General features: G+C 32.3%; 1 protein-coding gene across 1 annotated transcript; it reads left to right on the forward strand.

Annotated features, from left to right (window-relative positions):
- The first annotated feature begins 22,064 nt into the window (after positions 1-22,064).
- Positions 22,065-60,574, forward strand: LOC127719236 (neo-calmodulin-like). Its single transcript, XM_052225253.1, has 4 exons — positions 22,065-22,092; positions 22,352-22,495; positions 58,219-58,461; positions 60,287-60,574. Exons 1-4 carry the CDS (start codon positions 22,065-22,067, stop codon positions 60,316-60,318), a joined length of 447 nt encoding a protein of 148 aa, XP_052081213.1. The 3' UTR covers positions 60,319-60,574.
- The last annotated feature ends 374 nt before the right edge of the window (positions 60,575-60,948 follow it).

The following is a 60,948-nucleotide window of genomic DNA, read 5'->3' on the forward strand; positions in this document are numbered from 1 at the left end:
CAACCAAAATCCAAACTCCCGAAAATACAAGACACATAAGATTTTTCTGGCTGGAGACAGACACTATACAAATATGTTCATCTGGCGGGCGTAAGCTAGCGATTTCATATCACTTTTCACTGACAGACGAAAACCGCCACAGAAATATAAAATATAATCTAACTACCGAACATCCTTAATCGTCGATTGCATCACAGTGAGAGAATTCCATTCTCTGAATACTATACAATAGCGGTGGATCTTGAACATAGTTGTTCCAAATATGAACTATATGTTTCATTAAAAAAAAATACATTAAGAGATGTACTATCATGTGGAAAAAAGATGTTCGTTTGTTCTTTTCAAAACTATTGTTTCAAATATTTCCACCTTAAACATATATTTACCGACTAAAAACTGAATTCGGATATTTAAATGACCAGTGTAATTCATTAAAACCTAACATTATTGAAAAGAAAAGTAATTTTTTAATGTGATTCATTGTATACATATTCTTCTATATATCGACATGTCATATAACAAAACACAATTCCAAATTTTCTGCTAAAAAGTAAAAAACTGAAAAGTTAATTTTTGCAACGTTTCTAGTTTGCTTGTCAAATTAGTTTTGGGGAATAGAATGTATTCGCTCATTAACTTGCTCTGTAACAACAGAATAATAGTCTCCCGGATTGGTGGTGCACATTTTTGAATGTAATAAATACCTTAGATCTGCATCTGAATAACCTTCTGACGTCAAGCAACTATTACTTTTACTTATGACGTCAACGTTTTCATTGTGATTTCAAATTTTACGGGAACTTGTGTAATTTTAAGAAGTGGTAGACACATTTTCATACAATTGTAAATACGTCTATTAGTATCTTGATCCGTCTTGAAAATGCAAAATTATCCCTAAAGGAAAATTTTATAACTATTGTGACTATAGGGGAAATATAGATAACCTGAATGTTCAATTTTCAGCATTGAAATCATCAAGTAGTGAAGGACAGTATATATTAACAAGTTCACAAAAACGTCTAGCTATAAACTTTCATGTTCATAAAGCTCTAGCAATAAACATATACTGGTGAAATGTAAAAAGGGCATACGTGAACAAATAAAGTGCGAGATAAACAAATATGAATTATATATTAAGGGGTTAAATATTATGCGTAAGCAAACTCTACAAAGCGTTATTCATGTTGATATCAGTAAAATACTACACTGTGCAGGGTTTTTTATTGGGTGTTTAATTTGAAATATGGTCTAGATAGGCAACGCGGATGGTTCGGGTGCAAAATACAAGTAAACACACACCTCATTTTGTGTCTGTGGAAATTTTGACTCGGAAACATATATTGTTCGTATTTGTAGGCTTGTTTTTTCCGATAAATTGAGAGTTGGGTAGTTCACGTGGTCTTTTATTGAGTGGAAGTATTGGCTAACTTTGTTAATGGAAGTTTCCCGTTTTGTGATATACATGTCTCCGTACGCTATTTGAGGATGCGTTGAACCTTTATCATATCAAAAGATATCAACATAATGAAACTCGTCTAAATTCAGACATCCACATGAAGCATGTTTGTGAGGTTAAAACATAAGAAATAATAGTAAAAACAGTTTGAAATGACTTACCCTTACGTAACAGATTAAAACGAAGCTTAAAACAACTAACATGAAAACAAAAGACACAAAGTACCAATCTAAAAGTATTCGAAATAATTTTATAAATAATTTGCATCCGAGTGTCGCTTTACTACATCCGGAAATACCTACATTATTTGAAAACCAGAGGAAATACTTTAAAACGTAATGGATTGTATGACCAAAAAAACGACTAAGACTATCAAAAGCTATGTGTAAACAGTCAAACTCCGAGCATAAACAGATATCAGCTCATCATTTGAATTCCAATACAATGTATGGGTTTCCTCATGTCCACTCCCGGGTCTGAAACTGATTCATAAAATCCATTGAAGTAATATTTAAACTTGGGCTTTCCAAGATTATATGTTGAAACAACTCACGTCAAAAGGAGCCAAGAAAACTTTAACAAAAATGTTTCTTATACAATGAGTGCTGTAAAATTTCAATCTTTTCGTCAAACATGAAGTGACTACACTACAGATACAAAAATTGCTATCTTCTTTTATTTCTGTTTTTTTTTCCTGTTTTCGTTACAATGTTTGAAATTAATTGCTATCATAAAGTTTTGGTGTTCCCAAATGTAGTATGAAGCCCTATGGAACCACACCGTCTTTTGTCTTTCTTGATTTCTCGCTCACTTTAACATTTTTCAAACAGGAACGAGTGGTACAGGTTGTGCTTGACCAGCAATGGGTGATTTGGCTGCAATTTTATCAGGTATCCACGGTATAATCGTAATTTCAGGTTCAAAAAATAAAGATGTCTTCTGCGTTTGCTCTTGTTGGATTTTTAATTGTCGGTGAGCATATGCATCCGTCTGTTGAGATAACACACGTGAGCTGAACCTGTTTGCCCGACAATTAGGACCAGCAAAATCATTTGTTTTAGATGCTGAAGATTTGTCGTCGGAATCAAATCTCCTCTGTCGTCTTGTGCGGAAGGAATCATTTGGGCATTGGTTTGTTTTTGTAATTGGCACATTTGAATTGATGTTTGTCATTTGTGGCATTGAAGTGGATAAAGCATCGTTTGGTGATTGTGATACTTCTTTGTCAGATGACATGGCACTTCTATTATTGAAATTGAAGCTGTCTATGAGGTTTGTATTTGCTGACTTTGGAATTGATAAGGAGCGGAAAATGGAACATGAACCGTAATTGGTGTACTATAACTAGCCATAGTATTGTTTTGGGTCTGAGAAGTGGACGTTATTATAGATGGTTGCAAAACATTTGTCACAGATTGCAAGTTCACTTAACTAACGGATGATGTAGTTTTGCTGATACCAGTTATACTTTGACTTTGAGCATTGGAAACTTTGGGCACATGTGCCTTCCTATAGTTTATGAGGTATTCTGGAAAGCTCTTGTTTCTATCAAATACTATGTGTATAGTAGTACTAGATTGGTTGTCAACACAAGAATCGATAGTTTATGACCTTGTCCAGGAATTACAGGAGGACGTCGCAAAAAGGAATGACCTTGGGTAAAATTTTCAATTAAGACTTTTGCTCTAAACATATATCGACCACCTTCATTAGATGCCAATGTATAGTTGTGGATATATCTTGCATCTCGAGCAAAATACGATCCGTCACCATAAAGAGTGGCATTTTTACCACTAGTCCTGAAATCGAAACTGTTTGTACAAATCCCATAACAGACTTCTAAGGAATTCGTTCCATGAAATAGATTTCTCTCGTCAATACTCTCAATGCAGGATATGTGTATTGAATTATCTGCATGTATATGTTTCTTTTTCCTGAAATGCAAATGGTAGATTCTTTCATGATTGACTATGAGGTCAGACAATTGTAAGTTGTGGCCATACATGTATTTTATTATAATTTAAAACCTGTTGGTTTCTTACTATGCAACGAAACCACCTATAACGAATATATTTGTTTAAATTGTATGGTGTTTTAACGCCACTTTTAAGCACCGTATTTAGGCTATTTCGTGGCGGCCAGTTTTTATTGGTGGAGGAAGCCGGAGTGCCCGGAGAAAACCACCGACCTTCGATAGGAAAACTGACAATCCTAGTCAATTAAGATTGGAGTCGAGTACACCCGCACGAGCGGGGTTCGAACTCAAAACCTCAGTGTTAACTGGCTAGTGATTACAGTAATAACTACTTAGACCACTCGGCCACCGTGTCCCCCTATAACGATTATATTGATTGATAGTTTTTGGTTAAAACATTTAAAATCAGTAAACGTTAATGTGCACTCGACATCTATATTAACAGGAAACAATGAACCACTGTAACTGCTAGTCGTACAGACTAACTCTCAAATCCTTTCCTTCATATATTATGATCATTGGTTTTTTTATTTATTATTTTCGATTTTTTTTATGTGTTATTCGTTTGGTATATATTCCTATTCTTTCCAAATTTCAAATTTGTGTTGGTTTTTTTTTTTAGTAATTTCAATTTACTTATTAGTACAATTAAGCTCTTTTTACTTGTAATTGTCTCACTATAGTCACGGATTTGTTTTTCGGCTCATGAGTTTTCTTTTAATTCGTTATTTGAAATACCTTTCTTTGTGTGTTTCGTTTTACACGATCAACAAATTATATATATTAACCATATAAGGCTATCATTAAAACTGTCCTAATTTATATTTCTAATATCATTTTTATCATTCATCATAGAGAGTCCGGAGAAAGATATACAATTTAAAAAAAAAATTCACAAATAAATTTTGATCATTCAATATTAGAATTTCTAAATGGGATCTTGCATTATTCATTTAACTGTCAATCCTGTTTCCCAAACAAATGTGTGAAATAGATAGACTTTTCATAAGAGGGACGAAAGACACCAAGGGACAGTCAAACCCATAGATTGAAAATAAACTGACAACGCCATGGCTAAAAATAAAAAGACAAACAGACAAATAATAGTACAGAAGACACAACATAGAAAACTAAAGACTAAGCAATACGAACCCCACCAAAAACTGGTGGTGATCTCAGGTGCTCCGGAAGAGTAAGCAGATCCTGCTCCACATGTGGCACCCGTCGTGTTGCTTATGTTATTGCAAATCCGGTAAATAGTCTTATTCGGTAGTTCAAAGTTGAGAATTAATCATTCGTTTGCCATTCAATAAATGAACGGATGGCTGTTTAACGTCCAGTGTCAAATCAAATGCAGTTTAAGGACGAGAAAGTAGTAAAATGAATTGAATATAAACGCTGCTTTGTACTAGACACGCTGATCAGGATTCGAACTTGTTATGTCACAGAACAACAGTCCGTTGGAAGACATGTCACATTAACCGGACAAAGTATTTTGACTCCTAGAATTTGACAATGTCGGGGTTCGAACCGATGACATTTTGCCCTCTAGGCAATCGTGTTACCACAAAACCACCGAGGCGGTCTCTTACAACAAAGAAATGTTACTTACGTCTGATATTAGACCATAGTTTTCTGTTTTGAACTCTAAAAATGAGTATTTCAAATTCACTTGACTTCAGGGTCTTGACAAGTAAACTTTGGTCATCCGTATACTCTTCGTTGAAAGTTGAATTAATTTCAACTAATTCATGAGCAAAATCCCATGGAAAGAAGTGAGAGGGTTTGGGTATTGTAAATGCCTCCATAACAATATTCATTTCAGATATAGAATTCGGACTGAAAAACATGAAATGAAGTGGTAAACAAATTAAAGTTTGATGTCTGCGCAAAAGTTATTAAAGAAAACCATTATTATACGATATTCCTTCTGAACTTTCAATTATACTTTAAAATAATTATAATAATTGGATATCTGTGAGTGGTTTTAGAATTGCATTTGAAAAAAATAACTCAAATCGTATCAGGTATCAAACTCATTCAACATAGTTATAATTTAACAACTGAGGAAGTATGCATCTGTTTCAAGCTTACATAAAAAAAATAGATGAAAAAAATCAGAAAACTTTCAAAATCAAATTAGTTTTTTAAAAATATAGTATATGGTATGCTGATATAAACCTGTACTTTATAGAGTCATCTTAGTCATAATCTCTCTATCTTTCTATCTATCTCTTTCACTCTCTCTCTCTCTCTATCTCATTTATATAACTTACCATCCCTCATCGTTAAGATCATCTTCTGATATAAATAAAGGTCGCCGCCAAATTTGTCTTTGTTTCTCAGTTTCCACATTATATTGAATCATCTTCATAAAGTCAAGTTTATACTTCAACCTAAAGTTCTCTCTCGAAAATATATACGTCTTTTGTTTGTGGATATATTTTGTTTCTAAAGTATAATTGAACAAATCCTACAAAAAATATTTGCAGACATGTATTGTTATTCATAGTATTTTTTTCTTTGTTTGTGTTTCTCTGTAATTGATAAAGTTACGATACAGTTGTAAAATCATTAAAGATGTTTTTTATGGAGTTAATATTGATTCAATCATAGGGTTTGAAGATAATCCGCTTTTAAATAAAAACAATTCACAGTAAATATATTTCAAAAAATAGACGTATCTGCATGATAGTAAGAAGTAAGTTGAATTACAAACTGAAGATTGTTAAAGTAAAACAATAGTGTATGCAAACACAAAAAGTAAAGGAACAGAGTTTTGTTGTTAATTCTTATCTTAAAATCACGATAACGCTTTGTGTAACTTTGTAAAAGTTGTAAATGTAAATTTACCGAACCATATATCATCCAAATATCATTATCATCTTTCCAAAACCATCGCCATTGTGTCTGATAAAAGTTCACGGTACTCGATATGCATTCTCCAAAAGATGCTGTACTGAGTCGCCGAATTTTATACATATTATAAATATTACCATCGGATTCTTTGTACATTATTCCACTCATTGGATTCTTGAAGAAAACAACCGCTTTTTCTACATCTGTCTGGAAGGAAAAGATGATAATGATTGTAATAAGTGGTTCTTTTAGACATTTTAGGAATCTAAATTAAGATGACAGTAGTTTACCGATGTTCAACTCGTAAATCGTATTGGAAAAGACAAATAGGGATAACAAAAAAACTGCAGAATTCGTATGAACTCAAAAAGGAGTATGTACCAACTGTTATACCAAATTCGAATTCAGTGGTTTAAATTCTTTCTATAAAAATGTCATGATACTTTATTAACAACTAATGTAGATAATAAACAAAGTCTTCACATATTGCCATAAAGTGCAGATAATTTAGTTGATTCCCAGGAGTTCCAAATACTTAATATAATTTCTTTTTGTCAATTATGTGAAATATTGTGAAACCCTTAGACGTCACGGAATGTCCAAATAATGCAAGTATTGTAAACCAATTAATTTTCGTGAACGAGCGAGTAAAAGAATTACTCGAATATAAATCGTCGCGATCATGTAAAACTTGAAACTTTCTTTATTTTATGTAGAAAGTTTCTATCAAGGAAATTTTAAAATCGCGAAATCAAATAGCCACAACAAGGGCTAGAAAGGACTTAACGAGAAATAAAGTATCCGCGAAAATAAGTTGGTTTAGGCTACCTCTTTTCAATTAATTTATCTTTATAAGTTAATCAATACTTTGAATTATACAGCACATAGCAAAAAGTACCTATGTAGTTTGATTTTCATACATGTATGCTGCCTATGATTTTAGTTCATTGAGTCGTCTGCTTTAAATTATTAAAGCAATCGTCTTTTGTGTGTTCAGACATACAGACGAGAGTGTTTTCTATATACTGATCACTGTCACTGATCTGAATACCGTAAAGCGGGTTATTTTTGCGTGTGTAAATTTTTCGCGATTTTCATTGAATAAGTTATACGAAATATTTTGCGGTTATTATTTTGGTGGATTCAAAACTTTTTTAAATACCTTGGCATGTGCACTTTGAAATTGCCCGAATTTATTTTGGTGATTTTGTGCTATACGTGGAAATAAGCGAAAATTGACACCCCGCAAAAATAACCCGCTATACGCGTGATACGGTATGTGTTAAAGTTGTAAACATAGATTGAAATATTTCAAAACCATAATACATACGTAAGAAATTCGAAAAAAATAACTATGATGCTACACATATAAGTATATAGTATTTATAGATTTAAATTCAATCTGAAATGAGAACTTGTTTTAAAACGACTCCACTATACCAGCCTTATTGAAAAGGGTATGGTTTTAAAAAAATCAGTTAAAATTGAACATAGTTATTAGTATTAAATATAATAGAACTGCTACTGATAATTTTACCTCAAAAGATATATCATCCTCAAGCTCACAGAAAGCTTTTTCAATCTTGCAATTATCACGTTTTTGAAACGATACCCATCCATTTTCTCTTTGTATTTGCCACTGGTATGGCACTCCAGTTCAGTAAACATATCAATTCTTTGTCACAGAATGCATTTAAACCATATTTTTCTTTCAAGTTCATAGTATGCCTTGATTCAAAATCATGAGGAAGAATGCATTCCTTTTCTCTACAATTCCCTCTGACAAACTTTCTGCAAACGTGAAAGTCATTACGTGAAGTGTTCCCGCACAAGCGGGATTTTGATGGACAAGAATAATGTTTGCATACGTTTACTTCTTCGTGGAAAGCAGCAATGGCAACAGGCAACGAATCGCGTTTGTATATACGAAATCGTTGAGACTCACCATTGATCCATGATTTTATATCAACTCCATTAAAATAAGCTGAATGTTTTGCTGAATTCATAAACGAAGTAACTGTTGTATACCCGTTGAACTTTTGTACTAGGAAATGCAATGCTTCTATTGCATGACCTATGTCTTGTTTCGTGTCCGTTGAATCACACATTACTGCAAAATGTTCACCATGATCAACTGTATCGTCCGTATTACTACATTGTGTAGTACAATTATCAGAAGAATGCGTATGTTTAGGTAAATTTTTGCTGCAACGATATAATTTATTGTTATGTCCATGATGTCTCCGGAAGCCATGTTTGCCTCTTGCTTTGTTTAAAGTATAAGTATTCTTTGAAGGGGATCCTGGTCATTATCATCATCTGTCGTGTCATGTCTCCCAGTAGGTGAATGTGACCTACATTAGTCATCGGAGCTCAAAACTTCAAACTCTTCAGTACTGTCTAATTCGTTTCCATGTGTAATGTTAATTGAATCTCCGGTCTGGTTGTTTTCTGTTTTACCTTTAAAAGGTGAATATGGCCGATTTAACTCACCACCAGCGTTCACATTTGTATAATGTTTACGTAATACACCTCTTCATCGAACACCTTGACTGTTTCCACTATTGTTTATTAGGGTCAACAGATTTGTGCGTTTATGTTAACTGTAGCCATGATATTTTCTTAAAACTTGATGTTTGCCTCTCAATCTATATGAAGTATTAAAACCCTTTATTCAAATTTTCTAATTGTTTATATGCGGATCTATAATGGCATCATATCTCTCTGTCTGTCTCCCTTCATGTGATTGTGATGTACGTTGTTTATTGGGAAGGTCTAAAACTATTGATCCTCGAGTTCTGTTTTCATTCTTTTCAAGTGTAATGTTCATGCATGAGGTATTTTCGGTTTCTTTGCTCTGTATTTGGTGTACATACGCTGGGTGCCACCGGTGTAAATTATCAACAGTATTCACATTTCTATAATTTCCACGAATATATCTTCTTCCACTTCCACCTCTTTCTCTTCTTCTGCAATCGCTTATACATCTAATTTTCTGCAGAAAACAAATAAAATATCTACTTTTTCACGAGAGATCTCTTCAGTCACCTTAAATATTCCCTTGCACATAAATACAAGAGCAGCACTGAAAACATTTTAATTTTATGGATATATGATCATGTATAAAATTTATGAAAGTTTTTAAAGTATATCATATAGACATTGCAATACTTAATTCAAATCATAAAAAAAACAATCCATCAGAGACCAAATTTAATTTTAAAAATTTTCTTTCGTAAATACTATACTGTTCAGACTTGATTGTTGTCAATTAAGTACCGCATCTTTTTAAACAATTCAGTATGTTGCGATTGTGTTCAAGAAAACAACAATTACTGAAAAGTCAGAACATAGACTGAACAAAGGCTTAACAGATAGTAATTAACTTAGAAAAAAAACATATGAACAGTACTGAATTAACCGCAGTGGATAAATCTGAAAATTTCCTTTGAAAATTTTCTATTCGTTTGATGTGTTTGAGCTTTTAATTTTGTCAATTGATAAGGGATTTTCTGATTTGAATTTTCCTTGGAGGGTGTTTTTTTTCAATTATTTTACTTTTTACTGAAAGAGTAAATATAACTCAATAACCTAATGTTCTGTCTTTTGATAGCTGTCAAAATGATCATTTCACGTCAAAACTGGTTTACTAGTGAATATAAAAAAGCTACTTTCAATTTTTCAATTTTACTATAGTCTATTTGACATCAACAATCAAAGTCGGGCTTCAAATTTACTTTGATATTTTCTTTTCAACAAGCGTTGCTAATCAAAGTTGGATTTATATCATACCTTCATGTGACTCAATTGAAAGTCCAGCAGGGTCTTTGCGTCCTCCGTACATTTCTTAGTACCAATGATAACCACTTGTATATCCTTAATAAAAAATATACAATGTAGCTTCTAGTCGAAAACTATCGATTTTTTTTTCATAAGATCTCTTTGTGTCAACAGTCAGTTGCAATGCATATATTATTTTTCATATTTGGCTATAGTATTTTGCTAGTTATAGAACATTCTTTATAAATCGTTGAAAAGTCAAAAACAACCGATAGATACTGTGATAAAGCTGGTATATGTTTGCTGAATCAATTTTCGTTAAATTGATAAAAATCTATCATACATTTGTGGGTCCATGTATTGTGTTTGCATACGTTTTTTGTTTTAAGATATCAAAATCTCTTTGTTTCTTCGACTCCGACGTATCTTTTTGATTGCCTCGTTAGTATTGTTATTGTATTTTTACTTCTATTACTCCATTCCTAGTGAAAACTGTCGAAATAAGTATGTTTTGCGGCTTAACTTTGATAGCTGGAAAAGAAATTGTGGTCCGTTTTTATACAAAAAGAAGTCAACTATCAATAAATAATAAACAAAAATGAAGTCTGTGCCTAAAATAAATTCATATGAAGCATACATCATGTGTTCAATATCAATGTAAACAAAATGCTTACAAGACTTGAAAACTGTTCATCATCCTCGTCAGCTATTCCGATGTAATATACCATTGAATTTTCTTTAATATCTTTGAACATCTGGTATATGTCTCTAATCATGTCATCTACAGATAGAATAAAAATGATATTAAGCATATCTTAATTACGAGCAAAAACTAGTGTATGGTGTTTGTACGCTTATATGTGCAAGTAAGGAGTGACAGCAAACATAATGTGAAAAGAAAAAGCATATTGTTGATTCCACATGGGATCCAGAGTTCAATCCCGGTTTGCCCCTGATTTGGATGGCAATAGAATCCCTATTCAAAACATAAAAACCTTGGAAAAGACGTTACTAAATTGTAAAACTTGTGTTTTAAACAATAAACTATGTTTGAATAAACACCTTTTTGGGAGAAATTTAATGCGACTGTCATACAAGTGAGAGGTTTAATTAACTATAGAACCAGGTTTAATCCTCCATTTTCTACATAAGAAAATGCCTGTACCAAGTCAGGAATATGACAGTTGTTTTTAAACGAGACAAATAACCTCGAAGCAATGCATTCTAACATGAAGATCATGTTGTACAACTGAAGCTAGTGAATACTACCTTTTTTCAGATTTAGGTTTGATTTCTCCCGGTTTAAGTTTTATACCCGGATTGGTTCTTGTAATCGAATTATAACTATTGAAAAGTGGTATACTACTATATCATTTATGTAATAACTAGATACTAGTACTCAATTGTTTTTTTTTTAAATTGTTGATGTCTTTAGACATTCTTTTTAAAAATGCCTAGACTCAACTAAAAGATCTGTTCAAACCACTCGTTTCATTTAGATTGCGTTTTCTTGATGTCACCTTATATGCCTAGCTTGCTGATGTATCCCGTTGCAATTGATCACATTCATTCATCGACACTCATACAATCACTCCCACACTAATACATACATTCACCTTCATTCCCACACTCACTCACACACACAATCCACTCGTTGACCATCACTTACTAATTCAACCTTTAATTCTACTCATTCGCCTACACTGACTCATTTACTCTCCCTCAATCATTCACTAACTCATCCAACACTCCAATTTTTCACTAACCCACCCCACACTCTCACTCACATTCTCATTCACACCCACCGACTCTCATTCACCCACCGACTGTTACTCAAACACCCACTCTCATTCACTCACCCTACCACTCACTTCCATCCAGTGTCATTCGGTCGCATTCATTCATTCAGTCTCATTCGCCAATCCACTCTCTCTCACCCTACCACCTACTATCAATCACTCACCCATCCTATCTCATTCATTCATTCGCCCACTCTCCTATCCACTCTCATTCACCCATCCACTCTCATTCGATCGCATTCAACCACCCAACTATCTCATCCATTCACCCTCCTCTCTCATTCATTCACCCTCCCCTCTCATTCATTCACCCACCCGCCCTCCACTCTCTTTCACCCACCCACTCTCCCAGTGAATTCTCTTGTAAACCTCAACATCCCAGATATGAGCACTTTACCCGTTTGAGTGTGAGCATAGAGAATTCAAATGGATGTGACAGTATAGGAGTTCTACTCCCTCGGGGCTTTGGATACTACAGTCCATTGGGAACAACTCCACTGCCTACCATTATCTGGGAAAGTTTGGTACCCTTACCTTCAGTTTGACTTCATTAGATAAGAGCACATAACAATAGTGAAAACAGACACTATATTGTAAATAAATAAGAATAACAAGTTAAACGGTGTTTTAACATTTTATATTTTGCAGTTAAATTTTAAAGGAGAATCGATTTCATTTTGATTTCGTTTAAATATCACGTGTTGCGTTTTCTAGTATATTTGTTGTTCATTTAGCTATATTAGTTCCAATATTTTGTATAATTTAAAAATATCTTACGGGATGAAATAAAGGGTGGTAACTATGATTCCCTTCTATATATATAACTCTACAACATAACCAATATATAGCTTCAAGCATATTATTACAGTATATAAAATGAGTTATATCACTTAATATTCCTAACCACCCCTTTACAATATTATTGGAAGTAATAAAATCTGGATATTTGAAAAACATCTGATAGAAAGAAGTTTTACCATGGTCCCTAAAAAAAGATACATAATCACATCCAGTAACAATATACAACATCTGAAAAATTGATGGTATATTGTCATGAATGTCGTTTGAAATGCATTGTAAATCTGGATCATTTTTTATGGAATGAATCAGCTTATTCATCTTTAAATATATGACATCCTTCTTAAAAGTAAGTTGAACAAAAACCTGTTTGTCTAAAGTTTGTATAAATGGCAAACCAATGTTGTATGTGTCATTGTCTGGCGAATAAATAAGCACAGTATCACACAAAGTTTTTTCAGCGTGTAACCATACTCGACTGTCCCCCTCTGATATATTAGTTTGAAAATTCTTGATTATTCTTATCTCATTTTGGACAACACATTTTGATAAAGACGAATTGTCAAAACCACCACCAACTACAAATGTTTGACTTAATTTGATTGCATTTTGTGAAAGTAATAAAAACTGTTCACTTATTAATAAAACCAGTTGTTTTTTGTTGTTTCTATTTGTCAAAAACTTCACCCAGTCTGAGGGTAGTTTGGAAGATTCGGTAAAAGAAACACCAGATGTATTTTCATTTTTTAAATCACGTCTGTTTCGCTCAATGTCCTTTGGGGAAAGCTGAGGGGACTGATCATCAAAAACTAGATGCACTTCAACTGTATTATTATTATCAAAATAGGGTAATATGCATTTTTTGTAAAGGTAAATAATATAATCAGTAAAAGTTTTATGTGAAGATAACAAGGGTTTGGTATGTAAAATAAACATCCCATCTATAACTACACATTGAGGAGTTTCATTTAAATTATTTGTGAAAGAATCTGGGTATCGTGAACGGAAAATTTTTAAAGTTTTTGATTTGTCACCTTTATATGGCAAGCCATCAGCGTCAACAATGGCTTTCGGTAAAGCAATAAATTGTTGAAGATCTGAAACTAGTATGTTTTGATTTTTTTTACCAGGAAATTTGTTTCCTTAGTAACGAATTTTCTAAACGTTGATCTTTTAATTCTTTTTTAACATAAGAAACAGTTTGTGGTTTAAATGAAAATCCAGTAATTTTTTTGGTTTTATTATATCTAAATTTAAAGTCTGTCATAGAAGATTTTATGTATGTCATCAAATGAGTAGTGGCTACATTTTCATATGATAACAGGTCATCTTTTTGTAATTTTGTTAGAATTATTTTATCATTGAAAATATGTGATAAAGTTTTGTGCTCAAATTGCACTAAATGGCTTTGCCTGAGATTCTGTATATACAAAAGTATGTTTTCTTCTTCAAAAGTTGTCCTAGTAACTGCAGTTTTGTGAATGTCTGGCTTATTGAATGAAATTTCTTTTTTTTAAGTTTGTTAGCACTTTAGCTCTATGTGGAAGATAATGAACCAGTTTTGACAATGCAGCAGAGGAAAAAGTTCTCATTGCACCCTTAAGTTCACGATTTATACAACTCTCGTGTGCTTCATCCAACCCCTGACTATGAATGTTTCTGCCAGATATGTTCACAACAAAAGCACCTTCTTCAAACTTTTTTATTATGCCAGCTGGAAAAATTTTCAAGTCAGCTATATGATATGGTAAAAGTCGGGCATAATATTTGCTTTCAGTAATTTGGGTAATTTTGGTCACTTCTTTAATACAAAAGTTACGAAGTTCCCAGTTACCAGAACATATAGCAAGGAAATATGCAATGTAAGTAAAGCAGTGCTTACTTAAAAATGTATTCCAAAATCTCCAGTTTTCATTTTCCTCACAAAGCTGACCCAATAATTCTTTATATTCAAATGAAAAATTTTGGAAAAATTGCATTTCTTTCTGTATTTTCTCTAGAGGGGAAAGTGTATCATCTGATAAAATGTCAGATACTCTTTTAATATGAATAAAATTGTCATTTTGTTCATGATTAAAATGAAAATATTTAATAACAGTTTCTATTTGAAAACGAAAAAGTGATTCCCAGAACTGCAACAAAAATTCATGCGTTTTATCAAAGTTCACAGCCTGTATAACAGAATTTGCAGTTGCACCTTGATGGAAAATTTCAATGAAATCTTTGAGACCAGCATCAAGATACAACTTCATAAGCATCCTCTGATAATTTTTTAGTATGTGCCAGTCGCCTGGAAAAGGGAGGACCCAATCAAGTTCCGATCCATATTCCCCTTTGAGTTTTACTAAGAGGTCATAGGTCTTTCCATCACCAACAACAACTAAATGGTTGATATCCTGACCGACATTTAAATTTTGATGAAGTATCTCTAATGAATGTTTGACAGTATCTTTATTGTCACATTGTTCGTCTAACAAGGACAGATATTTTACCTCAGATTTTTCAATTGGAGTATTGTTAGTTTTTTTACTTATAAAATCTTGAATACCAGGGGATTGTGAATGGCTATTTGGACAGGGCAGTTTACAAAAACAATATTCGAAAACAGTAGAAGCAAAGCTTTGGGCAACTGCAATTTCATTTTCTGATTTTTCAAAATCATTTTCATTGAAAGTTTTTTTTTAAATTAGATTCCTGTCTGTTATTGGAATGTTCTAGAGTAACTTTATTAACAACATTTTCTAAATTAATTATAGACTGATTAAAGAAATGAAGATCATCTGGTTTTCTGTTTCTGTTTCGAGCAAATTGCTGAATTTCAGAATCTTTCATTACTTCAGCGCAAATGGCTGAAATACTGGACAATTTTTTATGAAAACAATTATACTTTCTGAAATCTGAAACATCAGTTATATTCTTTGACATGAGAAAAATACCACTGTCAAAGTATAACCTATGATTTATTAAAGGACAATATTTTCCATCAACCTCCATAATGTAGAAAGAATGATTAGTTAAAAACATGGGATTTATTTTCTTCTTGAGGTGTAATTGATTATGGTTTAAGGGATTGTTTGTGTTCATTTCATAGATATAAATACAGCAACCTGTAGCAAATGATACAGCAGCTAAATCTACTAAATCTGCCTCTCTTCTGGTATTAAAAAGATACAATTCATGGTTTATGTGCTCATCTGGAGAATATTTTGAAACTTTAGAAAAGTTTTCATCACTTAAGTAAAAAGGATCTGATAATATTTCTCGCAGAGATTGATCCATTACTGTATTTGTTAGGCAGTTTTCCATAATTTTTTCAATATCAGAAGTGCAAATACCATCATTATCTCTTTCAGATGTAAGTATACCATAATTCATCAAAATGGCAATTGATTTGTAAAGGGAAATAACTTTGGAATCATTATCTTGAAATAAATTGATGGAACGATACTCATCTTTACCATACAAATATATATTTCCTTTTAAATACTGTTGCTTTTCCTCGGGCAATAATTCTATTGAAGGCTTCGGTATAACCAACTGTATTGAGGTTCCATCAGAACCACGATGTGCATCTGTAGACTTAATAGCCGAATAAGATGATCTTTTATTAATATTATCTACAGATGCTATTTGGAACTGACATTTTGAGGAATTTACTGAATTGGATTTCCTTTCTTCAACAATTTGAGTTTGATATCTCTCATAAGTCTGTTTAGAAACACATATACCAAATTTATTTAAAAGGTTGAAGCAATCAGTAGAAGAATTGGTAAACTTGTCAATGATGTCAGCTATTAACATTTGAAATTTGTTACATTTAGAATCTCTGTTGTAGATTAAACAACAACAAATATTAAAAATTTGAGAAAACTGAACAGAATCATCACTTATTGAATTCTCCCCAAAAGGAAGCTGTAATTCTGTTTCTTGTCCTATTAAGGCACACAAGAAATTCCACAATATTGGGTCAATAGTATTTTCTATGAAGTTGTGGAATTTAAAATTTGACAAGTTTCTATTTGAACTATTTTTAATATTTTTACAAGGTGTTTGTATTTTTAATTTGATAATTTCTGCAGCATTTTTCAAAACATTTGCATCATCAATTTGTACTTTTTCTTCAAGTGTATTTTCATCATGTGAAGTACATGTTTTAAATTTCTTCAATTCAGCTAATGAATCAATAAGACAGGAAACAATATTAAGTCCTTTCATTAGTATTATAGTACCTTGTCGGTCATATTTACAGTTGATGGAATCACCGAATAATGTGTTTAAATTGTTACATAATAAACGGTTTTGATTTCTCAACTGATCTGAGACAAAATTCCCCCCAAAATCTTTATAACACTGCACAATGTCTGAAATAAGAAGTGCCTTTCTCTCCAGAAGATCATTGCAAATTTTAATAACAAGTTTTTCAAAACATTTAGTACTAATATTATCAAAATAGATTGGAAGGGAGCTGTTACTGGCTTTTGTCAAAATGTCTATGATCTTTTCACGGCTTAATATCTCAACAAAAGCATCACTATCAAAAAAGTTTGTTGTAGAAGAAAAACATTGTTTGCATATATCTGAATTTTTAGATAAATCAACAGGGGTCAAATTTTTGTCTTGAAAGTAGTAAAGTAATTTGTCCATCTTGTCAAACCTCAATTTGTATTTTCTCTTTAAAATAGAGTTACAGATTGTGCACTTGTCATGTGAGGATTCAAACCTTGTAGCCTTCATAAAATGGGAATCACAAAGAAAAATCTCGAATCCTTCATAATCAGTCATATTTGTGTCACAAACAGAATTTATTTTATCCAGAGAAATGGGCGAGGGACGTAAATGAGATACGTCAGGGGAGCACATCTTTAGAGAATGTAATGTACATTGAACCTTTTTCTTTTTAATAATTGCTACATCTTGCTCATTTCTCTTGCTACTGGCTACTCTCTCTGACTTAAGAAAACAAGCCTTGCAAATACAGTCATTTTCAATAAGTCCATATTTTTGTTGTATATAATTTATAGCTATGTCAGATTGTTCATTTTTTAACAAGTGGCGCTAAGAATAAATGCTGTTTTTTGGCATATTCTGCATGGACCACATTCTCTTTCAGGGTGAAAATTTGAACCTTTAACACCCCCCAATCCAGGTTGATATAAATCAATTTTCAGACCATCTTCACAAATGACTGGCTTCATGGTGGATAATGTGAGACCATTTTTTAACCTAAAATGTTGTTGTTTTTTTTATTCCAGTGTGTTTTTCAACAAATGATTTGAGGCTTGTTATTGATATAGTTTTATGGAATGTATTAAATGTTAGAGATTTACCAAAGGCTTGGATATGAAGACTTGTTCTTTTATCATTTATATTATGAAGTCTGTGATTAGCTGGAATTATGTTTTTATTTTCATGAGGAATTTCTCCTGGTTCATACATTTTATCATAATAACAGTTTTCTTCCTTGTCAGAGATTAATAATAAATTAAAGAAATTTTTTGTAGAAACTGTGTAAAAGTCAGACACAGTACTACAAGTATTCATGTTGATTTTGGGAACATATTTTAAGCTGCTACTAATATTAGAAACTGGACACAGCTTTGCAGTAGTACAATTTTTAGCCTTTGGTCTCAAAATTTGTTTGGAATTTCTGTTAGTTTCTGTTTTAGCAATTGGATTATTTACTGTTACAGCTAGTTTAGTAATATCAACAAAATTTTTTGGTAACTTATTGGAGGAGAATTTAAAATTATTAAGATTTTTTTGGATGCCCATTTTGTCAACTTGGTTAATGAGGGGTGGGAAGTCTTCCACGTTGAACTGAAAGCTCATTTTAAATATATGTATTTTTTATAGCAAAAAAAAATAGTATTTCAAAAGTATCCAATTTATCTTTTTAATATAGAATAGAATAGAATATTTTATTTACCAAATTACATGAATTACAACACCCATATAAATCAAGTACAATGATTGAAGTAATTAAGTCAACAATGAGACATTACAATACAAAATATATATCATTATATCATAATAAGTCTCAATCAGAATCAGAGCCAAAACAAAATTAAAATATTAAACCACACACACATTGTATCAGAACCTGTTCTTCTTAAGTCAAAGGAACTACCAATAAAATCACCAATATATATACATCAGATTTTCAATAAGTGTTAACCTGATTTCTAAATGTAAACGTGTTCTATTATTAAAAAACAGTTGAAAGGTAAAGAGAAAATGAGCGCTGATTAAATATTACAACTACAAGTTTGAAGAACAACCAGCAGATAAAATTACTGACAGGAACGCTATTGACAAATTACGTGTAGCGTTCTTTTAACTGAGGAAGTTCAGGTTAGTGCGATCGATTGGGTTGTTACTGAGGAAGTTCAGGATAGTGCGATCGATTGGCGTTTTGATTCTAAAAAGATTATCCAGGAAAAAATTTACAGCCACCAACATTTTTTTTTCTACCGGAAACGAAGGAAATATAATATGTTCAATTCAGTTCTCTTGCGGTACGAATACCAAATAATTCCGGTTTAATTAAAACGGTACGATTTATTATGGTTTTGAAAGGAAAAGATAATAATTTTCTGAACATTTGGAAAAGAAACAAAATAGTTACAGCTGGAATGTAATAGCAGTCCTAGTGTTTTATGTCCGACCGGCGCCCCTTTCTGACGTTATGTTGTGACTGGTCGGAACCCAAAATTCATGTTGACATTACATTTTTTCTGCTCCGTAGAATTACACAAATTTTAAACAAGATATGCTTTATATATTCAGGAACATAGGAATAAAATTTGAAAAAAATTGAGGCGAAGAATTTCATTAAAAAAAATTTTTTTAAATGAAAAGGTGAAAAAACAAGTCACCCCTCCGTGATGTATACTCTTAAAATCAATATTGTTTTTCTCCATATCTAATCGATAGAATTGTCTAAAATTCTGAAAAAAAAGCATACAATATTTACCCAGGATTATTGCAGAAATGTATGAAAAAATTTGAAGCAACCAAATTTTGGAATTTGCTACTTATTGAGGCCAAGCCGTAACGTTAGCGAGAAAAGGACAAAAAAAAATTCCACAACTATTTCTAGAATTTTTTTTTTTTAATTATTTTTTCATTACATATGACTTTATTTCAAGGAATATAGGTACCAAGGATTCATCATTTCACTTCAGTGCAGTTAATACTTCATATTTACACTAAAACGCTAACAATTTCTAAATCTACCGCACTTGCTATGAAAAACTTAGAAAAAATGAGACCCCTGCATTAAAATGGGAACAAATTTTTGCCTTGGCTTGAACACTCCTGTTCTTTACAAATTTCGATGCCAAAAACTAGCGAGAATAGGATGTAAAAATGTTTAGAAAATCGAAGGATAGATATTTTTTTGTTCCCATTTTTAATATAGCCATTTTATCCTACAGTGCAGAAAATCAATATCCGAAATTCTATGTTCAGATATAAAAAAATGAGATTTCCTTTTATTTTAATGTTCAAAAATGAATATAATATGTAAATTCATATATTTTTCTCATATAGATGTGCTTACAATCAACAGTATTTATCGTCGGTACTTTGCCGCAAACGAACGAAAAAAAATTACAAAAGCGCGCCATTTTTCTTTTGACGTCGGCCGACGCAAAATAGTCCAATTTTCGGCGTAGGACTACTGAGCGCCGCCGAATCACATTTTTGCCAAAAAGGCACATCCGGTTGTCCTAATGCTTATAGCTTCTTCAACGGATGCTACTACCTGATCGTTCGAGATAATCAATAATGGTGAGTTTGAATATAGAATATTTTAAATGTCTTGCAAAACAGGATATGCCCGGTCTTAAAATATTTTGCACTCACAAACAGCATTGTTGCGACGACGTTATGTGCTTGTTTAGGTTTTGACGGTAAATAAAATATTGCGTAAATCTACTATTAAGTGAAACATGTACTGTAAATTCAGAAACTATTGCATGCATGTATTATTGATGTTTTTTTTTTAAGAAAGGACAAAAATATAAGTCATTCGTATTTCAGATATAGTTATATGTATCAGATATCAGAATGCGAGTTCTTTTCATTGCGATACTCAAGGAGGGGCGTAAAGGGGGGGGGGGGGTAAACTGCACGGAAGAACGCAAAAGAAAATTGCCATTTGACGATGAACGATCAATTAAAAATTTCTTGCACGTTGATCTTTCTACCGATTTCACGAAACACGGTGAATAACGAACCTTTTTCACGGCTGCACGTGAAATAAAAATGGCAAAACACGTTGCACGAAAAAACCCTTCACCACCCTCCTCAAGGAGTCAGTCGTTTTTTTTTTCCATTAACAAAAACCTCGCAATAATTTTTGAAGTGATGAGTAATTCAAAAAAGATCTGCAAGTTTAAAACACAATTACAACTATAATGTTATTTCGTGTATATAGGTTTTCATTAGGGAGCAACCATTTAACTTTCGGGAGGGGGGAGGGGGGTGGACGGATGTATGTTTTTTTTTCTTAGTCATACAATTTATTTTGTTTTTCGACGCAAACAATCAGATTATTTTTTTTCCAAATTTAACACTATAAGGTATGGGGGGAATTTGCACCCAGAATATTTTTTTGCCACCTTTCATCACATTGAGGATCAGAATATTTTTTTAGAAAAAAAAAACATAATTATTTATTTTATGTTGATACTATTATTAATGTCTCTAATTTGTTTAATACATATTTTATAGGTTGACAAATTAACCGTAGAGCAAATTATAGGTAAGTTACCAAAAACAACTTGTTTGTGAACGAACAAGACATCATTGAGATGAGAACAATCTCTGTGGCGCCACATGTATATAACGTGTGCAAAAAATAAAAAGTATAAAATCATAACGGTTCTCAAGATATAGAGCGGGCACCATTTGTTAGGGACGGACGTACAGACCTTTGACCTAGAAAGTTGTATATACATTATGACACATCCTCTAGTGTTGGTTTATATACATATCAAGTATGAATTTTGAAATCAAAATATAGAGCGGACACGATTCTTACCATAGGACATGGGGTTGTCAACTTCAACCATCGTTTTTGATCTTTAACTTTGATAAGGAAGTTGTACAAACATTATGACACAACCTCTGGTGTTGGTTAATATACATGTCAAGTATGGAATATGATATTATAACGGTTCTCTAGATATAAAGCGGACACAATTTGTTACGGACAGACAGACTAATCACTATAGAGCAACCCGACATTAGGCGGCCCTGATAATGGTGAATAAGTAGCTTTGTGAAAATCCATAAAATACTTGAAAATTACTATTTCGGAATCCATATATAGCGAAGTAAATGCACAGTAATTGCATTTTTTTTTGTGGATTATTCATGAAATCACTGAAGCATGACAGGAACTGGCGCCCTCTTAGACAGTCAGTGTCCTCCTCCTCATGACATTTTCTAGATCCGCAACTGATTGGAAAAGCTTATCTATATACCAACACGCTTATTGCATGGATTGAAATATAGCTTTAATTTTCCAACTCGTTTTGGTCTTTTTTTTCTATTTGATTTTAGTTTCATTGTTTATTTTATAGATTATTCAAAAAACCTTTCCACTTTTTTGAGTGTTATCATTTATTTTCAGTAGGTTATAAACTCTCGTAGTTTCCCTAACTTTCGTATTTTCAGAATGTAAGGCAGCTTTCCGTTTGTTTGATAAAGATGACGACGGTACTATTACAACACATGAGATAGGAGTTGTCATGAGATCATTAGGAAAACACCCAACAGATGAAGAACTGAAGAAAATTGTAGATGAGATTGATATAGATGGTAAAACCTAAAGGCTATTAGGACGTTCACAGTTCTCTTTTTTTAACATGTCTGTATTTCAGATAATTTTTGAAAGTTCTGTATCATTTTGGCCTATTTTACTTTATTTAGAGTTAACTGTACTGTTCTTGTCTTATTCATTATATTTCATTGAACACAGATTGTATATGCATCTATCTTTTCTAAATCACTCCCTTAAAAAATAATGAACAAAGCGCACATATGATATGGTCTCAGGGTATAATGTGGATGGTATCTGCAGGAACTCATACACGTCCTTAAATGAAAGACAAGCTGCATTACTGAACAATTTATTACAGACATATAAATAAAGCACAACATAGGTCCAAGTACATATCACCTTATGTAAAACCTTGTAATAGGCCAACTCTGTGCCTTTATCTTTTCAAGTCTTCTGAAAATAGCAGAACTGAAAAAAGTCATACTAAATGCATTCTTATGACCAATGTTAGAATCATGTGAGTGTTGTAAGAAATGAATAAAAAAGATAAAATAAAGTAAATTAAAAACAATCAAGACGTGATAAAACAAAGTCATTAGTAAACAAATGAGGACAGGAAATTGTGGAAATCAGCATCTTTCATATAAAATAAAAATAATTTATATTGGTGTGACCCTGGCAAAACAAAAACCTGTTTTTGAAAGCAGCATTTACATGTGTGATATAAACAATTTCTGAGGGTTGTTTTTACGGAAGCCCATACAGGACCTCCCAAAAATATAATTTGAATTCGAAATCACGAATTTAAATCGTTACCACGAATTGTATAATTCGCTATAACAGATTGAATTTGTGAAAACGAATTGGTGGAAATCGTTAAAAAATATTTTGTTATTCGTAATAACGAACTAAATTCGTTATCACATTTTTTTGTAATTTGTGATAACGAATTAAAATCGTTATAACGAATTGTCTAATTTGTTATAACAGAACATATTCGCGATAACAAATTTGTGGAATTCGTGATCACAGTTTTTATTGTAATTTGTGATTTCGGATTAAAATTCATTATCACAGATTTTTAGCTCACCTGAAACACAGGGTTAAGTGAGCCTTTCTCCACACTTTACGCCCGTCGCTGTTCATTACTTTTACGAACATCGTCTTCACTGAAACCTTTTGGTCAAAGTGTAATAACCTGGATACATTTTACACAAGAGGCAACGAAAGTAGTTTCGCCACGATGGTTTATCGAAGTGTAAACCTAGAAATGAAAATTCTGCAGACCAATCACATTCAAGTATTTGTTGATATGTTAAGAATATAACAATTATTTAAAAATGGCGAAAACATAATACTAGTAGGAGTGCATGTAATTTAAAAAACAAACACAATATATAAAGAGGAAGAAAATAGAAGATAAGTGCACTAGTAGATAAGGCTAGTCTGGGGTGAAGTAAAGTGAGAGAAATAAGTCATGATTGAAGAATGTGTGCAATGAACAAGCCTGCGTAACAACATGGCAGACATGGCGTAAAATAACACAGGGGTAAAATGCTATTTTTTTCATTTATCTTGAAAACCGCTATAGATAAAGAATTGTTAAGAATCACAAGATTTACGTACAGTACTGTCTATTTACATCAAAATTGTAAGAAGACTATTTATAGTCGAAAATGGTCACTGAGAAAGCAAAGATCTACAAATATTTCCATATGATTGAAAGCGACAATTGACCCTTTTTTATCCTTATGTTCTATTTTTTGCCATTTTGGCTATGCTGTTCCGCAGGCGGGCTCATCGCACACACTCTGTATAGTAGATACCCTAATTTATTTCTCTCACGTCACTTCACTCCAGGCTAACCTTTAGTAATATACTTTTGCACATTATATTCTATGTTCTTCTTCTTTCTATCTTTTGTTTGTTTTTCGAATTACATGCACTTCTATTATGTTTTCGTCATTATCAAATAATTCTTAAATTATAAGCATAATTTTTATCAACATATACTTGAATGTGATAGTTCTATTAGATTCTTACCGTTCTTGAGTTATGCCCTTTACAAATGGACAAGGACTTACTCTTACTGCTAAATCTTTTGTTTCCGTTCACTATATTAAGTTTGCCTCAACCAAATGTTATTGAACTACTACACAATGTTTATTTACACAAAACACAGATCAAGCTCGAAATTGGGTGGCGTCACTTTTACCGTTCTTGAGTTGTGCCCATTTAGCGCCCATTTACGAAAACAAAAAACAAACAATGTCCCTAATTAAGTGTCCAATCTCTTTTGCTAATTTTTCAAATAAAACTCGTTAAAATTAAATAGCTTGTGGTCAAGTTTATTACACTTTGACCAAACGGTTTCAGTGAAGAAGATTTTCGTAAAAGTTATGAACAGCGACGGGTGCAAAGTGAGGAGAAAAGCTCACTTAACCCTGTGGTTAAGGTGATCTAAAAATATGTGATAATGAATTTTGATCCGAAATCACAAATAACAAAACAATTGTGATGACTAATTCCACAAATTCGTTATCACGAATATAATCTGTTATAACCAATTATACAATTCGTTATAACGATTTTAATTCGTTATAACAAATTACAAAACATTGTGATAACGAATTTAATTCGTAATAACGAATTACAAAATATGTTATAACGATTTCCACCAATTCGTTATCACGAATTTAATCTGTTATAACGAATTTTACAAAACACAGATCAAGCTCGAAATTGGGTGGCGTCACTTTTACCGTTCTTGAGTTGTGCCCATTTAGCGCCCATTTACAAAAACAAAAAACAAACAATGTCCCTAATCAAGTGTCCAATCTCTTTTGCTAATTTTTCACGAATATAATCTGTTATAACCAATTATACAATTCGTTATAACGATTTTAATTCGTTATAACAAATTACAAAACATTGTGATGACGAATTTAATTCGTAATAACGAATTACAAAATATGTTATAACGATTTCCACCAATTCGTTATCACGAATTTAATCTGTTATACCGAATTAAACAATTCGTGATAACGATTTAAATTCGTGATTTCGAATTCAAATTATATTTTTGGGAGATCCTAAATGAGTTTCCGTAGTTTTTTCTACTTTTGTACCAAAGTGAAAGAGAAGTATGATTTTTATGTGAACACACCTCAGTGTTTCTTTAAGGAATACTATAAATTATTTTATATTTTTTAAACTTACGCACGATTTCAATCTCATTAAAATCTGATCTTTTACTTTGCTCTGTAAGATTTTTTTGTCGTCCGTGCTCGGAGCAAAAGTCTAGTTTTTAAGAGATTTCTATATTATTCGCATGGTAGAATAGTTTTAAAAAATAACTTTAACATAACTGATATGTTTTTGTTCCTTTACTTGCACTTTCAAATAAAGTCTCATGTTACTCCGCTCCCATGTTGAGCAAACGGTATTGTGATTATTTCTTTTTTGAAACCAGTTCTTTTTTAGGGTACTTTTCGCGGTCCGAGTTCAAAAATTGTAGTTTTCTTTGAATAATTAGAACTATATGGATTTGTTCAACTGAACCTTGAAGTGTCGGGTGTAAATTACAAGAAAGTTCAATATATGTACATTGTCGGAAGAATAAAATGTATTTGTTTTCGCCTCGAAACAGGAGAAATTCTCGGCTTCGCGTTTCGTCCCGTTTCTAAAGCTCGTACGAATAATTTTTGTATTTTCCGACAATGTACATGTATTATATATCTATATATTTCTTCGGTTAAATCTATGTGTCAAGTTATTCAGAGAATTGGTTTGAAGCGTAAAATACGATTAAAAATTGCTATTGACGAACAGTTGAATAAGTTAATTTAAATTTTATAAAAAAAAAAAAAAAAAAAAAATTAATATAACTTTAGGGGATGGAACAGTGACCTTTGAAGAATTTTTGGCCATAATGACGAAGCAACTATGCTCAAGAGCTAGAAACCGCTGCGGATATTCGTGAGGTCTATAGAGTTTTTGATAAAGACGGAAAAGGTTATCTCACTGTATCAGAGTTTCAGCACATCATGGGAAATCTTGGAGAGAAAATGACATGGGAAGAGACGGAGGAGATGATAGAAGGGGTCGACAGGGATGGTGATGGCAAAATTTCTTGTGACGGTACATATAGATATAAGAAGATGTGTTATGAGTACCAATGAGACAACTCTCCATCCAAGTCACAATTTATAAAAGTAAACCATTATAGGTCAAAGTACGGTCTTGAACACTGAGCCTTGGCTCACATCGAGCAGCAAGCTATAAAGGGCCCCAGAAATTACTAGTTTAAAACCATTCAAACGGGAAAACCAACGGTCTAATCTATATAAAAAACGAGAAACGAGAAACGAGAAACACTTATGAACCACATCAACAAACGACAACTACTGAACATTAGATTCCTGACTTAGGACAGGTGCAAACAATTCCATATATTTTACTTGTGTAATTAAAAGTTAAAGTCGGAACCCTACTACTGTTACTAGTGTACATTCAAATTGAAATAGTTAATGAAATAATGTCAGAAATGATAAAAATTAATTCCTTCCAAAGTATGGGAAGATGGATTTACGACCCGGTGTAGGAGTAAAAATTATCGGTCATGAAATGTCCACCCGACACATTGTCACAGTATATTGTGTCTACAGACATAATGGTATTATGCAATATCATCCGGACAATATTTACCTATGAAATTGTCTCCACAGATTTGAAAAAGTATCCTTCAAAGAAAGGACAATGTTTCATACTGAAAAATTTCCATGATATAAAGGAATAATGGTTAATGACCCTACCGCAATAAGGCAAACTTTGACAAACCATTCAATTAAAAAACACCAATACAGTGTATTGACCTTTTTCTCACGGTGCTGCTTTGAAATTGAAGCCGTTGTGTTGAAGAATTACAAAACTAGATAACAAAAAACACACGAAGACAAAGAAAAGTTAACAAACGTAGCAGAGAAAATATAAAAGCAACACGTAACCACACCAAAGAAACTCAGGTTATTTGAATATGGCGGCCAATAAAATTCTTAAAAAAGAGGATGATTTTACATTTTGTAAAGTGTTGAGCAGACGACAAATATAATTTATTCTAGCAAAATGTGTATGCTGTGTAGGGTTTGTTCCTATATGTTCGGTAATCTTGTAAATATATGTTTGATAGGGATATTCAAAAGTTTGACGGTTGTAGTATAAAAGAGAAACCTCAAACTTTTACTTAATTATCATAATTATGCGATTTGCTTTAAATTCACGATCTTGCAGCTGCTGGTGTGTCATAAACAAAAGGAAGATGTGGTATGATAGCCAATGAGACAAATGTCCACAAGAGACCAAAATGACACAGAAATTAACAACTATAGGTCACCGTACGGCCTTCAACAATGAGCAAAGCCCATACCGCATAGTCAGCTATGAAAGGCCCCGAAATGACAATGTAAAACAATTCTAACAAAAAAACTAACGGCCTTATTTATATAAAAAAATGAACGAAAAACAAATATGTAACATATAAACAAACGACAACCACTGAATTACAGGCTCCTGACTTGGGACAGGCACATACATACATAATGTGGCAGGGTTAAACATGTTAGCGGGATTCAAACCCTCCCTCTAACCTGGGACAGTGGTATAACAGTACAACATAAGAACGAACTATAAAATATCATGTTCATCTATAATCTTATAGTTTTATCTAGTATATGGAATACACAGCAATATTTATTCAAACAATATAGTAAATAAATTATGTAAGTAAAAATATTTTTGATTATCTGAATTACTTGTCTCTTTTCAGATTTCATAAAAATAGTAACTACGACAGAGTAAAGCTATGTCGTAACACGTAAATTTTAGTTGAAAGGGTACGTAGACATTTAATTGGAGTTTTCGCCCCTTTTATATCTAATATTAGCTGTATGGTAATATAACTCATTAACAATATATAGTAGAGACCTAGAGTGTTTTGATTTGAGACCATTGTTTCATGACCTTGAAATTGGGGTCAAGGTCAAAGTTTGATTTGACGTTCTAGATTTTGACCTTTGCTTTAACTTTTAATGTATGCCTGATAAAGCTATGGTACTTTGTGCTTTAAGTTGCAAGCCATATGAACTTGAAAAAATCAACCGGAAATGACCTTTTGTAAACCGGAAGTAGCTATTTCTTGTCCATATTTAATGTAAAAGTACATAGAACCATATATTTTTGGAATCAGTGTCAAGTCAACTATCAAATGATACCGGAAGTGACCTTTTTCAAACCGGAAGTAACAAATTATCTCCCTTATTTCAAACAAAAATGTATAGAAACCATATATTTTTAAATTCAGCGTATAATAAGCTATCATTTGGCGCTGAAAATTACATTTCTCACCGAGTTTTAATATTTTTCACATCAAAATATATCGTTTCGGGTGGAAAGACCTTCAATTGTTCTCTGAACAATTGGTTTTTAATTGTCAATATTGATTGGTTGTGCAAAATCATTAGCTTGAGTATGGTGTAACAATATTTCTTGATTATAATGGAACGAAAATAAGACAAACGTACGCTGACAGTTTTAATATTCTTTTAATGAAATTGGGATAAACATAAACTAATGTAACAAAACGAAATAGAAATATGAAGAACGCAAATGTTGAAGGACAAATAAACTATTCTTGTTTTGAATTCTTTTCGGCGGGAACATTAGCAGACACCGAAAACGTGAGAGAGAGAGATAAACGAAAAATAAACTCTTTGTTTACAGTTCTGTCATTGAATAAAAAAATAATTGTTGATATTATGTTCTTATAGTTTGGCATTGCACAAGGTCATGCTTTTCTTAGACTGTTTATGTCATCTTTTTCCAAACCGTTGGGTGTTTACTGATTGGTTACATGGTTTATCTATTAGTTGTTTCTGGATTTGAACTAGCTTTCAGTTTACCACGAATACTGATCTGTACCTTGTATCTTTTGTCTTTAATTTAGTATTTTTAAGATTCGCATGAAACCATTTCTAAAGGAATATTGCCTCGCCTTCGTCGCAAGTCGCATTATGTGAGATATAGGTATTACTATCCGGCGGTGTAAACTATTTGTGTAAAGCTTTATATTTCAGAAGCTAGAAGACATGAATGCTTCATACCTTGTTTGCAGATACCTTATGTTACGAAGTTTCCGTCTGTCATATGTCCATTGTCCTTGACCACATTTTTATGGTTCCGCGACTGATTGAAAAAAAAAATACATTCTGTTTTGTAATGTCAATTTCTCACTTATTATGAGTAGTAAGATAACTATAATTGGTATAAATGGGTTTCATGCAACGCCAACATGTCCGTCAGACAGAGTTCACCTGACTTCGACCTCATTTCATGGAACAGTGATCAAGGATAAAGTTACATGATTAGATCCGTTTCTCAAATACTATAAGCAGAAGGTCAGTTATTAGTGGTGCTTTGAATGATTGCAAGAGGAACATGCCAGTCTTGCAGTTTTACCTGACCTTGACCTAATTTTCATGGTTCATAAGTCAAAGTTAAAGTTTTTGTGTTTTGGTCTGTTTTTCAAGTGCTATAAATAAAGTGGTCAACTATATTTGGTGTATGGAATGAATGTAAGGTGTAAATGTTCTGTCTAGCCGGTATCATCTGACCTTGACCTCATACTCATGGTTCATTGGTCAATGTTAGATTATTGTGTTTTTGCTGGTTTTCCATATACCTGAGACTACTTTAACACAACATTCGTGCTCCAACTTTAATGAAGATTCTGAAATACTAATACAACCAACAGTTGCAAATCTATAGGATAGTGACAGCTAATGAAGTATATTTGTACGAACGAATATACCATACTAATAGCAAAATATCAGCTTTATTTGGTGTATTTGACAATTGTAAGTGTACCCGTCTGTCTAACAGGTATTATCCAACCTTCACCTCATTTTCATTGCATGTGCCCTTTTGTTGTACTATACATTTGAATACTGAAAACGTACCTATAAATACGTGTACCATATCAACTTTGCCTAAGAGTTTTCTGACCTTAGTTTTATCCAACTAAATCATTTATATATTAATGTATGAATTGAAAATTTAGACAAAAGGAACCAGTACAGCAAGTCTGGCATTTCGCCAGATAATACCCATCCGATCTGAAACACAATCATAAGCTCAATCGAACCAGTGGTAGTGGAAAAGGAAAACATGTGATCAAGTTATTGACGTTTGCACTACATGGCAAGTGATGTTTGGTTTTGCATAAATAAAATGTAGATATAAACTCTAACTCATATAAGAAAATGAACACATCTACTAAAGAACTGTAACCTAAGACTACACATACAATTTCGTCCGAATCAACCATAACATGAAACAACTAGGTATCCGAGTGTAAGTGTACTTAAAATAGTCACATCTAGATATTCATTGTTTTGTGAAAAAAACAGAAGACTTAAAGAAAATATGCCATGGGCGTATCATGAGGGATGGCATTGGAAACCCCATATTATAGAACATGTAATTTCAGCATACTTTATACGATTTTTGATTCATGAACAGCAATGATGAACATGAATATACGAGTTGTCGTTTTAAGAACATCCCCATTGGTTATTTATCAGTATCCGACAAAAAAAGGAAGTAGATGTCTGAGTGATTCGGAAAAGCTGATATATTGTACGTTATAACTTATTACTGTTAAGCTGTTGATCAAATATGAATATATTCTGTTCCGTAGTTCGTGAGAAAAGATAGACAAAAAAAGGCAACAGTAGTATACCGGTGTTCAAAAGTCAAAAATTGATAGAGAAAAAACAAATCCGGGTTACAAACCAAAACCGAGGGAAACACATCAACTATAAGACGAAAACAAAGGAACAATAGGAACACCGAAGTGCTACAAAAACAAACGCCAACACACATAAAAACGAAGTATTTGAGATAACAACTGCCATATTCCTGACTTGGTACAGGACATTTTAAGAACAAATGGTGGGTTGAACTTGGTTTAATAGCATGCTTAACCTCCCGCTTTATGACAATATTAAAAACAATATCGCTAAAACACTACATGACAGAAATACAGCACAAACACTAGCAAGAATATACATAACAGAGAAACGCACACACAAATAATATAATAGTTGATACAACATGCAAACCGTAGAACAACAACGAACATATACCATAAAAGAAAAAAAAACACCAGGATATCAAACGAAACAGTGGAGCGCTTACGTAACTAACATGCAACCTCTAACTTTATTCAATTATTTTAGAATATTCGTCCACAATCTTTTCATGACAATGATGGCACGAAAAGGCAATTTTATAATTATTTGGACTGCAAACGATAAAACATAAATGATTATCAAATTGAAACCACAACAGAAACATCAAAATTAATCCATGAAAACCGAGAAACGACGCTCACAGCAATCCAAATTCACATTCAGTATAACAGTCATGTTCGGGAATATGACAATGATGGTAATGGAAGGAAATTTTCTAATAATTTGGACAACAAACGATACGACATAACACATTATTCAACCGAAATCATAACAAAAACATTTTAAATTAAATACATGAATGTTGGATATACAAATACCAAGACACAGCAATGTAAATTCACTCTTGGTATAACAGTCATATCCGAGAATAGGTCACGTTTGGTATTTAGCAGACAGACGAAAAATATGTAAAACCACAATCTAAGATGTAGTAAAATTTGTCATTAGTTAGTTTAGACACGGACGCATCGTATAGAGCAATCCATTTGTGATGGTGTCCATAACATTTACGAAAGTGTCATTAATTTTTTTCCCTCATAACTCTGTTAAAGAGAGGTTTCTACGTAATGAGCACACTTCTGTATATGAAGTCAGTATAGTTTGAACACATGCATGAGCATAACATATCAACTGAGATATGTACACACCATACGACGGAGCAAAGGGTATGTTACTGCAGAGAAATGGAAAATTGATAATTGGGAAGTTGAAATCATCCCGTTTGACAGTGGGAAGTCGTCCATCTGTGTCTATATTGAGGAAAATATCAAGGTATCAAGCAGTCCTTCTTGTATCAGTAGTATCCTTAATTTCAAGTTCACTGGGGTATATGAGATTCAAGTGCTGACTGGAAAGGGTTATTCAGTGATAGGACATCATCAATATATCTGAAAGTAAAATTAACGAACTTTGCAAGGTGCTTTTTCTTTTTGTCCTTAACATGCTTAAGAAGGTTCTGAATGAATTCTGCTTCATACGAGTACAACAAGTCGGTCAGAAGGGGTGCACAATTAGTACCCATTGGAATACCGATTGTCTGTTGAAATATCAATCCTCTAAACTCAACACATATATTGTCGATTAAAAAGTCCTGTATTTTCTGATACAATTAGTATGGTTCCTCACAAAATAATAATTATTATAACACAAAACAAGAAATTTATATCTACGATTCCCAATATTACAGAAAAAGCTCTTTTTAATAAGATGATGATGTCGATCTTTCAATTGAGCATGAGGAATAGAAATGTAAAACGTAGAAAAATCAAAGGTTTTAATGTTGCTTCTAAATTGCAGAGATTGTGATCTGAGATTTAGCAGTAGATCTTTAGAATTTTTGAGAATCCATATCTGGTTGACACCACTGGTTGAATATATCTCATCACAATATTTTTTAAGGCAATCTTTTACTATAGAAAGAATAGTAGTCAACACTTTAGAAAGATGTATAGTCGAACATCTTGATGATCAAGCTATGTATCGTTCTTTATACGGAGTTTTGATGAACTTAAAAAATAATATTAAAGTAATTTCTTGGTATTCCTAAACGGAATATTTTATACACACAGAAGAAGAAGTATACTTAACAACAAAATTATTTTCATTTACCTGTGTATAATATGACGCAGGTTTCTTCAAAAGTGATGATTTTCTATAAATTGTTTGAAATTTCACAATGATATCATACTTTAACTTTATTTAAACCTGTTTATTTACTTTTTACTTTAATTATTTATCCCTTGTAATTTTTTATTAACTGTGTATTTGCATTCAGGTGTCACAGGTCAAATTTATTCGTTCATTGTGTGTTAATTTACGTTTTCTGATTGAGTTAAGCCTTCCAATTTATATTTTATAGTCTGTTTTTCTATGTTGTGATGTTATACTATTGTTTCAGAAAAGGGAGAAGGTTTGGTACCATTAAAACGTTTAATCCCGCTGCAAATGTTTGCACCTGTCCTAATTCCGGAATCTGATTACAGTAGTTGTCGTCTGTTTATGAAGTTCATACGTGTTTCTCGTTTCTCGGTTTTTTATAGATTAGACCGTTGGGTTTTCCGTTTGAATGGTTTTACACTAGTAATATTTTGGGGCCCTTTATAGCTTGACGTTCTGTGTGAGCCAATGCTCCGTGTTGAAGGCCGTACCTTGACCTATAATGGTTTACTTTTATAAATTGGAACTTGGATGGAGAGTTGTCTCATTAGCACTCATACCACATCTTCCTATATCTATTGACAATCAATTTTAAGTTTATTCTAGACTACATAGTGGCAAATATAGGAAGTACTCATTAGACATGTATCATGCCACACAAATACAAAAGCACACACATACCAACTCGTTAAAAGAATTGATTTTTTTTCGAAATACTAAGGAGTTCCTGCCTCTGGAATATTTCAAGACTTTTGGTATTCAATGCTCTTCAACTTCGTTCTTTATTTGGTCATTTTGAATTGTTTTAATCGAGCATCACTGCTGAGTCTTTTGTAGACGAAACGTGCATCTAATGTTCAAAATTTAAAGCATACCGTTTTGTTTTTAAATTACCCCTGACAAAATAAATACAGGATTGATGTACACCAGACTTAAACTTTGTGAAATACGATGATGTAGCAAATGCGTCAGAGGAACTGCTTTTTATTTATGTTCTTCCTTTTCTCTCTGGCAATTGCTTGAAAACTTAAATGGATTCAAAAACATAAAGCAAGCTCAAGTTTGTACTTTTGGTCAACATAACTAGTAACCGTTTTCATGTTAAATTCTGATAAGCCTTTTCTGTTATAGACGACATTCCAGAAATTACCAAAAATCAAACTTTTTTTTTCTCAAATATTTATTAAAAACTTTTAAAAATCTAAATGTCACCAATAACCAAAAAATGAAAGACTCTGTAACATACATCTAACTTCATGATATGAACTAGTTTAAAGCTTTATCGACTAAATGTAATGTATATTTTTAACAATAAGTTAAACTTTCTTTATCACAAGTACTGATCAAAATTCATTCCATAACATAACACTATCATTACAAAAAATAAATGGGGTATGTGTCCATGGGGCACATATGATGCTCCCGCTTGCATATCATATACAGTTATAAAAGGACATATCTGAAAAACGGTAAAAGTGACGCTACCCAAATTTGTACTTGATCTAAGTTTTTTGGTAATAAGTACTGTGTATAAGTTTCATAAAATTTTATTTAGGAAAACATGAATTAGAGAACGGAAACTAAAAATTCAGCAATTTGTCTATTGTAAAGGGACATAACTCTAGAATTATACAAGTAACATCTCCAAAATTCAAACTTGATCTGTATTTTGTGTTAAAGTTTAATAACATTTGGTTGAGGTTAACTAAAGTTAGAGAAAGGAAACTAAAAATTCAACAATTTTTCAATTTATAAAGGTGCATAACTCTAGAACTATTAAATTGATACCACCAAACTTTATACTTGATCTGTATGTTGTGGTAATCAGCATTGTGTATAAGTTTCGTAGCATTTAGTTGAGGCAAACTGAAGTTAAAGAACAGAAACGAAAAATTCAGCATTTTTGCCATTTTTAAAGGGGCATAACTCTAGAACGGTTGAAAGGACGCCACCAAAATTCAAACTTGATCTGTGTGTTGTGGTTATAAGCATTGTGTTTAATGTTCATAACATTTGGTTAAGGGAAACTAAAGTTAGAGAACGACAACCAACTTTGGGACGTACGGACATACAGACAGACAAGGGTAAAACTTTATGCCCCTCCGCTACGGCGGTGACATAAAAACTTTTTAAAAATTGGAATTTATAATTTATGTAAACTATAAATTATATTCAAGTTAAATTTTGTCATCAGATCATTTTTTCTAAACTGGTTTAAAATCTTCATCTTCAGCATATAGAGGACAAAAAAATCAAATATTCGAGCACCAATAAACATTCAATGTTAACTTATTTCATTTAACAGTGTTATGTTTTTCCCAAAGCCTCTGCGCTATCCTCGTCAGATAACAACTGGTTGTCAACATCTGAAGTGCTAGTCTCTACGATACCATCAACGTTATATGGAACCAAAGTCTCTGTATCATCATGGACTGCTACCAATTGGTTAGTTAGACTATTAGATAAACAATTACTTGTATTGGTTTCATCTATCTTAAACTGATCTAATTCTGAACTTATACTAGCCTCTTCATCAGAATCCCATTCTTCCCATGAGTCTTTTGTCGGTTGAGGCTTTAACCACCATGATTGTTCATCCTCTCTGTTGCTTTCGTTTTCTTTGCATTTTTCGAAACAAATGTCTCCTTTCTCGTTTGAAATTTTAGGAGAATCCAAACTAATAGAAGTTCGTCTGTCATATAAATAAAGTTCTCCTTCCTCATTTGAAAATTCAGGAGAACCCAATATATTATCTATGAAAGAAGGATTGGAGTGAACAATTTCACCAATGAGCAGTTGCAAATCAATAGGAAGTTTTCGTTTAGCCAATTTTCTTTGACCTTGATGCTGCATTTTTACATTATCTCTACTTAATTTTTGAAGAGCACGCCGCTTTTGTTTTTGTTTTTCAACATAATCTATTCTCCTAAACATCTTGTTTTCGAGAAAAAACACAAAGCAATCCTCGTCGGGAGTTTTTGATTTAGATGGTTTTTTACCTTGTTTTTGATGTTTATGCACATCATACTTTCCTTTAACGGAATTTCCTCCTCTACCATTAGATAATAATTTCTTTTTGTCTGCTTTTAATTCATTAAGTCTTTGAATTCTTTTGTTGATACACTAAAATCACAATGATCTATACATTTGAATGCAAGCATCAATAATGCTTGAGTATTATATAATAAGTGTCTTCTTACAAAAGGTACTAGTATTCTTGGTGCATTATGCATGATACATTGAAAAAGCTTCAAAAGATGATGCTCAAAGCAAACATTGAGCTTGTTTCAAGAAAGAACAGTTTATTATACAATGGTGCTTGATTGGTGTTTCCCCTATATGCATTAATGACAGATGGAACACTTATATATGAAGGGAGATAACTCAAAGAGACTTGCTGGCATACGTTTTTTATGTTTACCTTTAGCATGTTAAGTTGTGAGATATTTCACAGAAATATTGGGTGTTAAAAATCTAATTTTAGTAACAAGATGACCCTGACCTTTGAACTTCAAATTCAATAGGGATCTTTCTCGTATCATATGGTATTACAAATCCTTAAAAAGTTTGCGATCAGATAAAAGAAGTATTTGATTCATCATTCATAAACCATTTTTTTCTGCATACATGTTGGTCCTATTATAGTTCCTTATACCTTTATTTTTTGACAATAGTGTCTTTAAAATCAAAACGGATTTTCTTCACATATCCAATTTGAAAGTTGATATCCAATACATGAAGTTAAACTGAGGATGGAAACGTGGTATGTGTCAAAGAAATAACAACCCGACCAAAGAGCAGAAAACAGCCCATTGGCAACGCCACCAAAGGGTCTTCAACACAGCGACAAAATCCCGCAACCGGAGTTAATTCGAAATCCTGAAATTAATTTTAACCATTAAATTCATAAAATAATGTTACTAGCTATGACCTTAACCGAAGACATAGTAACCTCTAAACTAACAGGAATCTTCTTTTCATTAAATGTGTCCATATATATGCAAGAAATGTGCAAATCAAAAAACTATTTCGCATCAGGAAACCACTTTTCTGTACCAATTTTGGTCCATTCTTAGTAATTATGACCTTGAACTTAGACATAGTGACCTCACAGTGATTCTCCTCTAGTTATTTGTGACTTATATATGGCCAAGTATGTTGCATTTCCATATAAAGTATTTTATTAACTACCAAGAAACCACTTTCATGCATATATTTTGGTCATCCTTAGTAACTATGACCTTGACCTTAAACATGATGACATCCAAATCAGTAAGGACATACATATATGTATCAAAAGATTTAACCAAGATATTATTCAGATTTTGTCCTACTTTCAAATTATTAATTGCTGCTAAATATTTGACTTTTCACCTTTTGACCTTAAAATCATTACCAATTTTGTTCATCCCCTGGGGCGTCGTAACACCAAGTTTCAAAAATGTTTAACAAGAAACATCCTGAAACCATATTGTTGTTCAGTTCAGATTAGTCCAGTTCAGTCTATTAACAGATGTATTACTAAGTCACCTTACCTTTCAACACTTTGATTTCAGAATCAATAACTTTTTCATACCCCCATAGACCAAATACTGAAATGCATTGAACAATAGACTCTAACTGTGATGTACTTATGTGATAACATGAGCAGAATGTGATATTAGCAATATATGAAAAAATGCACGAATTTAAAATTTGTCTTTGGACAATTTAAAAAAAAACAAAGTTTAATCAAATGAGTTCATATAGTTCAAAAGGAAACTTCCTGAAATCAAAATTATGCCCAATTTAAGTCTACCTATCACATGTATCACAGGACTTGTCTCAGAAAAAAAAATTCCTTTATACCTTTCTGTTATTTTTCGGGGACAAGTTAAAGTGCTACCGATAGTTGATGTGACCTGAAAATTGCTTTTAACTTTCTGATCCCAAAATCAAATGGGGTTTTCCATACCCCATGGGTATTACCAAATCAAGTTTTGTAAAGATATTGTTTATGGCTTATAAGTTTTTATATGAAAACTGAAATGTTGAGGACCTGACTCCTGTAGGATGACAATCATAATATTGTAAGCGAGTTCCAACATGGTTGCAAGTGGCCGGAAAAACAGATCAACATAACTGTAATGGCCGCACAGTGACCGATATATTTTAAATTCTACGTCATTTGGTCTCGGGTGGAGAGTTGTCTTATTGGCAATCACACCACATCTTCTTATTTGTATACAAAGTTTTCCTTTTGTTAAACTTTTGTGCATTAACATTTATATATCCTAAACATCTGGTAAATAGGCTGTTTCATTTTTTTTTTTTTTAGAACACACAGAGCTGTTTGAATAATCATTTATGTTTATGAACAAAACAAAACGAAAGTTATTACAGCAATACCATATGCTTTAGGGTCAGCAGAAATAAAAAGGCACCGAACTACAATTATTTTTTTTCTTCCGAAAATGGTAAAAATCATATCTACGGCTTTGTAAAACAACATTTCAAAATCCTTTTTATTATATTTTTGAAAAAAGCACAATATAAGCAATTCATTTTGCCAATTTATAAAGAAATTCTATCGATTTTAATTTACACCACCCTTTAATACCTTAAAAATAAAATATTTGTATTTATACCTTAATCTCATCCAGTTTATTGTTCAGCATAAGTACAGCACGCTGAATTGCTTCTGTTGAACCTGTTATATTAAATTTCACAACCTAAAATTAAATGATTAAGATTGAAATCATACTGAATGATCAGGTGAGATTAAAATCACAGGCCACTTGCTGCTCCGGGTAATGGTTTAAAGTTAAATGAGTAATGGAAAATATAACATAGGGGCTAGTTCACTTGGTATCAGTATAGAGGAAGACATTTCACCTTATCAAGAAACATAAGTCCGACTAAAGTACAACCACTCTTTGCTATTACTCCTGAATGCCGTATGCTTAGTGAAGAAGCATCAAAACGTCTTCGGTTTTATCAAGCCAGGGAACTTAACAACAACCTTCTCTCTGGAGGTAATCATGCTATCCTAAGACCAATGAGACCTAACTGTAATGACTTCAACACTTAAACCTTAGTAATATCACATTAATACTACTAATGTTATGATATAATCTTACAGCATTTTCCTCTACGTTATCTATTGTAATTTTCTTCACTAAGGATTTATCTTTTATTTCCTTTATTTCATGTCCATGTTTTCCAATTACTCTACCTAAAATAATATAATATTAAAATTTAGACTTTTGATAATTCTGAGTTTTGTCAGAGCAGCTGCAATAATGTAAAGCTTTTTTTCGTTTGTTTTGATAACATTTTGTTTGCTCTTTATAACTGGATAAAAAAACACAAGGGTTGGAACATTTTATTTTATAACACATATTGCAACAGTTAATATATATCTACATGAAAGCAAAAGTTTGTCATTATTTTTTCATAAGGCGTAAATTTCTTTTACTTGATTGGAATAATTTCTAAGCATTATTAATCCACAAAACAATTTATTCGAGCGTCACTGTTGAGTCTTTTGTAGACGAAACGCGCGTCTGTCGTAAATACAAAATGTAATCCTGGTATTTATGATGAGTTTATTTATAGTGGGAAATATAAATTACAGAGGTTTGCTATAATAATTACCATCTCTTATTGTTGTTCTACTGTATCAACTTTTTTTGTTAAGTGACTGGAGCACATGTATATCCCTATCAGTTCAGTTGCATAATGTGAACATGAACACGAGTGAAAGTATTAATTTAAAATATCCACCAAAAACTGTATAGTCTTGGCATAAAATATTGGGTTAGCAAAGCAAATTAAAGATTTTCATTATTTCAAATTTAGATAAACATATCGATGCTAGATTCACAGTTTTTATAACTTAGATCTATAACATGTGTAGAAATTGTACGCAAGGAGTTTTTAAAATCTTAGTAAAGAGTTATGATATACGATATAGCATTATATTGAGCTGCATGAGTGCTTAAGTAATAGTGATAGTGACATATTGTAGCTCCTACAAATAATGTATAAATGAACTTGATGTAAAGTGTATGCAACAGTAGTAAACTGCTGTTCAATTTTAAGTCATAAATCCATTAAGCGAAAGCAACTCTTGGTCACAAATTAAAACCTAGGAAACCACATCAACAACAAGTGAAAACAGCGAAACAACAAAAGCACTGAACTGCAACAAAAACAAACGCCAATATTCATACAAGCACACCATCTGATGACAACTTTCATGCTCTTAGTTTGGTAGAGGACATTTTAAGAAATAATGGTAGGTTAAACAGGTTTAATGGCTAGCCAAACCTCCCGCTTATATCGCAATCAAAATTATGCCGCTTAAATGACAAAATTATGTGACAGGAATACAGTACCAAAAAAAAAAGGCAAGAACACTTAAAGAACGGAGAAATACATAAAAAGATAAAATTACACCATTAGAATTTCCGAGATCTTTCATAGCCTAGTGGACGTTAAGACAATAATACACATAAATCGTGTAGTCTTCGAGTGAATGTGATAAAATTTGGTTGAGACACACTAAAGTTGAAGAACGGAAATGAAAATTCATCAATTTTCATGCTTAAAAAGGGGCGTAACTCATGAACAGTAAAAGTAAAAAGACACAAAAAAGAATAGAACCATAAACTTTCAATCAGACATCATGACCACCACCACACTCAAAACTTCTTACTGTGATAAACATATTTAGAATACGATTATTTGATATCAAACTCAGACTCAGATATCAACCAATCAAAATATAGGATTTGGTGTTTCCGGCAAAAAATTGTTTACTCCTAGTTTTTTGGTAAAATTGTATAATCTAGGAAATCGGGACGATATACCCTAAAACGGAATTGTTACCAGGTCTGTTACATTCTATTTAAACTCCATATTAATTAAAAAACTTTCAGCGTTAAAATCACATTGTCAACAGTCACTTATAAACCATTACCTGCTAAATGTGTAGGCACTGTGTAATCCTTTTGCTTAAATTCCAATAAACATCTAGCTTCATTTACTGCCTTATATGACTAAAAAAAAAGAAGAATAACAAGTCATATTTGATAGACAATTTGGCGAAAAAAAGTTTTTGATTTATAATTTTGAGTGTGCTTTATCACTGAACTAGTATACATATTTGTTAAGGGGCCAGCTGAAGGACGCCTCCGGGTGCGGGAGTTTCTCGCTGCAGACCCATTGGTGGACTTCGGCTGTTGCCTGCTCTATGGTCGGGTTGTTGTCTTTTTGACACATTCCCTATTTCCATTCTCAATTTTATTTAATGATCACTTCAGTGGTCACCATATATATTGAGCACAAGTGTTCACACCATAGACGACGTTTCTTTTGATTCAAAGCACAAATTAGTACATTGTAAAAATCAGTGATTATACAGTGTAATGTAAAATAGTTGTTCATACATTTGCGAAATTTTTGCAGCCCTATAATGGTACGGTGATGTAGTCATCATTCTCATCGGAAGTGTGTATTTTGATTTTTAATTTTGAGTATGGTTTAAGAATTGGTTCACATTACAGTCCAAAGGGTCCAATAATAAACTCAAGTAAAGGAAACAGTAGTATACCGCTGTTCAAAAGTCATCAATCGATTGAGATAGAAAAAAATCAGGTTAACAACTAAAACCGCGGGAAACACATCAACTATAAGAGGAAAACAACAGAACAACAGAAACACTGAAGTTTAACCACAAACAAAAACCCAAAATGCATCATAAATAGAAATTTTTTTATCAACTGCCATATTCCTAACTCGGTACAAGACATTTTAAGAAAAAATGGTGTGTTGAATCTGGTTGTATGGCTAGCTAAATCTCCTGCTTATATGGTAATGTTAAAAAAATATTTCTAAAATTACACCACTACGTGCAAGAAATACAGTTCAAACAAACACAAGAACACACAGCACAAAAAAAAACACACAAAGAAACAACACAATAGTCGCTACAATATGTAAACAGCAGAATAACAACACACATCTTCTATTAACAACAGCACATGTTTTATGTACAAAACCATGTAATTAAATTTTGGATTTTGAGCAACGTTATCAAATTGATCCAAAGGGTCCAAATTAATCCTTTGTTTGATTTCATAAAACAAAATTGAAAGAAAAAATCACTAGCACACAAATAATCAAGAAGATGGGGTGTAGCTTAGTTGACAGTGTGACCTTGACAGACAGTAATATACACCTAACAATCATTCTATAATAGTTGACATATTGCTTAATGTTTCTTAGAAACAGACCATACAGGAAAACATTGACCATTGAAAATTGAATTAAGGTCAGATGAACCCTATTACCAGACAAACTTGTACACCTATCAATCAAACCCATACACAAAATGTAGTTGGCCTATTGCTAAAATATCTTTAAAAAAAAATCAAACTTAAAAACTTTACTTTGACCCATAAGACCAATGTAATGTTCGAGGTCAGATGAACCTTGCCAGACATACAAGTACACCTTTTCTTCGACATTTCCGAGGAACAGAACCTTGATCACTGGTCCAAGAAACAAGGTCAAGGTCAAGATGGATGGACCTTATAATTTTTCTATTTACTCAATATAATTGTCCACTTGTAATTCATTTGTAAGTGAGTAAATTTAAAAACAAAATTAGTTTATTTGAGCAATTATGTATATACCATTAAGTAGCTATGGTGCCATACATTATTCCCCCCTTTTGTTACTTGATTTGCATCCCTATGTCTCTCAGGTGACCAAATAAATGTTAAAAAAAACACATTCAGCCTAATTTAATACTCTACAAGTCAAGTTTTTAATGGTCCGAGACGTTATTAAGTATTGTAATACAAATCTAGTTCTTTACCTCACCAATTACTGTAAATCTGTAGCCATCTGGCTGTTTCTCATTTCTAACAGACCGCACTCCTTTAATTTTTCTGGATTTTTTAATGTTAGTGCCATCCCTACCAATGGCCAGTCCCATCAAATTAAAAGGGACCATGAACGCTTCTGTATAAACAGGCTACAACAAAGTCATCAGATATCTCTTATTGCAACTTTTAAAGTGAATTCAATAATACTGTAAAATTGTATTATTCCTAGTTCTGTCTTACTTGAATTCACATAATAAGACTTCAATTAAATCTTAATTACATTCAATAATCCTGAAACAAATGTGTTATTCCTTGTTCTGCCTTACTTGCATTTACATCATAAGACTTCAATTAGATCTTACTTACATTCAATAATACTGTAAAATTGTATTATTCCTTGTTCTGTCTTACTTTAATTCACATCATAAGACTGCAATTAAATCTTAATCAAAGAGTTCCGAAGTCCCCCATGATACACATATAAAACGTCCAAGGTTATAGAAAGGGTTTTTTTCTTTGAAACTCTGTAAAAATATCTTATAGGAATATAGGTTTGAGGGTGCATGCAATTCAATACTCCCTATTACTAATATTTCAAAGAAGCATAACTTTTTCAGAAATAATTGATCGACTGTGATTTTCAAAGTTGTTCATATAAACTGTTGATACAAATGTCATAACAATGTGACAATAACTGTACACATGGGAGCACGGTTACAATGCAATTTTCCATAATTAATATTTCCAAGGGACATTACCCTGATGAAATTGGCACTTATTTACAAACTTTTCCGAGAAATTGCTTATATAAATAGTGTAAGTTTATAACAAATGAGCGAGAATTTATAAAATTGCACTGATTGTCAAAAATGTGTATCAGTTTACACTTACACATTACTGAAGATTGCTAACTGTGAAGCACGTTTATATCAGATAAATTGTTTCTCCACACAATGTTTTGTAGGGTATAAGAAATGCCAGGTGTCTATCCGTCTGCCTGTCCGCGCAGTTTTGTAAGCATAAAGTAGACTTTCACATGCAATACTGGCAAGATATTTGAGAAATATTATCCAAGGTTGATATCAGCTTTGTCGCAGACAACTCTGATTCTAATCAATTCAGTGTCTTTCGACTCTTTTTTTAATATAGTTATATAAGAAATATAAATCATTTAAAATTACGTAGTAATAGCCATCTTGCATGTACAAACCTCTGCATGATAAATAAAGTTTACCATAATGTTGACCAAATAAAGACATACTGTATGCACTTAAATTAGAATGGAATTTTTTTTTAAGATTTGTGTTAATGAGTTTTTTAAAAAAATCAAAGCTTACCTTGGTATCCATCTTGGTAAACCTACTGTCGGAAGGTAATCAATGACTTTACTTATAATAATTTAAAAACCTAACAAGGTTTAAAAAATGTCATAAAAATCAATATGCTTTCAGTATTTGTTTTTTTCGTTTGATAAATAATCGATCAAATGTTATTCATATATTTTCAAAATAGGAAAGTAAATAATGAGGGGAACATATTGATCGCTTTACGTAACAATCTTATCTATATACATACAGATTTGTTTACATGAAAGAATAGTACATACGGTTACATTCATGAGGGTCTTCATGGGGAGAGGTCTTTATTTCTGTTTTCAATAATATTAATGCCAGTTTTCAGTATGTTTAGTTGCTTGTTTTTCTCCATTCTTAATATTTTAAGAACCTCAATATTTTCTTTTTCATTTGTTTGTCCTGTTCTCTTTCTTCTTTTTATTTTTGTCACTTAATTTGCTCTACCCTAGATATAAACCATTATCCAGACCATCAAAATTCACTACAATCTAAGATACCACAATCACCGGCTGGCCGAATGTATTTTGTTTCTAATTTTCAAATGAAAAGTACCTGCAAACCAAAATAAATATACCCTCCTGAAGCATACGTGAGTAGAAGCCTCATCTGGCCAATCTCCATGTACTTTTACATTGCGTTTCCTTTTTTGTTAAATAACGTTTTCGTGATATTCAAAAGCAAATTTTAAAGCAATTACATGTATAGTGAGACCTGACATTATCACAGTTATATGACAATAGGTATAGAAGTGTTTTATACCAAAACGACATACACTGAATATTGCTCTGCACTCAGACACCTATCTAAGTAGTTGCTATATATATGAGTCTTATGAATAATAGAGGTTTTGTGAACCCTTAATTAATTGCTACATGTATGTCTTTCTGTTGTTGATTTCTGTTGATAAAATGACAGACGAAATTTAATAGCAATATCAATTACATAGTAAATAAATAAATAACTTTTTTCGTACATAAAGTCACGATTAATTTTTTATAATAAAACTTTCATGCCTTTGATTTGAGGTACATGATAAAATTAATTAACCTGACAGCTAGCTAGAGTGGTCCAGTAGGGTTAAACCCATAGGTCAAAAGGTCACAGTAAAAAAAAATCACGTCACCAGGTCACTTTTAAGCTGCATATAAAATATTTAAATCAAATGGTTTGTACAATTTTACAGATCACATGTCTTTTTTAATGAGACGTTTCTGAGGGTCCATCCAAGTCACAATGTATAAAAAGTTAACAACTATAGGTCAAAATACGGCCTTCAACACGGAGCCTAAAGATCACTTATTGCTTGAAATTATGTTTGGCAAAAGGTTGAATAATCATCAACAGATTTCAGGAAATAAGCTTAATGCTGGAAAGTTTTAGGCAATAACTTAATGCCTAGGCGTTAGCTTATTGCCTAGGATGTACGCTTAATGCCTAATTTTCTTATACAATAAAGTCAGAAAAATGAAAGGTCTCGATTTACTCATTATATCAGTTATTCCCCGTACATGATTGTTTGCACCCAAATGTTTCGCTGAAAGCAATTATCAAAACAACTATAATACTCATAGATAGTCAGAGCAACTGTAAACCGCAAAAAATATCAGAAAATAATTCATTATAACGGAAATTGTTCATTGACTTGTGAGCCGGTAACTGTCATTTAGTGACCATTTATACCCATTTTTGCATATCTTGAAAACGTAAATAGATACCGAGAAAACGTAAATAGTAAATTTAAAGTGATTATCAAACCAAGATGAAAAAAAATAGTTCATCATATTATGGTGGCCGGTTAAGGCCATTTCGCGTTTTCGCCCTTCATATTCTATAGGGCGAAAACGCGACGTCGAAAACGTGAAATCGGAAAGAAAAAACATTTCGCGTTTTCGCATTTTTGAATTTGCGTTTTCAAGATTTCACCCTATAGAATATGAAGGGCGAAAACGAGAAAACGCAAAATGGCCTTAACCGGCCACCATATTATAAGCTATATTGTTATAACTATTGAAATCGTGTTTGCAAGAAAAAAATATCAAGCAAAAGAATTAAATAAAGTTTAGACGAGCATTTATATCGAGGGAGAGTTTATAAGGCATAAATATTCCTAAATTCCTATGAGACTACTAAATTGATTTCCTCTGTGCACTTCATTTTTTTCAAGATAATTTTTAAATATGATAACCGTAGAGCGATGCCTAGTGTTGTTTATGCATAACTTAACAGATACATGTACTCGAAGTTACAGAAACTTAAGATAGTAAAATAGAATAAAAAATGTTATAAATAATTCTTTAAAACAGCTATTCTTTTCTTTATTCAAAGCTTCTAATTGGTTCAACAAACTGGTGCTTGTTTATTTAAAATTCAAATATGGTATTATCAATATTGAAGGTTTATGATGTTTGTTTAACCGAACGGGTAATTTATTGCAAGTTATTTATGATAAATATGATAAATAAACACTTGTATCAATATAACTATGTTTAATCATCGTCCTCAATTTTATACGTCTTACTTTTACTTTCTATCACTATTTAGGTTAGTTTGTAATCACTTTATCATTTGTTTTTCACAAAGGAAAATTTGGTGGATGTTTTTATGAATGTGTGTAGAAAACTCTTCCAATAAGATAAAATATGAAGCCATATAAAGTATCATATTTTCACTTTTCGGATAAATTGATATATTAAAAACATTTTTGATAATAGTTTTCACTAAATATGGCTAACCGTTTGATTGCAGAGTACCTCATTGGCGTTGAATGACTTAAACTGCATATCTACTCTCAAAAGTGACAGGGAGCTCTCTATTTTAACAGCGCCACGTGTCCAGATATCCGTCTCTAGTCAGGAAACTTTTTGATGAATGTCTATAGTTATATTTTGATTTTTTTTTGTCATTTTAGGAATTGATAGTTGTCTCTAAAATTTACTGAAAACTATTCTAATCGTTGGACTTTACATATTGAATATAATCTTATCCATCGTTGAAGACCGTTTGTTGACCTTTACTCTAGTTGTCCTTTCGATGATTGTATCGTTAGGTTGCTGTCTCATTTATTAAATGTAGTTATACACCTTTTTTTCTTTCTTTCTTTTTTTTTCTGCAGTTTGCCTATATATTTACTCAAAGAAAGTTTCCAAACAAGTAGTAAGGTCGTCAAGTTGGTTATTTATTCCATTCGTGACCTTTTCGTTACTTATTCCTAATTCGTCATCCTTTTTACTTATTCGTTTCTTATTTGTTTTTTTTTTTTCGCTTTTGATATTGCCCCCTCTTTCTTAATGCTTCTTTTCTATTCTTTTCTTAATTCTTGTGTATGATATTGGTTCAAGAAGGTTAGCGCAAATGTACCGGTTTCTGCACTTGACTGATTCCCTGTTATTATTTGCTGCCTGTTCATTACTTTTTCGCCTTTAATATGTTCCTTCCTTTTAATGATTTCTTTTCTTTTCTTTTTTTTTTTGTCTCTGGTGATAGTTATTGGTTTGTAGAGGTAAAATTGCCCTTTTAGCGCGTATGTACCCGTTTCCGCGATCGACTGATACCCTGTTACTTATTCGCTTTTTATACGTTCAACTTATTTCTTTTGTTTTCGTATCTCTGGTGCTAGCCATGTGTTCGGTGAGTTGAAATTACCCTGTTAGAGCATATGTCCCCGTCTTCTCGATCAACTGATACCCTGTTACGTATTCGCTAAGGAATAAGTAACGAATAGGTAACAAATAATGAAAAAGGAATAAGTAACGAATAAGGAATAAAGAATAAGGAATAAATAAGGAATAAATTACCAACTTGACGACCCTAGAAATAGATTATAATCATATCAAATACATTACCATCTTGTATGATGTAAATCCAAATCTGCATATATATATCTACACTGCACTTGGGTGTCAATCCGGGTTTTTTGCATGACGTTGATAACTAGTAATGATCAAGTCTTTCTTCCAAACAAATAGTTTATTATCATATATCAATTACATTACCAAATCGTATGGTGTAAATCCATATCATCATATAACTATACTTTAATCAAATTTTTATTCGGATTTCTTACATGTCATGTGATATGAGTAAAGATCAAGTTTCAGTTTAGATTGATTTTCCGCCATTATTCAAATGGTTTCAGTAATATAGTTTTTATTTGTATTCCACAACTGTTGGTCTATTTGCGTGAATGTAGTAAAATCTTAAAAATCTAACTATAAAAAAAGGTTAAGAGGCGGACTTGATAACTAAAACTACGTTGGCAGCTGCACCGTGAAAAAATTAGGTCATATATTGAAACAAAAATAATTACTGTTTTGTGACACATAGGATGCAACACAGGAAATGCTCATCCTTCCAAAACATATATTTCATTTTTTGTAAGTGTTTCAGTATGTTCCGTTTTACAAGTTTTGTTCAGCTCTAGCCTATTCGTTTTTTCCTACATTCGCAACACGATTAGTATAACAGCTCAGTTAAAAAGGAATTCATTTATTTTGTTACTAATCAAGTTTTGTTTAGAAATTGGGTTTTCTTTTGATAATGTTTTTTTTTTGTATTGTGCCCTTGCTGTATTCTGCCTTTTATAATAATTCTTTGTGTTATACAGCTATATGGGGAAAAAATCTTAGTAAATAAACGCATCGCCGAATTTGTACTTATGTATACATGCATGAGCAATACGATAAGTGCCACATGTACTGTAGAGCAGGATCTGCTTACCCTTCCAGAGCACTTTAAAAAATCAACCCCGTTTTTTTGGTGGGGTTCATGTTATGTCTTTAGTTTTCTATGTTATGTTTTATAGACTGTTGCTTGTCTTTCGCCGTTTTTTGTTATGGCGTTGTCAATTTGTCTTAGACTTATGGGTTTGAATATTCCTTTGGTATCTTCCGCTTCTTGTTTAATGAGGGGGGGGGGGGGGTAGGACCTTTATCGGGACTCCAGGATCTGGTGTTTTTAAGTTCGGGATTTCGGGATTGATCCTTTCGGGATCCGGGAATTCTTTTTTCGAATTTCGGGATGTCGGGATTTAAATCTTTTTAAATTCGGGACCTCGGGATTCCAGGTTTTTAAGCCCGGGATTTCGGGATCAGGACCCCTCCTACCCCCCTTTAATAAATCATTTTGATCTATATTTTTTTTTACTCAGCTTAGTAGAATGAATTTAGCGAGCTCACAGAAATGTCCACTAATTCTTTTATTATAAACAGTGCGCAGATATTCTGTCTGCAATATCATGTAACGTGATCTTACTGTTAGTGACGTCAATTTTTTTTCGATGACGTCAAAGTTATAACCTTCTAGCTACTTCAACGTACAGTATACTACATGATCGTTCGAGATAATCAATAATGGTGAGTTTTGAATATTAGAATATTTAAAATGTCTTGCAAAACAGGATATGCCCTTTGTAAAAATATTTTGTACACAAACAAACAGCTTTTTTGCGACGACTACGGTCCCTTGTGTGCTTCTTGTATACATACACAATTTTGAACGGTAACTTACGTCACAGTACCCAAATTGCACCTATTCAGCAAAAATAGCAGCGGAAATCTAACAAGTTTTTTGTGAGACTAAACAATTTGTTTTTTTTTATGATTTGACATTATACACGTCTTTCAACATAGGTATATATATTCAAATATACACAAAACGTTCACAGTATATACCAACAGATGAAGTATTCACTTTAAAAGGTAAAACCTACGGAAACGTCGCCATGCGACGTCCACAAAAATTCATCATTTAAAAAATGAGCAAAGAAATATATGTCACAAGATCCCGGCATTTCTTAAAAAATGAATAGTATGCATGGACTAATGTCAAATTGTTCTAAAGATTTGAAGAAATAAAACAAAACATCTGTTATTCGGTTTTTAAGGATGTGAATTTAAACATGAATGCAATGTGCGTACTCCTCATTACATAATCAGGTATGGTTTGGAGGTCTGTTCAAACCCATTTTTCTATGATTCAATATGGATTCAAAATTAAATTGGTGTAACTATAAAGTAAATAAGGACACATCTACAAAATAAACACAGAATGGAAACTTTTATCTGGACCTGACGAAGGTTATCCAGGATAGTGCTTCGGACGCACGAAATTTAACAAGTTATTTTCATGGTTAGAAAGGCCGTCTTTCAATCCAATACTGGCAACTAATGAACACTCGTATACGAAACTCGAGATACGAAATAACATTGTAGTTGTAATTGTGTTTTATACTTGCGGATCTCAGTATATGAATTACTCATAACTTCAGATGTTAATGCGAGGTTTTTGTTAATGGGAAAAGTATGACTCCTTGAGTATCGCAATAACAAGAACTCGCAATCTGATTTCTGATACATACAGTATTTATTTGTAAGTACCAGTAGTTTTTTTCTAAAATCGCCAAAAACTCTCATGTTTGTTCATTCTTCAAAAATCACAATAATAAATACACGCAATAATTTCTGAATTTACAGTATTGTATCTTTAAATTTAATGTATTGCAGTAGATTTGCGCAATATTTAACGTGAGGGTACCCAAATTGCACCTATTTTGACCGTGTTTTCACCTACGTTTTTTATGATCCAGATAGAACGCTCAATATCAAAGTTTTTAAGCAAGGGGTGTATAAATATTTAAATATCATGTATATAAAAATAAGGAGGTGTAGTATGCTTGCCAATGAGACAACTATCCAAATGTGGTTGATGTAAGCAATTATAGGCAACTGCACGGCCTTCAACAACGAGAAAAACCCATACCGTATAGTCGGCTATAAAAGACCCCGACATGAAAAATATGAAACAAGTCAATTGAGAAAACTAACGGCCTAACTTATAATAAAACAATTTGCGAAAAACAAATATGACAGACATGAACCAACGACAACCACTGAACTACAGGCTCCTGACTTGGGACAGGAACATAAAGAATGTGGCTGGTTTAAACATGCTTGTGAGCGCTCAACCCTCCCCTAACCTGGGACAGTGGTGTAACAGCATAACATATAAGAACAAACTTTAAAAATCAGTCGAAAAATGCTAAACTCATCAGATCGATACAAAGCAGAAAAACATCAAACAAAGACACAGACCGGACGTGGCAGGGTACTTATACAAGTCATCCTTAACAACAAAAGACACAAAGTACAGATCTGAGAGTACTCGCAGTTACTGACAGCTAGTTCAAAGCCAATAACAACTAATGAAAAAAGCATGTATCTAAGACTAAAATATCAATCAGTACACATCCAACACCCAATGAATTTAATGTAAAGACGTCATTAACAATCAGAGAAAAACATGACCTTGTGTTTTCACTTTATTTTATCTTTTGTATATCTTACAAAACGAAAATTGGTCATAAAAATACATTTAGTATTACATTTTTCAGAGGGCACGGTGTAGGCCTATTACAAGGTTTTACAGGTTATTAATTAGTTGGAAGCAACATAATTGTTTATCTATATTGATGATATTAATGTCTCTAACTTGTTTAATAAATATTTTATAGGTTGAAAAATTAACCGAAGAGCAAATTAAAGGTAAGTAATTTAAAAACAACTTGTTAGTAAACGGATAATGGTGAATTAGTAGGTGAAAACAAATCCATAAAATCCTTGAAAATCACTATTTTATAATTACATAGCAAAGTAAATACACATTAATTGCAGTTCGTAGTATTTACTAATGTGTTTTCCTCGGTTTTGGTTTGTGACCTGGATTGAATGAACTATTAGATTCTGTTTCAGTTCTTCCTGTCCAAGTTGACACAAAAACTTTGCTTTTTGGATCAACGGAACTTTCAGATGAGCAAAATAGTCTTTTATTTAGTTTGGTGCAGAAATATATTATTAAAAGTAAACGTTTTAACCCTTGATGTTAATGCTTCATCATTCAATAGGAACCCAAGCATTTCACACTGTAAACATTACAAAAATTCATGTTTACTTTTTTTTCTTCTTCTCTTAAGTATTTTCCACCTTTTTCATTTTCATATTCATATATTTATTACAGAGCATGCCAGTAATTATATTTATGTATTGTTCAATAAGTGTATTATTTTTGTAAAAGGAGACGGATTTGTAAAAGCACATTGCTTGTTTCTGAATCCTTAATATGTATTTCATTTGTATAATATGGTTAAATGTTGATTTATCTGAATAAATATTGTTTAAACTAAAATCGCCTCTTGCATGGATTAAAATATAGCTTTCATTTTCAGACTCATTTCGTCTTTTTCTTCTATTTGGTTTTAGTTTCATTGTTTATTTTGTAGATTCTTTAAAAATGATTCCACTTTTTTCGAGTGTTATCCCTTATTTTCAGTCGGTTAGGAACTCTCATAGTTTCCCTTACTTTCATATTTCTAGAATGTGGGGAAGCTTTCCGTCTGTTTGATAAAGATGGTGACGGTACTATTACAACACATGAGATAGGGGTTGTCATGAGATCATTAGGAAAACACCCAACAGATGAAGAACTGAATAAAATTGTAGATGAGATTGATATTGATGGTAAAACCTAAAGACGATCATGTCATTCACTACTTCCTATTTTTTTTTTACATCATTTTAGCTTATTTTACTTCATCCTGCAATTAGCCTAACTATTGTACAAATAACAAGTACAAACATAAATATTTGCTTTATTTTCAGTTCATTTTGGGGTCCTCTTCGCGGTACGTGTTTAAACTATGTCGATTTCTTTGAAAAACCAGAGACAATAATTTGGATTTAAACAACGAAAGCTCAAGTGCCCGGTGTAAAACAATATATGTACATTGTCGGAAATATAAAATGTATTTGTACTCGCTACGAAACAGGTGAAAAGCTTGTCCTGTTTCTAAAGCTCGTACAAATAAATTTTATATTTTCCGACAATGTTCATGTAAAATTGAGAATAGAAACGAGGAATGCGTAAACCCGAACAAAGGGTAGAAATCACCCCAAGGCCACCAATGGGTCTTCAACACAGCGAGACAATTCCGCACCCGAAGGCGGGCTTTAGCTGGCCCCTACACAATAGTGTATATTAGTTCAGCGAAAATGGACGTCACACTAAACTCCGAAACATATAAATGAACCAAAATTTAAAAAAAAGCATACAAGACTAACAAAGGCCACAGGTTCTTGACATGGTACAGGCGCAAAAATGCGGCGGGGTTTAACATGTTTTGTGAGATCTCAAGCCTGCCCTATACCTCTAGCCAATGTGAAATAAACAAACACACAGCAACAAGCACATTGCATATGTATTTAAAGTATACTGATTTGCTTATTCCTAACATTATATTTCAATGAACACAGATCATAGATTTTTCAACTGGACCAAGGTTTAATGTAGATGGTATTTGCAGGAACTCGTACACGTCCTCAAATGAATGACAAGCTTAAGTGCTGCACAAAAAGACAAAAAGGTCAAGTAGAAAAGAAGTCCATGTCCATACCCTTTTGTAAAACCTTGTAATAGGCCTACTCCGTGTTTTTAATATTTTCTGGAAAATGTAGAACTGTAAAATGTACTACTAAATGTATTCTTATGACTTTAGTGTTGTAAGAAATACAAAAGTAAAAATAAAATGAAAAACCACCAAGACGTAGTAAAACAATGTCAATTATAGTAAACAAATAAGCGATAGAAAATTGTGTCAATTAGCATCGTTAAAATAAATAGAATATGTTATGGGTGTGATCCTTGACAAAACACTGATGTTAAAAGCAGATATATTTATAGCATTTACATATTTGATATAAACATATTCTGAGTGTTTTTTTCTTCTTTTGTACCAAAATGAAAGGGTGATATATAATTTACCATGTGAACATACCAGTTACTTGAAAGAATAATATAAATTATATATTTACGCACGATTTCAATCTCGTTAAAATCAGACCGTTATATTTGTTTGTCGCCCGTATACGGACACGGAGCAAAGATATGTTTTGTTTTTTGCATGGTGAAATCGATAAAAATAACTTTAACATGGCTGAGAATTAATTCCCTCCCCCCCCCCCCCCCCTTTTTCAAACAAAAAAATATGTCAGTATACAACATATTTTTATTTTAATCTAAATTATGTCAAATTAATTTACTAGTTTTTTTTTGTGTGTATGACTAATATGTTTTCGATAAGTCTGTTCAATATACCTGGATATCGGTGTAACTATCTCTTCTTTTTGTGTTGGTAGGTTTTATTCTCAACTTTATTTTCTTATTGACATATACGCGGCATTATGTTCTTTATTCGTAGTTGGTTTAATTTCATCCCGCAATCAGCCAACTATTGTACAAATAACGGATACACAAATACATGTTTGCCTTAGTTGCACTTTTTTTTATAAATTTTCTTGTTACTCCGCTCCATTGTTGAGCAAACGATAATGTGAATATTTCTGTGAGTAACAGTTCATTTTGGGTCTTCTTAGCGATACGCGTTTATACTTTGTCGATTTCTTTGAAAAATCAGATACAACTATTTAGTTTCAACAACTAAACCGTGCTTAAAGTGCCGCGTGTAAATTACAGTATAAAACAATATATGTACATTGTCGGAATATATAAAAATTAATTGTACTCGCTACGAAACAGGAAAAAGCTCGGCGAGCTTCGCTTTTCGTCCCGTTTCTAAAGCTCGTACAAATAGATTTTATCTTTTCCGACAATGTTCATGTTTTCTGCTCTTTGGTCGGGTTGTTGTCTCTTTGACACATTCCCCATTTCCATTCTCAATTTTATATATATGTTAGACTCAGAGAGACGTCCGATCTCTAATCGACGCAGATTCCTCAAATCGACGTCCAATGTAAAGTCACGTTCTAAAATCAGTGTCCAATGTGCCGTCATGTATTTCCAAAACGACGATGTCATATATATCATTTAATTATTTGTTTTGAGTTTGATTTTTTTTTTTTTATATATTCTAATCGCTTTGTCTTTGTGTAAAGCTGCTTAAAGAAACTAATTGTTTTCATATATCTGTATATACTTTACAAATCATATAGACTTAGTTGACGTATATAAGAAGGATAAACTAGAAGGCAACATCCTGTCCAAAATAATCAACTTAATAAACATCCTAGAACAAGCATTTGTAGATCACAATAAGACAAACACCGACATCATATTACATGTACATGCATATCAATATATTGGTGAAAAAAGTTAATCCACTCGATCAACGTTGTTTTTTTTCCATATTCATATAAATAAATGACATGTGGATATAAGACAGTGAAGTATGTCCAGTGCACGATGTTTTGTCGATATATCGTGATGTTGACAATATTGTGTCAATACCGTGTTTATGTTGTATATATATAAAGTCCCTACATTTCTGTTTACATCGTTCACATCGTATACATCGCAATGTTAACAACATCGTGTTTATATTGTATACAAAGTTTATACCTTTGTGTTTACATCGTTCACATTGAATACATCGTGATGTTGACAAAATCGTGTCAACATCGTGTTTATATTGTATACAATGTCTACACCTTTGTGTTAACATCGGTCACATCGTTTACATCGTAATGTTGACAATATTGTGTTTACATCGTTCACATCGTTTGCATCGTGATGTTGACAATATTGTGTTTACATCGTTCACATTGTCAACATTGTGTTTATATTGTATACCAAGTATATACTTTTGTGTTTTCCAGTACCAGGTATTTGTTAAAATATTCACCATGGAGTATATATATTCAGTACATGTTTATTGTTTATTGTTTCTTAATATTTTGTGTAATTCTTTTAAATGCAAGTTTTCCATCTTCTCAAATTATTTTTTTTTCTTTATTAAGAATATTTTTCAATGAAGGTTTAGATTTCATGTATACCGTTTGTATGTTTTATGTACTTTTTATTACAACTAAAAAATACTGAAAAACTCAACTTGATATTTTCCGCATACGTGAAGGATTTTATAATTTGCTGTGAAAATAATTCTATCATATATGCAACAATTTGTAATAACACTTTAAGACATTAAATTAAGTATTGGATGTGTAAATAGCATGGTTTTAAATTAAAAACATATTATTGACGGATACACGTCATTATGTTTCCTCTGTGAGCCTCTTGCATTCTTTAAATGTTCTGTATAGCTTAAGACTACGTCACATAGTAACGTTTGCTATGATGACGTTGTTGAGGTTGCAATTGGGGTAAAAAGTGTAGTATATACCCCGGCAGTTTCCTGAATATATAAAAACTGACATCTCTGTGTTGTTATCCAATCACAAAACTCGACACATTTGTAATCCATAAAATATATTTTAAAAAATTGTAATATATCGATGTAAACAATGTAAACATTATATAACATTTCAAACAATATAAATAATGTTGACACCATATCGTGCAGACTACAATGCAAACGATGTAAACACGATATTGATAATACATTGTATACATCGCGATGTTAACGATGTCAACGATGTTAACAGTATATAAGAGTTGTTACAGTGTAAACGATGTTGACACGATATCTTGTTAACATTTTTAATATCGCAATATAAACGATGTAAACACTACATCGTTACTACATCGTATACATCGCGATGTATACGATGTAAACGATGTAAACAGTATATAACAATTGTTACAATGTGAACGATGTTGACACAATATCGTGTTAACATTGTTGATATCGCGATGTAAATGATGTAAACACGATATATTTACAACATTGTATACATCGCGATGTTAACAATGTCAACGATGTAAACAGTACATATAAGAGTTCATACAATGAAAAGATGTTGACACGATATCGTGTTAACATTGTAAATATCGCGATGTCGACAATATTGTTTTAACATTGTGCACTGGACATGGATGGAGAGGAACCAAAATATAAAGATAACCGAAGGACATCTAGAGGCAATATACAGTCTCAAACATTAGACAGAATAAATAAGTATAGTCAATTCGCCTCTTTAAAATCTACAGGACTATGGGTAATCTCATTGTTCGTACACCAAAATGAAAATAACGTTACATCATTGGTTGAATTTCCATTGTTTAGTACGTTTTGAACCAATCACAATGTTTTGGTGTACGATTTTGAAAATATTTCTGTATTAGATTCTGAAACGGCGAATTGTTGAAAAGTATTATCATTTCGACTCTGCAAGATCTTTTTTAACAACTTTTTGAGTTTTTGGGTTCAACCAACCATTTGTATTCGGGAAATGCCTTTATCAAATCAGGAATATAACAGTTGTTTTCTTTAAATAAAGTTGTGACGTCATTGAAGAAGTCCGTTAAAAGAAGCCAAATATTGGACGTCGATTAGAGGGTCATATAATTGGCCGTTGACTTGGAATCTTATTTCATTATGACGTCAGATCTAGATTTTGGACGTCGATTTGATGAACGGACGTCAATTAGATCCTATACAGACGTTGATCTGAGTCTTACATATATATATATATTTCTTCTGTTTTATTTATGTGTCAAGCTATTCACAGAATTTTAAAAATGCAAATGGCGAACAGTTAATTAAAATATGTCTCGTTATCGTTATAATATATTAAAAAAATATAATTTCCAACATATTTTTAAGGGGATGGGAGAGTGACTTTTGATGAATTTTTGACAATCATGACGAAACAGTTTTGCTCTAAAGAAACCGCTAGGGATATTCGAGAGGCCTTTAGAGTTTTTGATAAAGACGGAAAAGGTTATCTCACAGTATCAGAGTTCCGACACATCATGGAAAATCTCGGAGAGAAAATGACATGGGAAGAGACGGAGGAGATGATAGAAATGGTCGACACGGATGGTGATGACAAAATATCTTGTGACGGTACATATATTTACTTGACTGTGTAATTTTAAAAAAGTTGAAGTCTGAACCACAGGCACTTTATAAAGCATGGATCTCTCATTTTGGTGTATAAGATTTCAATTTAAATTTTCCTTTATATTTCAACTTATTTTCCCTCATTTAATGTTCTTCCTTTAATCCAAAAAGCTTACAATAACATTAATGTATGTTATAAGAACTTTCTATTCTTATAACGTTACAAAATGTATATATACAAGGTAAATTAGAATGGAAAAGAGCAAGAAGAACACGTAAAGTGAGTTTTGTCAAACGCATCGAGGTAGGTCACTAACAGCATTTTTTCCAAAATACTTTTGGTTTTTGTTAGCGAAGTCCTTCTTTAACAGTTTTTTTTATAAATACTAAAAATAGCCAAAGACCTGTAACAATTCCAGCTTTGCGCTATTTTCGGCCGTTTATAACTTGTTGATATAAGCGACACAAAAAAATACAACTATGAGAGTAAAAGGCATGTATATGATGAACCGATTGGTACCCTACCTCCAATAAATAATGCATCTATGATCCCCTTCGATGGTTAGGGTTTTGAACTCCAACCACCATTAAACATACTTTTATCGTTAACATATTTTTAAATTAGAACATTATGCAACACCAATAAAGAATTTTAAAAATGGTTAGAGTGCCAATTGCTTACAAGGGTTAAGTACTTGATTCATAAATAATACCGTTTATTGCGATTGATGAGTAAAACTGCCAGTATAAACGTTGCTGACCCGTTAACTGTTCAACCAATTTGAAATTATAAATGAACCAAATTAAATGCTTGAATGATATGGACCAATTCCTCCCAAACTCTGGACAAGATGGATATAAAAATAAGAAGATGTGGTACAATTGCCAATGAGACAACTCTCCACAAGAGACCAAATGACACAGAAATTAACAATAACAACTATTGGTCACCATACGGCCTTCAACAATGAGCAAAGCCCATACCGCATAGTCAGCTATAAAAGACCCCAAAATGACAAAAGTATTTAACAATTCAAACGAGAAAAGTAACGGCCTAATATATGTACAAAATAATGAACGAATAACAAATATGTTACACAGCAACAAACGACAACCACTGAATTACAGGCTCCTGACTTGGGACAGGCATGCACATACAGAATGTGGCGGGGTTAAACTCGTTTGAAGGCGCCAACCCTCCCCTAACCTGGGACAGTGGTGTAACAGTACAACATACGAACAAACTATTAAAATCAGTTGAAAAAGGCTCGACTCATCAGATGGATACAAATAGAAATACATCTAACAAAAACACAGAGTGGATGTGGACGGGTACTTATAAATCCACACAACAGAAAGACACAAAGTACAGATCTGAGAGTACTCGCAGTTGCTGACAGCTAGTTCAAAGCCAATAACAATTAATGAAAGAAATCATGCATCTAAGACTAATGATAGATATATGACCTTTTTTTTAAAGACTAATGGCTAACAATGGTTAATGACCTAAAACCGCAAAAGAGCGAAATTTTACAAAACACAAAAATTCTATACCTTTGTGTGTGCATCGCTCACATCGTATACATCGGAATGTTCACAATATCGTGTCAACATCATGTATATATTGTATACAAAGTCTATACCTTTATGTGTACATCGTTCACATCGTATACATCGCAATGTTCACAATATCGTGTCAACATCGTGTTTATATTGTATACCATGTCTATATATTTGTGTTTACATCGTTCACATCGTAGAATTGTAGACTGTGCGATGTTGACAATTTTGTGTTTATAATTAGTTGAAGTATTCATCTCTTTTTCAGATTTCATAAAAAAAGTTACCACGACAGAGTAAAGATGCTGAAAAATTTCTTAATCATTATGATTGGTTGTGCAGTATTATTAGCATATTTTTGACGTAACAATATGTGGTCTTAATTTAAAAAAAATGTAAGAAGTTTGATTTTAATTTGCGAAATAAGTGAATGGAATGATCTAAATTGGTGATCTTAGATTGTATCTTATACTCACGTGAAAAAATACTTAAGGTTCGTTTTGGGATTTAATCGAGCGACATCGAGGCAAAGGCATGATTTTTTTTCTCGGGAGTATATTTGTACATTTAAGAGATCCAGATAATTCAATAAAATGTAAAAAAAAATATATACTCTGTAATTACAAAATGAATTAAACGCAAATATTGAAGGACAAATACAACGATTCTTTACCAATTTTGAATTCCTTTTTGCTTGAAAATAAGCAGGCACTGAAAACAGATCGAGGGAGTTGGATAGACATTTTTGGTTACATATGTATCAGTTAGGTCATTGAATAAAAACATTGTCGATACTATTTATGTACTTGAATTTTGGCAAGGCACAAGGTCATGCTTAGAATTCTCAGACAGTTAATGACTTCTTTACTCTAGATCCGTTGGTTGTGTACTGATTGATACATTAGTCAGGGATAACATGATTTAGTTGTT

The sequence above is a fragment of the Mytilus californianus genome, unplaced genomic scaffold (genome assembly GCF_021869535.1).
Source record: "Mytilus californianus isolate M0D057914Y unplaced genomic scaffold, xbMytCali1.0.p SCAF_11, whole genome shotgun sequence".
NCBI classification, from domain to species: Eukaryota; Metazoa; Mollusca; class Bivalvia; order Mytilida; family Mytilidae; genus Mytilus; species Mytilus californianus.

What these genes read in the sequence shown, in the direction of transcription:
- LOC127719236 (XM_052225253.1), top strand. Translation starts at nt 22,065, where the DNA reads ATGACAGGAACTGGCGCCCTCTTAGACA. An exon ending in AACTGGCGCCCTCTTAGACA is followed by an intron (nt 22,093 to 22,351) that starts GTCAGTGTCCTC and finishes TCGTATTTTCAG; the next exon opens with AATGTAAGGCAGCTTTCCGT. An exon ending in AGATGAGATTGATATAGATG is followed by an intron (nt 22,496 to 58,218) that starts GTAAAACCTAAA and finishes CATATTTTTAAG; the next exon opens with GGGATGGGAGAGTGACTTTT.